Source organism: Elephantulus edwardii, unplaced genomic scaffold, assembly GCF_000299155.1.
Source record: "Elephantulus edwardii isolate Elephantulus edwardi_28Jun2011 unplaced genomic scaffold, EleEdw1.0 scaffold00039, whole genome shotgun sequence".
NCBI lineage: Eukaryota > Metazoa > Chordata > Mammalia > Macroscelidea > Macroscelididae > Elephantulus > Elephantulus edwardii.
In genome coordinates this window covers 19307872-19369686 of record NW_006399789.1, presented here as the reverse complement: position 1 = coordinate 19369686, position 61815 = coordinate 19307872, and the positions used below count along the sequence as shown (strand labels likewise).

Genomic DNA, 61815 nt, shown 5'->3' with positions numbered 1-61815 from the left:
AGTATAGGTTTCGCATCAGCACAATTAAATGTTCTGGGATTCCCATTCTTCTCAGAGTCAGCCACAGTTTGTTATGATACACACAGTCGAATGCCTTTGCATAATCAATGAAACACAGATAGACATTCTTCTGGTATTCTCTGCTTTCAGCCAAGATCCATCTAACATCAGCTACAATATCCCTAATACCATGACCCCTTCTAAACCCAGCCTGTACTTCTGGCAGTTCTCTGCTGATGTACTGTTCCAGTTGTTTTTGGATTAATCTTCAGTAGAATCTTGCTTGCATGTGAAATCAATGCTATTGTTCTGTAGTTTCCACTCAGTTGGGTCACCCTTTTTTGGGATGGGAACAAATATAGATCTCTTCCAGTTAGTTGGCCAAGTGGTTGTTCTCCAGATTTTTTGGCACAACTTGGTGAGCACATTCAGGGCAGCTTCTGTTAGCGAAAATATGTCAATTGGTATACCGTCTTTTCCTGGGGCCTTATTTTTTGCTATTTCCTTCAAAGCAGATTGAAGTTCTTCCTTCATCACCACAGGCTCTTGCTTGAATGTTATTTCATTAAATTCTTCTGATTCTGCCAATTCCTTTTGATGCAATAACTCAGTATATTCCTTGCATCTTCTTTTGATACCTCCTGGATCATTTAACATTCTGCCTAAAGCTTCCTTGATTATAGCAACTCGAGATATGAATTTGTTCTTCATTTCCTTGAGCTTAAGAAATGCTGAACGCGTTCTGCCCTTTTGATTTCCTGACTCTAATTCCTCACACATGTCATTGTAATATTTTGCTCTGTCATTCCGTGCTGTCTTTTGGAATCTTCTTATAAATATATAATTATTGATGTAATTGAATATGTTGTTAGGTATCATCAAGTATAATGTATAATAAATTGAAGAACAACACATCTGAACTCTGCCCTATTATTGCCATCTTTTTCACCTCTGACACACTTGAGCCCATTTCTATGGTCTCTGTGTCAATTCATCTCATTGAGGGTCTTCCTCTCTTTAGCCGATCCTCCACTTTTCCAATCATGATGCCTCTCTTAAAGGAATAGGTTCTCCCAACAACGTGACCAAAGTATGTGAGATGAAGTTACTTCATCCTTGCCTCTAAGAAGCATTCTGTCTGTACTTTTCCCAAGATATGTTTGTTCTTTTGGCAGTCTATCTAATAGGTTTTGTATATGCACAATCAAGTGTTCTGGGATGCCCATGCTTCTCAGTGCCAGCCACAGTTTTATTGTGATCCACACAATCATATGCCTTTGCATAGTCAATGAAACACAGAAAGACATTTCTCTGGTATTCTCTGCTTTCAGCCAAGATCCAACTAAAATTAGCTATAATATCCCTGGTACTATGACCTCTTCTGAACCCAGCCAGCACATCTGACAGTTCTCTGTTCATGTGCTGTTCCAGTCGTTTTTGTGTAATTTTAATCAGAATGTTGCTTGCATGTGATATTGTTTGATAAATTTCACACTCTGTCGGGTCACCTTTCTTTGGAATGGGAACAAATATCTATCTCTTCCAATCAGTTGGCCAAGTGGCTGCATTTTTACTTTATTTACCTAAAATAAAATAAGACTTAATTGGCATTGCATTAAGAAAATGGTAAAAATAGCAGGTACTTCGACTTAAAGTTTTATCATACTTTTGGTTATCTGTGTTAAAGTTGCGAGTCATTAAATAATTAGAAAAATATTCCAACACAAAAATTTAATTAGTGCAAAGATTTTCTCAGAGTCATTTTTATAGAATTAGTAAGAAGTGTTGATTTTGAAATTAGAGAAATAGAACCTACATAAAGAGGAAAACCCTCCCCAAGATGGACTGACACCGTATTTCCTTGAAAGAATAGATTCAAATAGATATAGTCAAGGTGGAAGATGGTGCAGGACTGAACAGTATTTGATTCTTTTGTAAATAAAGTCAGTATGAGTCAGAACAAAATAGACTTCAGTTAACAACTGCTGTTTGCCTTTGCGCAAATGCCCCTAACTTTTCCTAATGTGGAACATTTCAAAATGAACATTCTTTTCATGCATGATTATCAACAAAATCAAGATAAGTGACATGATTGTAAAATGCTCAGCACAGACAAATCCTCAATAAATGGTATCTATTGGTCAAATGAAGACATCCACAAGATAAGACACCATTTCAAATAAAAATACTGGTTCAAGAATGGAAAGAATACTCCTAGGAGAAATATTGAAGCGTACTGTCCCGAAAGAAGAAAATATTTGTTAACAAGGCATAGCAAGAGTTTAATTTTAACAAAGCTTAAGGATGCAACAAGGGAATTTGCTTAAGTATATGAATTTGAGTCTCAATTATAAATTTATGTCCACTGTGATTTGAGGAAATGCATATAAACTCATAGGCAATGGTTGTAGACAAGTTCTACAGTGGTGTTGTTGTTGTTGTTGTTGTTGTTGTTTTAATCCACTGCCATTAATTTTTTTCTTTACAGAGAGAAAACTGTATTGTTCTTGAAGTTGTTGATATTGAATTTAACTCAGTATGCCTCCAAAATGCTGTTTATTCGTTTTGACTTTGTCATTAGAAATTTCTTTATTACTTATTTCTAAAAGTGTCTACATTTCTTGGACAATGTAAAGCCTTAAAATGATTTTAAAAAGCACTTTAAATCCTAACAATTTTATTTTCTGAATTGGAATAAAAGGCTTTCTTAAATATATGGAAAATTAAATGACTTTCTTTAGTGCATTTTGCTTTAACAGCTCTCGAAAATTCAGTTAAGTGGTCTAAGTGTTGTCATAATCTTGATTTTAGCCAACAGGAATACAAATTAATTTTACACTTCATGAACAACAGATAATTTTTTTAAAAAGTATCTATCATAAGCAAGGCACTTGAGAAGATCCTGGAGATCTAAATATGTTAAATATAATTTCAGTCTGAAAATTTTAGTGTACAGAGTAAGATATAAATCATATAAATGTTGTTGGAATTAATGAAATGAAAACTTGAATAGTCAGAAGGCAATTGCTTCCGTATTTGGGAGATATTTATAGATGTTGAATTTGCAATGTAAAATTTGGCTATACCTTTTGGCTAGTAAGAAAGAAAGTTTAATATTAAACATTTTGTTTTGTATTGTTGAGTGGGGATTGATTCATAGCTGCTTAAATACCAGAGTAGAATTACTCTTTCTCATGAGAACTGGACAACGCATCTGAGAGCTGGACAATGAACAGGGATGACAGAAGAAGAATTGATGCCTTTGAACTGTGGTGTTGAAGAGGAGCACTGAACATCCCATGGACAGCGAAGAAAACAAACAGATATGTCATGGAGAGGGTGCAGCTGAAGTACTCTTTGGAGACAAGAATGATGAGGCTTTGCCTCACACACTCCAGTCATGTTGCTAGGAGGGGCTATTCCTTGGAGATACTTGGAAGGTTGGAGGATCAAGGAAGGATAGGAAGACCCTCAACCAGGTAGACTGACACGGTGACTACCGCAATGGCTTCTAGTGTGCCAGAAAGTATAAGGATGGCACAGAATAGGATGGATTTTAGATCCATTGTTCATAGGGTCACAGTGATACTTTATGGCACTTAACAACAACAACAACAACAACATATGGTTATTCTTACTATTGCCTTGATAGGAAGAAGTGACTAGGTCTTTTCTTCCATGGAAATGCTAGTGCACTTGAACTACTTACATTTTAATTAGCAGCTGAACACTGAACCATTCATTATTTTATTAGCTCCTTTTAATAGCATTATTAAACATAAAGAAAACATAAGTCTATAGAAACTTTCTGTAATGGTCCTGATTATTTTACCATCCTTATTTAAGAATAAAATGAGGAGGAAATCTTTCATGTTATCCTTCACTTGCAAATGATAGAAATATAAATATGATTTCAATTGACTTTTCCATTAATTTGCCCATGGAAATTCAAAGGCAACCTGATTTAGGTGCCTATTGATGGAGGTATAATCACTTCCTCAGAACTCTTTTCCACTTACCTGTTAGCTTTCCTCTTTATTATCTTCATTTTCATCAGGCATTTGTCCACCAAGTGGCTAATAGGACTATTAATTGCTCTAATATTTCAATATCTGATGATCCATTGTTTTTACTGCTATGAATATGGTAGATATACCATCAAGTACCGAAAATATTAGCTGAGTCAGCCACTGTGGGCAGGCTGCAATGGAGTTTCCACACTCTTTCAGCCTAGAAATAAAGCTTGGAGATTACTTTCTGAACTTCAGCCAGTGAAAACTCTATAAACCATAGCACAGTATTGTGCAAGGTAGTGCTGGAAGTCAAACCTGTAGGTGGGAAGAAGCTCACCATGCACGGTAGGTGCAACATTTAGTGTGCTAGTGGTAGTGAAGCTGGTGCAGGACTGGGGGGTGCTTTATTTTGTTTGATATGGGAGTTGCCATGAGCCAGACCTGACTCTAAAGCAGTTAACAGCGATGATTCTTACTTGTGGGCATTTCGCACTTTATAATGCAGGAGGACTTCTTCCATCTAAAGTTCCCATTACTCTCTGAATAAAGTCCTTACTTTGGTACGGATTTCAGTCCAACCATGTATTCAGAGGATTAGAGAAGATTGGCCTTGTGGAGTCACATTTCCATGAGTATTAAAGAGGTGAAATTGCCTAACATGCATTTTACACATAGCAAATGAAGTTAGGAATGCATTCTATGGTCCTTCCAAATTATCACTCTGCTCTGCTTCTGTGTGGAGTATCGTTATTTGAACCTACCTCCTGATTTGTTTCCAAACCATCATCTTTACTTTTAAGAAAGTAAAATAAAGATATTAAAAAGAAAATTAGTGTTTACATGACGATGTCTCTCCAGAGGAAAAAACTAGAATATTCTTCAATGTGTACTATCCACTAATTGAAATATAATTGACAGATTGTCTGATTCGCTGTATCTAGAAATACCTATTCAAGTATATATGCGTACATGAAGGGATGTGTGTGTGTGTGTGTGTGTGTGTGTGTGTGTGTGTGTGTGCATGTTTATATGGCTAATGTGTATGAAGTAAGAAGAGAGAATAGTGTGTGAGCTCTTACCTCATCAGTATAATATGATAATTTTGCTGAATATTTCTTTCTTTGCTAAACTGATGAAAGGACAATTTTTCCTGTGATGTTTAGAGGAGATGAGTGAGTTTCCCCCCTGAATATACTAAGGATAATTTTAACAGAAGTTCATTTCTCAAACATTTCTAGGTAAAACAACAAACTCACCAAGTACATGTACATTATTCTAGGTGTGTTCTATCGCCAGTGTCCTTTACAGGATGAATGCCAGCTGATTTTCTTTGATCTTCAAAAAGTTCAGGACCCACCTAATATGATGAAGATTTTGTTGTTGTGTTGCTCAATTTCATATCTCTCTTCTTCCTTTACATTGGTTCCACAGGAATAAGAAGTTGAGATCACTGGAGAGTTGTCTCCAGCCTGGTAGTTAGACTTCCTGACTGGGTTATTTTGTAATTGTAGAAGATGCATCATGCATATTGGAGAAGACATTTGTTTTGAGTGTCAGCGTGTTGCTTTATCAGTAGCAGAACACATTTTTTAAGGAAAGGAAATATGAGCTTTATATTGCTGCGTTATAATATTACGGGTAAAGATAGCTATCATTTTAGCTGTTATAAAACACAAAGAAACATCACAGAACATTAAAATCCATAGTTACAGTAGCATACCATTAAATATAGTGAAGGCATAAATATTTAAATTAGAATCTTTTTAAAGCCCATATTGTCTCAGGAAGAATTGCAAGCTCTGGAAATTCTTTTGTGTCTGAGTGAGAGAAAGTTCTGGCTTTCATACTCTTTTAAAAACTATCTGCATCAGCAGAAGATTGCTAACAGTCATCACCCTTGATTTTATTCATTATTTCTTAAACATGCAGTGGTTGTCTTTATGAAGGCGGAGTTTGCTGGCATTTTTGTATTACCTATCTCCTTGATTTGGTTTTTTATTTTCATTCTGATCTCTTATGTAGGTTACATCTACACTGCAGCAGAGCACTGTTATGTTCAAGTGCATATACAGATTTAATGCATTTGAGTAGAAAAAAAAATTACAAAATCCCAGGAGAGGGTTGTAGTTAAGAGTTTTTAATGCAGCCCCTTCAGATTCAGGACAAGAAGCAACTCTATCATTGAACAATAGATTACATCAAATGGTTTTGTACAGATTCCAGCTTAGTTTTATTTATCATTATATGCACTCTTCCTATACATTTAAATTTCAACTGTACTAGTGAACATTCTTCTGTATGTTGTTGTTGCATACCATTGAGTTTGAACCGACCCATAGCTGATAATCCAGCAGGTTTTCAGGGCAGTTAATGACATGGGAGGACATTGCCCATCCTTCTCCCGCACAGCAGCTGGTGGCCTTAACAGAGGATCTTTGGGTTTGCAGTGCAGTTTGTTGCCACTAGACAATTAGAGCTCCCTCTGTATGTTAGCAGAAGAATATTATTCTGTATGAGCCAGTTAAAACGAAGTCACTGGAGAGAGCCAGAAAAGTAGTGAGGTGAGGATCATTACTCACAAAATATGCTAAGTTATTGCTGAAAAGATTCACACAAATTTGTTTCACAATATGAAGATCTAATATCTTTAGAAAGAAAATTGAACATCAACTTCATTTTATCCTTTATATTAATTTAGTAATAAATCTTATTTTTGCATTGTGTAAGAACTAGAGAGTAAAAAAGCAAACGGGCAAGTTCTCTGCCAACTCAAAGGCAGGAGATTCGAATGTGCAGAGTTAGAGTTGAAAAGTAAAGAGGGAAGAACACTCAACATTTCTCAAGCTGAAAAAAAACCCAAACAAAATCAACCCCACAAAAATAAACTCAAGCCTTGCATTGCAATACTGAAGGACGCTATGTCCAAATCTTGGATGATCCAGGAAACATCAATACTCAGAGTCACTGTACCAAAAAGAATTGGTCAACATTGAAACATTTAAGGAAGATAAAGAGTTAATAACAATTAAGGAAGAAGTTCAAGTTGCACTGGAGGCATTGACAAAAAGTAATCAGTGGGGAACCAGTTGGCATATTTCAGCTAACAGATGCAGTTCTTGAGGTGCTCAGATTTGAAAGACAGCTACTTAGCTAACTTTATTTGTTTCCACCTCAATAAAGGTAATCCAATAGAATGTGGAAATAATCATTAATATTAATATCTCATGCAAGCAAAATATTGCTGAATATAATCTATAAACAACTAGAAAAGTACCCTGAAATGGAACTGCAGGAAGTTCAACCTAGGTTTAGAAAAGCCATGTCTCCAGGAATATAATTGCTGATGTCAGATGCACCTTGGCTGAAGGCAGTGAATATCAGAAGAATGTGTGTGTGTGTGTCTCTGTGTGTTTGTTTGTGTGTGTGTATGTTTGTTTTGTTGATGTTGGGATGCCATTTGACAGTGCGAGTCATACCAAATCATGGCTAACAAGAAAAATGAGAATCCTAGAATATTTAATTATACTAATATGATGGACTATGCAAAGGCGTTTGACTGTGTGGATCATAACAAACTGTGGCTGACTCTGAGAAGAATGGAAATACCAGAAAACTTGATTGTGCTAATGAGAAACTTATACTTGGAGCAGGAGGCAGTTGTCAGAACAGAACAAGGGAACACTGCATGGTTCAAAATTGGGAAGGGCATACGCCAGGGATGTGTCCTGTCTCCACACCTTTTCAACCTGTATGCAGAACAGATTATCAGGGAGTTTGGGCTCTATGAGGAGAAATGTGGGGTCAATATTGGTGGAATATCTATCAACAATCTATGATATGGAGATGACACAACCCTGCTTTCTAAAACTGAGGAGGACCTGAAGCACTTGCTGCAGAGGGTCAAGGACTGTAGCCTCCAATATGGATTGAGGCTCAATGTCAAGAAGACAAAGATTCTCACCACTGGGCCAATTGGCAGCATAAGGATGGATGGTGAAGAGATTGAGATTGTTCACAGCTTCAATTTGCTTGGCTCCACAGTCAACACTCTTGGTACCAGCAGCTAGGAAATTAGAAGATGTATTGCCATGGAAAAGTCAGCTGTTAGGGACCTCTCGAAAGTACTGAAGATCAATGGTGTCTCTTTGGAGACCAAGGTCCTTCTGACACTCCATGGTCTTTGCTATCACTTGTTATGCATCAGAGAGTTGGATAATGACTAAGGAGGATGGAAGGAGAATTGATGTCTTTGAGCTTTGGTGCTGGAGAAGAGTACTGAGGGTACCATGGACTACTAGGAAAACAAACAGATTCATCCTAGAAAGGGTCAAACCAGGCTGCTCCTTGGACGCAAGGATTCTGAGGGTCTGTCTAACATACTTTGGCCATGTTGCAAGGAGGGACAGGTCCTAGGACAGGGACATCATCCTTGGTAGGGTGGAGGGACAGCGCAGAAGGGGAAGGCCCCCTATGAGGTGGATTGATTCCGGTTAGGTGTGTCGGAGAGGGTGTAATTGGCACAAGACAGAGCAGCATTTAGGGCTGTTGTAATAGGGTCGCTATGAGTCGCAAGCGACTTGATGGCACATAACAACACCAACAACAATATGATTATCTTTTGATTTCTTGACTACTGGTGCCAAGACTGGTGATTGTGGAGATGAGCAAGCTGAAATTATTAATTACCTCAATATTTTCTCCATGGTGCTGCCAATTTGTCCAGTGGTGAGAATCTTTGTCTTCTTAATGTTGAGCTTCAATCCATACTGAAGACTGCAGTCCTTGACCTTCGGCAGCAAATGCTCCAGGTCTTCTTCACTTTCTGTGAACAAGATTGTGTCATCTGCATAATGTAGGTGGTTGGTGTGTCTTCCTCTAATCCTGATGCAACATTCTTCCTCATAAACTCCAGCCTCTCAAATGATCTGTTCCATATGTAATTGAAAAAGTGTGGAGAAGGGGTGCACCCATGATGCACTCCTTTCCCTGCTTTGAACCAGGAACCATTTTGTTTCCTTACTCTGTTCTAAGGGCTGGTTCCTGGTCAAAGTATAGATTTGGCATGAGCACAATCAAGTGTTCTGGGATTCACATCTTCTCAAGGTAAGCTACAATTTGTTGTGATTCACAAAGTCAAATGCCTTTGCATAGTCAATACAACACCGATAGACATTCCTTTAGTACTTTTTGCTTTCAACCAAGGTCCATCTGACTTGGAGATTTCTCGCGTGTATTGGATTCTTTTAAACCTGGCCTGTATTTCTGGTAGTTCTCTTTTAATGTAATGTCCTAGTTGGTTTTGGATAATCTTCAGTAGAATTTCATTTGAGTGTGATATCAGTGATCTTATTCAACAATGTCCACACTCTGTCAGGTCATCCCTCCACCCCAAGTTCCAGAAGTTTTTATTGGTTGATAACGGAACACATAAGCACAGACTGAGAAATCCCAAGGAAATGGTACTTGTATTTCACTAGTAGTCCTTTGGTTCTTCATTTTCTAGGCACTTGTTGTATTTCTTTTTAAGATATTAGACATTTATTCTGATCACAAATATAACCCAAGTGTTAGTATGTGAATGTATTATCTTTTACTACTGTCCCTCATATTCCTTTAAATAGGAAAAAAATTAAAAGATTGACTGTCTTCCCATTGTCTATTTGGCCAGAGTTGTTCCACCTATGATTTTAAAAACAGACTGCAAGTTGGTTTTCCAAAATCCTTCTGGAACCACAGCTCATTTGTTAACACACAGAGTGTGAGTCTTAATCCTATTGATATTGATGATAATATCCTTAAGGTGAGGAAGGTAACTGGGTTAAAGGCAACTGGGAGGGACCCTCAGCAAACTGAGGGCCATTGGGACTGTGAAGAAGCAAATCTTGTCAACAATATACCAGCTCCTTCAATTAAAATAGAAGAATGCCACCCATTGCAGCTCACCCAACCAATAGCCACTGGTCCATTTCTTATAGCCTGTATGGCTCCTGTTAAGGCATAACTTGCGATGGAGCTCCAGGGATTTTCTTTCCCTGTGACATGGACCATACTGCAGTCATTTGTGGAAAAGAGATATCTCCAAATGGCAAAGCTGTCTCCTAACTGTGGAGCCCTGGTTGTAAAAGCTGTCAAACTCCCTCATAATCTCTTGATACCCATTGGAGAACTATGGAAGCCTTGATAACTTGAAAGATGCCACCATCTGTGGTGCCCATTGTAAAGGCACTATGACAGTCATCCACAATTTGCCAGGGGCAAGGATCTCATGTATACCCCTCTATCTTTACTCAGGTTCTTTTTTATTGGAGTGGGAACAAATTGTATCAATCTCTTCCAGTCAGTTGACCATGTAGCTCCAGGAAAGGCTACTGTCAGTGCCACTTCAAAGTACTGAAGAGCAACAGTGTCAGTTGTAGGTAAAAGGAACAGGGCAGGAGAGGAAGACCCTGCATGAGACGGATTGACACAGTAACTGGGGTAATGGTGGTAGATGTGTTACAGTGAGACTGGCTTAGGATAGCAAGTTCAGAGCTATTGTACATAGGGTCACTATGAGTCTCAGGTGATTGAATGACCCATAACAACAACAGCAACATCATGAAACCTATTCATTAGACCAAGATGTTGTTTTCTGAACTGAGAATGGAGACATTAGATGGTTTAATACCAAGAGAAGTGGGCATCAGGGCTGTATCTTTGTATCCATTCACTCTCTATGCTAAGTAAATCATTTGAGAAGGTGAACTTTTATGAAGAGGAATGGGAATCATCATCAACTTGCTTGTTCCGATGGCACAACCTTGCTTGCTGAAAGTGAGGAGGACTTGAAACCAAAGGGGTAGGAAGGAAGAATGGGAAAATATTTCCTAAAAGGGCACTGATTGTATACTAAAGAAATGAAAATTTAAATCGACTGTCATCATATCAGCACTCAATCATAGCTGACCATTTGGCTGGTTTTCTAAGACCATAAATCACATAGGAAGAGATTACATGTCTTTCTTCCTAAGAGTGTCTGGTGGATTTAAACTGGAAATATATAGTGGTAATGGTGACATAACACGGGGTATGTAATTCATGTTACTAAATTATACCTGTAAAAAATGTTGAATTGACAAATATGTTACTTATTACAATTTGAAAAAAAGGTAGTGGCATGAGGTATGTAAAGTCACATGAACATAGATAGCATAACTTCTTGGATCGTAAGTTTTGATCTATTTGAAACCCTGTTTTATAGTTAAGTAACCACACAGTAGAGTAGAATATAGCTTATTTCCATTTTTAATGATCCATCCTGACTCTTCAAAGACATTTCAACCTCACAGTTATCAGATGGAGCGTCAATGACTAGAGTTGGAGAATGTCCATCCATTCACCTCTGCCTTTACGGAAAGTTTGAGGAACAAATTAATGAAGGATTCCAAAGTGAATTCTATCTGGAATTTGCTAGTACATTTTCCAGTCACTTTCCAGGCAACTGAAAGTTGAACAGAGTATAAGGATGTCACCAGAAAAAACAATGTCTCTGAATTGTAGTGCTGGAGAAGATTACTGAATATCCCATGGACTGAAAAAAAAAATCCTATACAAGTCTCTCTTGGAGGACTTGAAACCAAAGTGTGCTTGGAGGTATTGATGGCGAAACTTAATCTAACAAACTTTAAAACATGTTGTCTGGAAGGACCAGTCCTTGGACAAAAAACAAGAGAAAAACCTCATTATGTTAGCAAAGGTGAAGAGTCATAGAAAGAAAGGAAGATTCTTAAAAAGATAGATTGGCACAGTGACTATAACAATGGTGGGCTTGAGTGTACTGGTAATGGGGAGGATGGTGTAGAAGAGGGCCAGGTTCAGACCGTTTTTTCACAGCATTGCTATAAGCTGTAGCTAGTGCAGTGGTGCCCAATGATTACAACAACAACAACAACCTAACTCTACATTTTTGATAGGCATTTTAAGGCCAAGAGTGAAAGTGAAACAGCATTGGATATTCACATGTGCCTTACTGATAAATATTAATCAAGTAGGAGCCATAGAGAATGGTATTATTCATCTAAAAGAAAATAAAGTGTTAGAAATATATATGTACATCAATAGTGGATAATATTTTACACAGCATTAGTTTGAAGAAAAAGTGGTTGTAATTTTTTTTTACCTTGCAATTACTGCTTTCCTTAATGGCTGTTCCTGTCTGTGAAGATAGATAACTCACTTGCTATAGTTATCATCTTCCACTTTCATTTTATTTATCATGTTCAGTTGTCAAGTATTATTATTTCAAAGCTGATAAAAGAAGTTTTATTTCAAAAAAGAAAGGAACTCTGAAATTTAGTACTGGAGTGAATGGATCTTAAGTGTGACTGGACTTGAAAAATTAAAAATGGAAAACCTGCCTGAGGCACATTGCATAGAAATGTCAAAAAGGTACAATTGGAGTTATACTTTTACTTCCTTTCCTAAGCATCCACCCCCACCCAATGTGTTAATTATTAGATGAGATGCAATCTCTTTTGAGTACTTTTTTTTGCTTTGATGTGGTACCAAAAAAAAAAAATACCAGAGGGGGTCAATGATTATTTGATTTCTTTGTCTTCTCATCAAATTAGAAATGTTTCCTCAAATATTTTGATTAAAATACTGAGTATTTAAGTGTTTATTATGTGTAGGTATAAGCCTAATTGTGGTGGTTTGACATAAATGTCTTAGGATTTCAGTAAAATTTTTAAACCAACAAATCTGTGTTTAATATAAAAATCTTTGATGTCGTAAGTTTAACTCCTTGAGCCATTAAGGGCTATTTCTAGCTCTCATTGGAGTTTGGTACACCAAATATATTTTTGTACTTATATCACACAACCCTGCTTGCTGAAACTGAGGAAGACCTAAAGCACTTGTTGCAGAAGGTCAAGGACTACAGCCTTCAATATGGATTGAAGCTCAACATCAAGAAAACAAAGACTCTCACCCCTGGGCTATTTGGCAGCAACAGCTTTAGTTTGCTTAGCTCCACAATCAACAGTCTTGGCACCAGACTAAGGTGTGACTGATACAGGCCATGGTCTATGTAATCAGTTGCTAGGCATCAGAGAGTTGGCAATGACTAAGGAGGATAGAAGGAGAGGTGATGCTTTTGTGGTGTTGGAGAAGAGTATTGAATATGGGAGTGTTAGAGAACAGTTTCATCCTAGAGAGGCTGCTCCTTGGAGACAGGAATTCTGAAGCTTTGTCTAACATACTTTGGACATGAGGAGGGATCAGTCATTGGAGAGGGTCGTCATGCATGAGTGGGTGCATGGACAGCACAGGAGAAGAAGACTCTCAATGAGATGGATTCATTTAGTGTTTAAGGTAATGGGCATAGGTGTGTCAGAGACAGTGAGATTGGCACAGGAAAGAGCAGGGTTAGGGCTGTTGCACTTAGGGTCATTATGAGTCATAGGCAACTCAACAGCACGTTAACAACAACTTTATTCCATACATTTAAAAAATGCATTGTTTACTGAAGAGGATTAAAGACTACAGCCTTCAATATGAATTGCATCTCTACATCAAGAAAACAAAAATTCTCACCACTGGACTGATAGGTAACATCATAATTAGTGGAGAAAAGATTAAAACAGTCAATGACTTCATTTTACTTGGATCCACAATCAATACACTTGGTACCAGTAGTCAGGAGATCAGGAAACATATTGTACTGGGAAAGTCTGCAATCAGGGACTTCTCCAAATTATTAAAGAGCAATAATGCCAGTTTGAAGACTAAGGTGCACTTGATTCAGACCATGGAAAAATTCAATCATTTGCTATGCTGCTGAGAACTAGGCAATAAATAAGAATGATAGAAGAAAAATTAATGTCTTTGAACTGTATGTAGTGTTAGAGAAGAGTACTGAATATCTCACAGACTGCCAAAAGGAAACATATATCTTGGAGAAGATGCACTCAGAGTGCTCCTTGGAAGCAAAGATGATAAAGCTTAATCTCACATACGCCTGGCATGATACTAAGAGAAGCTATTCACTGGAGAGGGACATTTTGTGAGGAAGATCCTCAACTGGGTGTATTTACACATATTGTAGCAATGATTTTCAGTGACTCAGAGAATGTGAATATGGAACAGAATAGGACAGTATTCAGATCTATTGTTCATACAGTTACTATGAGTCATACTAGACTCAGTGACACTTAACAACATCATCCATGTCAAATGTATATTGTCCTAAAATTTTCAGAGTGCAATATTCATCCCTTAAAATCTAATGTATAGTAGTGGCTTCACTGTTAATAATTGTCCTCACCTTTCTCTGACCCTTTCATTACCCCAATATTGTCTCAAAAATGAGGTGTTGAACGGCATTTAAAAAATTCCATAACAAGTGTGTAATAATAGATTCTCTTTGTTTTTCATAACCTTTGAGATATGCCCAGGATTTTATTGATCTTGTCTGTATCATTAGATGTGCAATTTTAAAGTTTATACTCAATAATAACTCTGAAAGCTCATAGCTCATCATCTATTAAGTATACACTGGAGTATTTTCCCCAGGGTTTACTACTCTATGCCAATTTCCTGCTTATTTTAGAGAGTGTTTTTTGAAATACATTTCTCCTTGTGTGTATTTTACTACTAAGAAAACCTGTGTCATCTGCAATATTGAGATTTCACTTGAAAACCTTTTTTGCCTCCCCAGAGAGTAATTCACTGCATGTGGAGTAGATTCATTTTATAATCCCTTCCCTATTTCTTGTGTCTAATCTGGTATCCTAGTGGAAAGAAGCTGTGCTGAAATCCAAATGACACACGGGTTGAATACACCAGCTGCTCCTTGGGAGAAGGATGGGCAGTCTCCTCTCCTGTAATTTACTGCTTCTGAAAACCTGTTGGAGGGTCAGCTATGGGTCTGTTCTGACTTGAAGGTACACATTATGAAAAATAATGCCTCCTCTCTGGTATTAAGCTTTCTTCCTAAAAACCTTCAGCCTTCTGGCTTTGTGGGCAAGGACAAGAGTCTTGCGTTAGTTCTTTTTTCTCCAGTTTTTCTTCATTTTTGCTACCTCTCTGCAGCCCCTCTGCCATTACTCAGGTGTTACAAATCAATGACTCTTAATAAAAAAAAAAAAAATTAGCCCAGAGACTCCAGGGCTCAAGGACATGCTGAACTCCTGATGATTCTTTCTCAATGGAAGTGAAATTCCCTTTGTTTTCTCTGAGATGGCTCACTGTGATAAGCCTGGTGGGATGATAAAACCAATCAATTCCCACACTGACATTTTGTTACACCTTATTTGCATAGTCCTGTTGCAAAACGGTGCCATATACCTCCTAAACATGGACTGGAAATGCGTCATATTTTTTTGACCCTCAAAAAGATGGATTGACCCAGTGACCGTAACAGTGGAGTCAAGTATGCCATAGACCATGAGAATGGCATAGGATAGGGCACAATTCAGATTTGTCATTTATGTGACTGCCGAAATCATAGTTGTGTTTGAGGTACCTAGCAACAACTACAACCCAGTCATCTGGTGGTAGAAGAACCACTTTAAATCACTTACTACACTGAAGAAGGCTTCAGGGATTGGATGGTATAGTCTGTAGGCAAATTCACTACAAACTCAAAGTTGGTACTTCTCTGGAAGTTTGAATCCACTAGAAGTTCCATTGGAAAAAGATGGACAATATGTTCCAGGGCAATTTATAGTCTCAGAAACCTGGTTGGAGGCCAGCTATGAGTTGGCTCACTCAACAGCATTGACTTTAACCTTTTAAAAAAAGTTACGTATTTTACATCTGAATCAAGTTTATTTATATCTTACTTTAGTCTACAATAAACACCCTTGATACCAGCAGTTAAGAAATCACAAGTTGTATTGCACTGGGAAGGTCTGCAGTTAGGGATGTCTCCAAATAATTGAGGAGTAATGATGTCAATTTGAGGACTAACTTGCAATTGATTCAAGCCCTTGAGCTGGATAATGAATAAGGATGACAGAAGGAGAATTGATGCCTTTGAGCTGTGGTGTTGGTGAGGAGTACTGAACATTTCGTCGACTGCAAAAAGAATGAACATATATGCTTCAGAGAAAGTGCAGCCAGGATACTCCTTGGAGGCAAGGATGGCAAAGCTTCATCTCAAATACTTTGGGCATGTTGCTAGGAGACGCTCTTCCTTGGAAAAAGATACCATGCTGAGAAAGGTGGAGGGTCAGTGAAGGAGAGGAAGAGCCTTAATGAGAGGAAGGACCGTGACTACAGCAGTGGGTCCAATTGTGTCAGAGATGATAAGATGGCATAGGATAGCACAGGGTTCAAGTCTCTTGTTCACAGAATTGCTATAACTCAGACTAGGCAACATGTAAGAACAACCACCACCTTGACTTTTAAATTTTAAATATTACCTTTCACTTCCTATTAATGAAGACAAAGGTTGAACTGTCATCCCTACTCTCACGTAGTTTTGTTTTTCCAATCTCTTAATATATAGTTTAAGAGAAAGATTTAATGTTAATATTAACTTTATATAACTGTTATTCACAGGTAATCTTTGTAGTACACTCTACTTCTATTTTCTTTCTTGTATATTTTTTGATAAAATTAGTAATATCCCTGCTGCTTTATTAATTTCAAAATAGCAATTCTTAATTCTATGCTATGCTCTGAGAAACAATTATAAAATTTTCCTCATCATAAAACCTCATTGGTAGTTTCTTAGAAAAAACCCTCCTGGAGACTTTACTCCCACACAACACCCCCGGTTCACTTTTTGTAGACAGACAAACAAACAAAAAAATCATTCATTGTTGCACAATGTCCTCCGTTCAGATGAAGAACTGTTTAAATGGAATGTATGATTAGGCATTATTTGTATGACAACAGTCCAGATTAAGGGACAAGCCCATATTTTCAAGGGTAGCATCCTTTTGTGGTCAACCTTGTAAGAAAAACAGTTAGTTAATGTGCTCATACAGTTGCCCTAAATTTAGGGTTTTATCTTGACTCTAGGTGCTCTGTAATTTGATGACGATGTGCTTTGTGTATGAATTGTTTGGAGCTCTAGTGGCTAAAAGATAAGGAGTTTCACTGCAAACTCGAAGGCACATGCTTCAAATCCACTAGTTGCTTCACCTGAGAAAGATGGGCAGTCTCCTCCCAGGGATTATGCTGCCTCTGAAATCTGCTGTAGTTGTTTTCTACAGGGAGTTACATAACAAGACTATGAGTCCGTTCTTGTTGTTATGTGCGGTGGAGTCGCTTGCAACTCATAGCGACTCTATGTACAACAGCCCTGAAACCTGCTCTATCCTGTGTCATCATTACTGTCTCAGACACACTTAACCTCATTACACTAGTCACTTTATCAATCCATCTCCTCGACAGTCTCCCTCTCTTTTTCTGTCCATACATAATAACAAAAACATGACTTCTTTTACCTTGAACTCTCATATCCTTCATTTGAGATCTAAATTTTTATTTATTGTTAATTTTAAAACTAAGGTATTATATCTTTTTAGAATATTTTTAAGAGATCTTTTAAAAAAAGTATTTATTGTGTTCTAGAGAGCTCTAGTGGCCTAGTGGCAAGAAGCTGCACTGCAATCCCAGAGGCACGCGGTTTGAATCCACCAGATGCTCTGCTGGAGAAGGAGGGGAAATCTCTTCCTGTACCAGTCAGATCCGATTTGACTGAACACACACAAAATTAAAAAAAAACTTAAAAATATTGTGTTCTCTGTAAGGTTTACACAGAAAATTAGGCTCTGTTTTAAACAATTTTCATATAATATTTTCTACAAAATTGGTTATATTTTTCACTATATGTCTATATTCTCATCTATTCATTATGATGTTTTCATTCATCTACTAAGCTTGTCTCTCCTTTCTTCTCATTTTTATTGTAAGGTTACATCGGTTTCTTATTGTTATGTGCTGTCAAGTTGACTGTTATTTATAATGATCCTTTGAACAGCACATCAGAGCTTTGCCTTATCTTGTGCCACTCTCATGATCTCTGACTTGCTCAAGTTCATTCATAGTGCTCATCCCTTGAAGTCACAGTGCTAGTCTATTAAAGGGGGAAAAAAGTCAAAGTCATTGCCATTGAGTCAGAACCAACTCATTGCTGACCTTCCAATGGCTTCTCAGAGATTTAAAAAGCATAGAAGGAGACTATCTTTCTCCTGTAGAGCAACTGGAAGACTTAAACCGCCTATATTTGGATTGACAACACAAGTCCTTAACCATGAGGCCACCTGTGCGCCTTTATGATGATCATATAGATGAATAATTACATGTAGCTCTGTAGTCATTGACTTTTATTTTTATTTTCTAAACCAATCTATTATTTTGTTGAAAGGTGAGCACCAGGAATAGCTTTAGTTCAAAGTTCAATGGGTACCTTAGAGCAATATATTACTGCTTTATGAAATTCTTTTTAGTTGACTATTGCATTTCATACCCTAAATCTTTATCTTGTCTCTAGTATTTTGATTTCCCTTTACTTTCTGTTTTTGTTTCCTGAGTGATTTCTTCACTTTTACCTTGCAACAAGTCTATTGATTTATTTTAAAATATAATTTCATTTTTAATAACTCTCTTGTGCTCTGAAATGACCTTTTAAAAATTCATATATCATCTTTTCTCACAGGTACCATATATTGTCCTTGTTCTCTAAGGTTATTGAATTTCTTTTAATATTTTAACAACTTATGTTTGTGGAAGGCCAGGATAGGCTGGAGTGTGGGGTGTTAACGTTGTTGTTGTTGTTATGTGCCATCAAGTCGTTTCCGACTCATAGCGACCCTATGCACAACAGCTCTAAACCCTGCTCTATCCTTCGCCAACCGCACCGCCTCTGACACACCCATCCCGATTACCCCAGTCACTGAATCAGTCCGTCTCATAGAGGGTCTTCCCCTCCTGCGCTGTCCCTCCACCCTCCCAAGCATGATGTCTCTCTCCAAGGACCCGTCCCTCCTGGCAACATGTCCAAAGTATGTCAGACGAAGCCCCAGAATCCTTGCTTCCAAGGAGCAGCTTGGTTTAATCCTCTCCAAGATGAATCTGTTTGTTTTCCTGGCAATCCATGGTACAGTCAGTACCCTTCTCCAGCTCCACAGCTCAAAAGCATCCACTCTCCTTCTGTCCTCCCTAGTCATTGTCCAACTCTCTGATGCATAACAAGCGATTGCAAATACCATGACCTGTATCAGGCGCACCTTAGTCTCCAGAGAGACACTGTTGCTCCTGAGTACCTTTGAGAGGTCCCTAACGGCAGACTTTCCCATCGCGATACGCTTTTTGATTTCCTGACTGCTGGTACCAAGAGTGTTGACTGTGGAGCCGAGCAAACTGAAGCTGTGAACAGTCTCAATCTCTTCGTCATCCATCCTGACGCTGCCAATTCGTCCAGTGGCGAGAATCTTTGTCTTCTTGACGTTGAGCCTTAGTCCATACTGAAGGCTGCAGTCCTTGACCCTTCGCAGAAAGTGCAAGAGGTCCTCCTCAGTTTCAGCAAGCAAGGTTGTGTCATCTGCATAATGCAGATTAATAGATCTTCCACCAATCATGATGCCACAATTCTCCTCATAGAGCCCAGCCTCTCGAATAATCTGCTCTGCATACATGTTGAAAAGGTATGGAGACAGGATGCATCCCTGGCGTACACCCTTCCCTATTTTGAACCATGCAGTGTTACCCTGCTCTGTTCTGACTACTGCCTCTTGGTCCAAGTATAGGTTTCGCATTAGCACAATTAAATGTTCTGGGATTCCCATTCTTCTCAGAGTCAGCCACAGTTTGTTATGATCCACACAGTCAAATGCCTTTGCATAATCAATGAAACACAGACATTCTTCTGGTATTCCCTGCTTTCAGCCAAGATCCATCTAACATCAGCAACGATATCCCTAGTACCACGACCCCTTCTAAAGCCAGCCTGGACTTCTGGCAGTTCTCTGCTGATGTGCTGTTCTAATCGTTTTTGGATGATCTTCAGTAGAATCTTGCTTGCATGTGAAATCAATGACACTGTTCTGTTATTGTACAATTTGGTGGTGGGGGCGGTGAAGGAAATGGGAAGTATCTTCTGTAAAAAACAATGTATTCACACTTTGTAAAAAAAATAATGAACATCAACTGGGCAGTGAGGAAGGGTGATGCTTTTTATGCAGTGGCAAATAACTTGTTTGAATTATGTTTAAATATTTGGTAGGAAGTAGAATAGGTAGGTGATGAACTTAGATAGCTGGCCAATGGGAGTTCTAATGAGCTCTTAAAGGGACAGTATTGCTTTTACTGTCCTCTTATAGCAAAATATGGGGAAAAAAGAGATAGACTTTAAAAAGGAACTGTGGAAAATGAAAATAGAGTTTAAGTATTTGGAATTCTGCTACATACATACGAAAAAAGACCTGCACTCAAGAGTATTAAAATAAACAGAACACAAAAACAAAAACCCCCAAATCATTGTTTCCTCTAGATTATTTTCTTTCTACCTTTCTGAATTAATTTAAATCTTTCCTGAAAGAGTCTTTCCTAAAGCATCTGGAAATTATCAGTGTCTAGCAATACTGTATTATTATTATTTCTAATGGTTACCCATGGCAGACAGTGTGTGGTGGTGCTCCAGGATTAAAACAAGCTTGGAAGTAGGAGTGGCATCCACTTCAGTAAATAGCTTGTCTCCAGAAACCCTATGAACCTGGAGAAAGGACAAAAGTCATGCAAGTGTTGAGGACTTTCATTCATAGGGTCGCTATGAGTCTCCTACGACTTGATGTCACTGAACAACTAACAACAGCTGTACTGTATTCAGAAACTAAACTTGTTGGATTTGATGGTGTCAGAAAAATATATTAACTCACTAAAGTGTGATTATGCTGTCATTTAATTCACAGAACCCCTAAAACGTTATCTCTAAGTCATTTCTCTAGACATGAATTATCTGAGGTTTTGTGTCGTAGCATTCTTTTCTGGTTGAAATAAAATAAGGGAACAATCACACTAGTCGATTCATTGTCAGATGCTTTAAAGTCTATAACTATGAGTCATGGAGACCCAAGAATCACAGTTTTCAGTATTTAAGTGTACTTTTATCCTTCTCATCTGCTGTATAGGGTCTTCCCATCTCTAATAATGTTCCAATTCCGTTTCTTTCGAGAAAAAAAATCCTCTGCCTCCTCTAGCATGTCAGGCGTGGGATGGGAGCCTTTGTGGGGTGGAAGAGGCCTTCTGGGATCTAAGTTATCTCCACGAGGAGTTTTGCTGACTCATTCAATATTCCTGCACTAATGTCTCAAGTTTCAGAAACTTTCTGTGGCTCAGCCACTCAAACTGGCATTTTTGCTGTTTCCTCCTTCCCTTTTCACAGATATTTCCCCCAGTGCCTCTGATTTGAGCCAATTATTCACTCTTCATGCTTTGCCAGTTTAATGATATTGCTACTCTGCTGTCCTTTCCAAATATTTTTTATAACTTTATTCTTACGTTATAGAAGACATTGTACAGTTATTTAAGCATTTTTTAAGAAATTAAGTAGTATTTTTTTAATTATTAAGAAATTATGCAGTTCAAAACAACTATGAGATATCATCTCACCCCGGTAAGAATAGCAAAATTTAACAGAACCATGAACAACAAATGCTGGCGAGGTTGTGGAGAAACTGGAACCCTTATTCACTGTTGGTGGGAGTGTAAAATGGTGCAACCACTTTGGAAGGCTGTATGGCGCTTTCTCAAAATGTTGCAAACAGAAATACAATTTGGGCCGGCAATTCCACTTCTGGGAATTTACCCAGTGGGATGACATAGCAATGAAAGAGTTTTTATTTTACTCATCAAAGAGAAAAGTGAATTGGGGAGAAAGGGGTGGGTAGGCACTAAAGTGCAACTATGAGTGACTGGAAACCCTAAGTCTCTGTAAACTTTCATTAAAATTAATTTATAAAAGAAAAAGAGAAGTTATACAGTAGTGAGTTAATTTTTTTTTAAAGTGAACTGGAAGGGGTAGGGAGGAAATTGTGCAACAATAAATGAATGAAAACAAACCCAACTTTTCAGTAAACTCTCATTAAAATCACAATTTGGGGGGGGAAAGGTCATAATTAATTGAATTATTTCTTTAGGCAGATGCTTATCAACACAAATAGTCCTGGGAAATTACCCTAGAATTTCACCATATGTGTCATGTGAGACTTTGGGTCCTTTAAAAGTAGTTATTAAGTCTAAATTAACAAAAGTTTCTTATTATGCAATAGACAGAATTTATTTTAGTCTGAAAAGGGTCTTCATACAAAAGAAAAAATGGAGTGAATCACTGTCTTGTGTTATTTTTATGTTTATTGATATCAGATATCAGATAGCTGATATCAGAGGTAGTGCAGTAAAAAAAAAATATCTAGCTCATTGGAACTATTCTTCCTTACTTGAAAACAGAAGTATCCAAAAGTTTGCCATCTTTTTCCCTTATTGGTAGAAGGACAAGTAACAGATTTCCATGTTTATTATCCTCCTTAATAAAACTAATAACAGATGAGAGGTTTAACTAATGATCTTCAGCATCTTTGCTGTCATTCACATTATTATTGCATTTTTGAAAAACAAAAAATGACATATGGTTCAATGGGGGAAGAATATTTATCTGAAAAACAGAGGATTTTGATCTGAAATAGTTCCTTTACTAATGAATAGAAGTTAATTTTTAAATGACTTCAATTATAAAGTTCCTGTCTTCTTTTTTAATTTTTATTAATTCAGTGTTGCCTGTTTTCTGTCTTCCTATTGTCCCTTCCTGCTGGTTGGTAGCCTATTCCCCATTAATGCCACAATTATTATTCTTGTTTGTATTTCAAGGGTGAAAATGATGCAATAAATAGAAGTTGAGTGGGAGACTTTCATAGCAATAAATGCATATAGTATGACCATAATACTATAAAGTATATATAAGTAGTTACAGCTATATATAGATAATTGAGAAAAGATTTATTTCTTACTTAATAAAGTGTTAACTCTTCTAATCATGGGAATGCAATTTGTGTACTAGCTTAAGTGACCGCGATTCTTCACAGCTGACTATCTTCTGATCCCATGTTATGTGAAATTCACTGGGCATTTTCCACTGAAGGATTTGTTTACTGTTATGGAATCTTAAATCAAAATGTTACATCAAAGGCAAAGAGTTTCATCAAAGGAACTTCAGAAAAATCTCACAAGAACTAAATACTCCACTGGTGTGCTTAAGTAATTAGCAAAAGCGACAATGTTATTCCAGTATATAAACGAGACTCATAATTTGTTCTCTTTCACGTGTGCTTTTCCCATGGCCAAAAATATCTTCAAATTACGAATAAACACTAATGAGGAGAGAGTTTAAAATCAGGCCAGCTCTTGCATTTCAGCTGACAGAAAATTCACTGAAATACTTACTGTCTCTGTGAAACACCAAGAAATTCCTCATGTTTGAATATTAACACCTAGGGAATGTAACCCACTTGAAGGAAATGTACCTTCAACAACCTTCTGGTTTAGTTTAAACCAATATGCAAATGTTTTATGTAATTCATACATGGTGCCCATGAAGCTTGTATTACCCTTTTGAGCTTTGATCACCCTTAATAAGCAGTGGCATTCAGGACACTTAAAAAATAATCTTTTTCTTTGGAGTTGCGTGGAGAAATCATTACTAACTAGAGTGTAGAATTGTTGATGGAACGGAGATCAAGTGAATTGTATGCCCTCTGCTTTTAAAATAGAATTGATCTCTATCATTACTATAAGAATCTGCATTTTATGTGACACCTGCCATGAGAAATGGATGCTTGGTAAGTAAGCCAATGATGTTGAACTTGTATTTTCCAACTGACTTGTTTTTCTTATGAAGGCAGCATTTTCGTGAAATTGTGTTTGTTTTTCTTTCTGATAGGCTCTAATTGAAGTTGGAAGGTTCATTACACCATGCCTGGGAATATGTTGTCAAATACAATTCACCTTTCCTTTAGTGAAGGTTGCCATAATTGTGCAGGACAGGGGACTCCAGAGCTCTCAGCTGTCATCCTATTTGGCTTCAATTTCATTCATCACAAGTAGAATATCTACAGTGTTTTGCATCTTTACTTTGAAATGTTGATATGCCAAAACAAATGTTAAAACCTGGGCATGAATCAAAGTAGATGAACATTGGCACTCAGACAATATTTTATAGGCTCAATCTTATGTCTTTTTCAATTCTGATGAAATAATACAACTTTAAATGCTTCACAAATGATTCACCTGAAAACCAAGGAACACATCTGATTTCATAAAAATCAAATTAATTTAGATTTCAGAAGGAAACCAGAAGTCTAAAAACTTTGTGCATATTCCACACACACTTCTCATGAATAAGGGTATTTTTTTTCTTTTATTTGGGAAATTGAATATATGTCAGGTAGCTTTGGGCTGTTCGATAAAATGAGTCTACTTCAGACTGAGAACTGTTTTTATTAACAGATTTTATAAACTGGCTTGGTAGTTTCCAGCTTTGTGGCAAGAACAATCTATCATAATAAACCTGTAACATAAACATACAGGCTACATTCTTGTTTTGAAAGTCTGTAAGAGAAGTCCCCTCATGAACAATTTATATGAGAGGCTCATAAACTGAAGTTCGGCAATAGCACAAGCTACTGCCATGAATGTTGTGTTGTTTAAGGTACTTCAAATCATGGGGAAAAATCCTGTCAAGATAACAACTGGAAGGAAGAATTTATTTATTTATTGTAAACTGACCAGTATATTAGGAATTGCATAAAACAGGGCAATGTTCTCTTCTTTGCATGGAATATTTCGTTCTGCTTGGCATTAGGTAAAATGATGACTGTGTAGATGTAATTTTTTTTCCTTATTTCAATCTGATGTTATTTTTTAAATATTAGCTGCGTTTTAGTTCTATTTTAGTTATTGCTTACCATTGAGTCAGAACAGACCCATAGCAGACCCTCTGGTGGGTTTTCAGAGGCACTTAATGGCACATGAAGAGATTGCCCATCCTTCTCCCATGGAGCAGCAAGTGACCTTGAACTGCACACCTTCAGAATTGCAGCGCAGTTTCTTGCCACCTGGCTACCAGAGTTCCTATAGTATATCTTGGGGGTGGGAGGCTAGGGTGGGATGGCTTGATGATATAAATCTTAAATTTGATGGTTTGGTCATCTCTTCAACTGTTTTAGTCATTTCATTATTCTAACTAGCAATTATAGTGAATAGCAATTAAAAGTTTTCCTTTTTTTTTTTTAAATCCGACATATTTCTTTTTTGAATCATTTTCCTTTCTACCCACAATGGCTATAATTCTCAAAAGGAAATAAGGTATCTAAGTGTGGATGTTTATAAACTAACAAATTAATTACAGAGTAATATGTTAGTTTGTGCTATTTAAAAACTTTCTTTGAATAGTTTAAAAACCTCTCTTGATAAGTTAGATATTTTTAGTAATGGGTTATGGCTATTTTGTATTCACCCAAGAGATCCTCAGGAAAAGACCTGGTACACTTTTTCAATCAAGACCACATCAGAGGGACCTTATGGGGAAGTCATACCTTATCAGGTGGGATGACTAGAAGTCAGAATTGCCCTGGAAATTTATTTAATGAAAATCAATTTCCCAATATTATTTATGCTCAGATTGATTATGCAAAGGCATTTGACTGCGTGGATCATAACAAACTGTGGCTGACTCTTAGAAGAATGGGAATCCCAGAACATTTAATCATGCTAATGCGAAACCTATACTTGGACCAAGAGGCAGTCGTCAGAACAGAGCAGGGCAACACTGCATGGTTCAAACTTGGGAAGGGTGTATGCCATGGATGTGTCCTATCTCCAAACCTTTTCAACCTGTATGCAGAGCAGATTATCTGAGAGGCTGGGCTCTATGAGGAGAAGTGTGGCATTAGGATTGGTGGAAGATCTATCAACAATCTGCGCTATGCAGATGACACAACCCTGCTCGCTGAAACTGAGGACCTCATGCACTTACTGCAGAGGGTCAAGGACTGCAGCCTTCAATATGGACTGAGGCTCAATGTCAAGAAGACAATAATTCTCACCACTGGACCAATTGGTAGCATCAGGATGGATGGCAAAGAGATTGAGATTGTTCACAGCTTCAGTTTGCTCGGCTCCACGGTCAACACTCTTGGCACCAGTAGTCAGGAAATCAAAAAACGTATTGCGATGGGAAAGTCTGCTGTTAGGGACCTCTCTAAAGTACTCAAGAGCAGCGGTGTCTCTCTGGAGACTAAGGTGCACCTGATACAGGCCATGGTTTTTTCAATCACTTGTTATGCATCAGGGAGTTGGACTATGACTAGGGAGGATAGAAGGAGAATTGACACCTTTGAGCTGTGGTGCTTGAGAAGAGTATTGAACATACCATGGACTGCCAAGAAAACAAACAGATTCATCCTAAAGAGGGTTAAACCAGGCTGCTCCTTGGGGGCAAGGATTCTGGGGCTTCGTCTGACATACTTTGGACATGTTGTAAGGAGAGACAGGTCTTTAGAGAGGGACATCATGCTGGGTAGAGTAGAGGGAGAGACCAGGGGGAGAAGACCCTCTATGAGGTGTATTGATTCAGTGACTGGGGTAATCGGTATGGGTGTGTCAGAGGCAATGAGATTGGCACAGGATAGAGCACGGTTTAGGGCTGTTGTACATAGGGTCGCGATGAGTCGCAAACGACTCGACGGCACTTAACAACAACAACAGATGACAATTTGAGTATTTCCTAAATCAACTGTTAAATCTAGGTTTCTCTTTCTTACTTGTAAAGGCAATAAAAGTAAAATCACATACAACACAAAAGCAAGATGTTAATAATGGAGGGAAAAGGTTGTGCAAGGAGAGAGTGAAGGCACGGTGGTGGCGTAATCTGTTGTGTGTTGCACTGCTGGCCAAAAGGCATTGTATCTCTGACAGTTTAAATTAACTTCTGTTCTTTCAGAGAAAGATGGGCAGGCTCTTCACATTAAGATTCAGAGCCTCTAAAACATCATAGAGGAATATTATTTGGACCAGACTGGGAGCAGTAGGTTAAAAGGGAAGAGGGAATATTTAAGAATTCTTTGTACTTTCTGTACAATTTTTGTCTTAACCTAAAATTACTACCCCTAAATACAATACCTAGGCCCCTTGTTGTTGTTGTTGTTATGTGCCGTCGAATTCTTCCTTGTGCTTTGGCTTCTCTACGCTCCAGTGCAATCTTCAGAGTTTCTTCTGACATCCATTTTGGTCTTTTCTTTCTCTTCTTTGTAATGACCGTTTACACTCTTCCTGAATGATATCTTTGACATCCTCACACAACTCATCTGGTCTTCGCTCATTAGTGTTCCTGAGATGATTCTGAAATTCAGGTGGTATAAAATTCAAGTCATATTTTGGCTCCTGTGGATTTGGTTTAATTTTCCTCAGCTTCAGCTTGAACTTGCATATGAGTAATTGGTGGTCTGTTCCACAGTCATCCCCCGGCCTAGTTTTCACAGCTGATACTGAGCTTCTCCAGCGGTTCCTTCCGCAGATGTAGTCGATCTGATTCCTATGCATACCATCAGGTGAAGTCCATGTGTATAACCTGCGTTTGTGTCTCTTATAAAATGTATTTGCAACGAATAAGTCATTGATTTTACAAAATTCAATCATTCTAGCTCCAGCCTCATTCCCGTCACCAAGCCCATCTTTTCCGACCACTGATTCTTCTTCACTATTCCCAGCTTTTGCATTCCAGTCACCCATTATTATCAATGCATCTTGATTGCATGTTCGATCTATCTCCGACTGTAAAAGTTGGTAGAAATCATCTATTTCTTCTTCTTTGGCTCTGGTTTTTGGTGCATATATCTGAATGATAGTGGTATTTACTGGGCTTCCTTGTAAGCGTAGGGATATAATCCTGTCACTCACAATGTTGTACTTCAAGATGGATCTAGAAATTACTTTTTTTACTATAAAGCCAACCCCATTTTTCCTTGTCTTTTCATCTCCGGAGTAATATATCATATGGTCATCAGACCTAGGCCCCTAGATCCCTAATTTCTCTCTTCTGTTAAAGTACAACTCGTTCTTTGGATGGCTAGGGTTTAAACTGGGCCATTTTTTAAAATGTTAAACACTTTTTTAAAATTAAATATTCTGAAATACTTAAAATACTATTCTTTGTCAATAAAGAGCATTCAGATCCACAGACATACTCAAGCAAAAAAGGCTTTTGACTAAGTTTTCATATTAAAACAGGTATATCAGAACTCTGCCGATCCTGTGAGGGTCAGATGGTTGAGATCTGTTTAATCAGCTGATTTTTAGAAAGAAATCAACAAGTCTTTCTTTCTACATCACATTAATCTGATTGTGTTTTTGTTGTATAGCGTCCAATAGGAACTCATTCATAGCTAACTCTCCAGCAGGTTTTCAGAGGCTGTAATTTACACAGGAGGAGAGTGTCCATCTTTATTGTGCAGACTGCTAGCAGATTCACACCACATGCCTTTGGGTTGACAGGATAACTTCTTGCCTCTAAACCGTAAGAGCATCACTAAAATCTTCATCATTGCAGTATAGCGTCTGATGACAGCTGGCAACACAACATGATCAGAATTTAGACCTGAAAAGTAATTCTTCAGCTTGTAAAACTTCACCACAGGTTCAATCTGGTATCTGAAACACAAATACTATGATTTACTTTTTTTCCCCCTTTAAGAAATTGTTCAAATTTTTAAAGTACAACTGTTTAGAGGCTTTGTATTTTTAAAGTGCAAAGGTCTAATGCATGTTCAAGAGCTTTCAACACTAGAGTTAAATTATTTTTAGGAAACACTAGTTAATTCTGTTATTTCTTTGGGTAACTGCTTGAGGTCTCTTCTTCTTCTCTGGGTTAATAACATAAAAATTTACACTTAAAAAATTAAAACAGTATGTAATGACAAAGGCTGGAAACAAAAGACAAATAATTGGAACTCAAGGGATTTTCCTAAGCAAAATCTCAGATAATGTGCCATTACTTCTTAAGAAAAGCATTTATATACAAAGACCACATTTAGTTGTTTAAATACATTGAAAATTCCTTACTATTTTTACAAACTGTTCAATTATTGTTTCCATGCTAAATATTCATAAAAAGTATTCATTCACATAATCCTTTATAAAGTGAAGAAAGCTAAAAAGTAGGTCATGTATTGAGAAGCCTTTTCTTGACCAAATGGTTACTTTTGTATATATACATTTTTTTTAGAACAAAGATCAGCTCAGGAACTACAGTACTTGGTATAATAAGAGTGTAATTCACTAGAAAACCATCCTTTTGTTTCCCAGAATTAATTCCATTTCACTGTGGATGTATTCTAAAGAAAATTCAAGGGCACAATTCTTTCCTATTCCACAGTTAGTGAATATTTCATTCCAGTGACCAATTTAAATGGAGGTGAGAAAATGTGACTTTGTATAGATTGTTAAGGAAAAACTAACATAAGATTCTTGTGAGTACAAACTAGGGACATGCCTAGGTGTCAGAAGGCTCCATTCATGCTTGCTGCTATAAAAGCTTTTGGGTTGGAGCTCTTGGCACAGAGACCGAGAGCATCAGGCTACCATCTGTGCCCAGTGATATTTATTCAACTTCTAATGAATTTGAATCTATCAGATCTCTTAACTATCCACCTTGTTCTGTGCTGTTGAGTTGATTTTGATTCTTAATGACTCCATGTGACAGTGGAACTTCCTCCTAGGGTTTTTAGATCTCACGGATATAAATTGCCAGATGTTAGGGTTTTGTTTTGGTTTTTTTTCTCCCTGGAGCTGTTGTGTGCATTTGAGCCACCAACCATTTTTGGTTAAAAGCCCAATGCTTAACAATTTTTCCACTAGGTCTGCCTCTACTATCCCTAAAAGTATTATTGCTGTGTGTCACTGAGTTGCACCCAACTCCTAGAGGACTCTCTAGGGGGTTTTCAGAGGCAGTAATTGTATGCGGAGAAATTGTCCAACTTTCTGTGCCAAGCAGCTTGTGGATTTGAGCTGTGTGCCTTTGGATTTAAACAGTGTAGTTCCTTACCACCAGACAACAGAGCATAAGTTAAAACATGGATTAAAAAGAGGAATACTAATACCTTTTAATAAATATAAAAAATCCAAGTTTTTTTAAAAAGGCCATGTACACTCTTGTTGATTGTGACAATACCTACCCCCTGTGTCAAAGCAGAAGTGCCACTAGGCTGTCACCTTGCAGAAGCAGATCTCCATATTTTTCCCCCCACAAAGTGGCTGGAAATTTTGAATGGCTAAGCTTTTTATCAGTAGTCTAGACCTTAACTGTTATCAAAGAAAAAGAAAACACAGTTAATAGAGATTATTTTGCTAAATATTTATTGAATAAAAGAGGCACTGGAGGCAGTGGCTTAAAGCCCAAAAGGGCCCTTGGACCTGTGGCCCTCAAGCCTATTTCAAACTGTTTTTCTGTCAAATGTTCTTCTAGGAGGTATAGCACTGGTCTGTGCATTGCTGTACAGAGGTAACTCGTGGTTGCTGTGATGCTGAATACTGTGACACTGAGGTGCCAAATGTGATAATGGTTATCCATGATGGACAGTGTTCGGTGGAGCTCCCTGATTAAAACAAGCTTGGAAGCAGGAGTGACATCCACTTCTGAAATGACTTGCCACTGGAAACCCTATGAACAGTGCTCAGGCCTTTTGTTCATAGGGTGGCTATGAGTGATTTGTGATTCGATAGCACCTAACAACAACAGTTACTGTTAGATTGTCCTTGGGTGCTTTTCATGAGCTATTTGCTAAACTCAAGAGATGTGCCCTTCCCCTCCTATAATACTACATATAATTCCTGTCTGGGGTTGTATTAGGAGCCCTCATGGCACAGTGGTTAACACACTATTTCTAAATTATTAATCTCTGAAGTGTGTAATATTCTTCCCTAGTCATCTGGGGCACAAGTATAGGATCCTATCCCAATAGCTTGCATTATTTCCCTTCAACCCCAATTGTGTGGGTCAGCTTTGCTTAAGGATGTGTAGTAATCATTCAAATGTTTTTTTTCTGCAGATAAAAATAAATTCCAGCAAACAAAATGAAATAGGTGTGAGGCTACCATTTAGTAGATTTCTCTGCAATGTGATGAGTTAGTGCAGTACAGGCTATAGTCTCTAAAACTTAAAAAAAAACCAACCCAAAAAGTACCAGTTCTTAGAGGAACAATGCAAGAGAAGAAGAATCTGGATGGGATGGATTGATACTGTAACTAGGGCAATGTGGGTAGGTGGGTGGGAGTCAGTGAGCCTGGCTCAGAACAGGAAAATCTCCAGAGCTGCTGTACCTAAGGTCCCTATGGGGTTGCAGGCAACTCGACGTCACATAACAGCAACATTGTTGTTGGAATTCACTCTTAGTGACCCTGACATTGTGGGCTATTTGTTCTGAAGAATACCGCTTTGTAAACACATTTGAATCTAAATGTGTATGAGTTTCAGTCAGTCACTTACTTCATATCATCATTCTCATTGCCATTGAGTTAGAACCGAGTCCTAAATGACTGTAATCCTTGACCTTCTGCAGCAGGCGCTTCAGATCTTTTTCAGTTTCAGCAAACAAGGTAGTGTCATCTGCATAATACAGGTTGTTGATGAGTCTACCTCCAATCTTTTAAATTCCTCCTTATAAATGCTTTTTCCTGAATGGTCTGTTCTGCATATAGGCTGAAAAGGTATGGAGATAGGATGCATCCCTGATGCACTCCCTTCCTGATTTTGAAGCATCCAGTGTTTTCCTCTTCTGTCCTGAGGACTGCTTCTTGGTCCAATTAAAAGTTTCATAAGCACAATCAAGTGTTCTGGGATTCCCATTTTCCTCAAGGTTACCACAATTTGTTGTGATACACAGCCAAATGCCTTTACATAGTCAGTGAAACACAGATGGACATTCCTCTTGTATTCTTTTCTTTCTGTCGTGATCCATCTGACATTGGCAATAATATCTCTAGTGCCATGACCTCTTCAAAACCCAGCTTGTATTTCTGATAGTTCTCTGTCAATGTACAGTTCCAGGATGTATTATTTCTGGATGATCTTCAGAAGGATTTTGCTAGTGTATATTAATGATATTGTTCTATAATTTTCACTCTGTCAGGTTACCTTTTTTAGGAATGGAAATAAATATGGATCTCTTCCAGGCAATTGGCCATTTAGTTGTTCTCCAGATTTCTTGAAATTTCTAATTCACATGAAGACAACACAGTGTGTGTGTGTGTGGGGGGGAACTTAGTGATGTCCTTCAGAAAGTATAACACTATGTGGCACAGTTTTTCTATAACATACACGAGGCCAACATCAGTAAGAATTCACTCAATGGCCAACAAACAAACAAAAGCCCAAGAAAACACAGAGGCTGAAATGTTGGTGTTGTGTACCATCATGTTGGAGCTAGCACATAGCTGACCCTCTAGTGGGTTTTCAGAGGCTGTTAATCACATGGGCGGTTATTGTCATTTGCAGTATTATTAGCTAAGGAAAGAATGATATTTTGTAAGAATCATATAATAAGTAGAAGCCAGGACATAAAGGCTTATAAACTTTGATAATTTGCTTTTGTTTTATCCTCAGTATATGGGAAACAATTAGATGTTTTTCTGAACAGAGAAGCAACATGATTTTAAATACTTGTTGGATTATTTTTCTACCGTGGGAACTATTTGGAAAATGGACTGTAGACAAGAGGCATATTTTAGCCACATGTTGGAGTGGGTTTTTCTTTTCCTTTACAATCTTGAAAAATTCAAGTTTATTATGGCTTTTATTATTCTGCAGCATATATTTTAAGACATTTGGCTAAGTAAAATACTATAGTCTGGAAGCAAACCATAAAGCTAGAAATTAGTTTGATGATTCTTCAAAAGTTCTGTTATGTTTAAAGCTCAATTCTGTATTAAAAGAGCTACCAATGTTTAAAGTCTATAAAAGGTTGGGTTCTACCCTCCCCCATCCCCACACCAGGCCCCGTATTTGATTTTCAAATATGTTGTGGGTAAAGCTAGGAAAAAGACTTATTTGAGAAGCTATAACTAAAATTGGATAGGATTCAGAGATTCAACATATATAAAAAGATTTCAGCTAAACTCTTAAAATAATTAAATTTAAAATAAACAAGCAAAAGCATTGCTCAAAAAACTTTTGCCTAAAGATTATTCCTGAATTTTAAAAAAGCCAGCAAAAATTTATGTTACAGAATGGAAAATTCACTTATTGTAAATCATATACTCGCTTATTTTGATAGTTTCTCATAATTTGTCAAGATGCTCTTTGTTAAAGTTTGATTTTTGCTTTGTAATTTGTATTTGTCATTCCCTCTGGGTTTACCTACATTAGCTATTTGTTAGGTTTATTTGTGGTAGTTACAGGTTACAACTATGAACATTTTTATTGACTATTGTCAATAGCAAGCAATAGCATTTTCAACTGCTTTCTGATGCATCTTAAAGTTGGACAGACAGTAAGGATGACTGAAAAGGAACTGGTGTCTTGGAAACGGGGAGTTGGAGAAGACTACTGAATATCCTATGGACTGCCAAAAGAGCAAATAAGTCTGTCCTGGAGAAAGTGTAACCAGAGAGCTCCTTGGAGGTGGGGATGGTGAAACTTCAATTGACATACATTTAGCATGTTGTCAGGAGTGTAAGGTAATGACAGAAGGGAAGATCCTGAACTGGATGGATTGATACAGTTATTTTTAACAGTGGGCTTGAGTATGGCAGAGATCATGACAACGATTCATGCCAGGACAAGATTTTAATCAGTTCTTTATAGGGCTGCTTGAGTCTATTCCAACTAGACAGCACTTAAGAACTTCAATGGGTGGGAAAGTAATAAAAAAGAGTCAAAATTACTCTTTTGTCATCTTAGTATGTGACATCATCTTCTGTTCTGTGTCAGCCTCCCACTTTACTCAGGAGAGTTTTTATTCCCAAGCTTTTGACAATCAGGGAGAGCCCATCTCATTTATCCTCCCATGTCTGGCACCAGAAAGTCACAATGAAGGCTAAGGAAACAGGTTTAGCTTCTTTCATACACTAAATATTTCTAAATATGTCATCAATATGAATATTTTAACATATGCTGTATGTTAAACTGGTTCAAAAAGCATTATTGAAATCCTAATCCTTATACCTGTGAATGTGACCTTGTTGGACTCGAAGATACAGGATTTTTCATTGAAATATATTACTAGCTAGCAAAGTCACACCAAACTAGGGTGAATCCTAACTTTTTCATAAATGAATTATTTTCTACTTTGAATTTTTTAGTTGACAAATGCTTTAATTAATACAAGGGATGGTAAAATCATGGGAAAAATGTTTTATAGCGGAAATATGGATTTTGATACAATTATGTGGGATACCTATGTTTCAGGTAGACTCTGCTGGTAAGTTTGGTGAGGAGAAGCCCATTTTCTCAGGTTCACACAGTTACACAGGTACCCACCAGGCAGTAGCAGGTAGTATGTTTGAGATAGCTTCTCTGAATACCTGAGTGACTGAAAATGTTGGTGAGTGATAGATGACCTTTAAAAGTCATTAAAAGATGAACTCTAACCCCCTCCTGAGTGTCATTGTTGTTATGTTCCATCAGGTCAACTATAACTCATAGTGATCCGATGCACAATAGTTCTGAACTCTGCTCTATCCTGAACCAATCTCACTGTCTCTGATAGACCTACCCTTTTTACCCCATTTATTGTGTCAACTCATTTCATCTGAAGTCTTCCTCTCCTGTGCTAACCCTGGACCCTTCAAAGTCCTATATACTTCCCAAAGACTGCTCCCTTCTGGATACATGCCCAAAGTATATGATATGGAGTCTCAAAATCCTTGCCTCTAAAGGTAGCTTGGTTTCACCCTCTCCAATATAGACCTGTTAGTTCTCTTTGTAGCTCATGCTATGTTCAAGATTTTTCTCCAGCACCACAACTCAACTGGAAGACATCAATTCTTCTTCTGTCCTTCTTGGTCATTGTCCAGCTCTCTGATACATAGCAAGTAATTGCAAAGACCATAGCCTGAATCAGGTACACCTTACGCTCTAGATTGATTTTATAAAAGAGAACAGATACGAAAACCAGATCACAAAGAGGAGAAGACAAAATGTCAGGATTTACCTACAAACCAAAAATACTTGAAACTCTTGGGGCTTCTAGAAGTCAAAGGAAACAAGGAGGAACCTTTCTCTAAAGGCTACAGAAACAATGTAGCCCTGCTGATTTTATGATTCAGACTTCCTTTGTTGTTAATAGTTGAGTTGCAATTGCTTATAGTAACCCTAAAAACAAGTTAAAGCAGTGTGTATTTTGTACCATCCTTCCAATCTCCACCATGTTCCAGTCCATCATTACAGTCCTTGTAATTCACTGCATTGGGGATCTTCCTCTCTATAAGTCACCCTTTACTTTTCCAAGCATGATGTCTTCAAGCACTGGAACCTCCTAACAACATACCCATAGTGTGTGAGATAAAGTTTCTTTGTCTATGCCCCACCCCCACGCCAGGGACACTCTTCTCTTCCTCTAAGACAGATCTTTTCCTTTGGGCAGTCTATGATAGATTTAGTACACGTTGTCAACTGCACATTTCGAAGGCATCAATTCTTCTGTCTTGCTTACTCATTGTTCAACTTTCATTTTTAGCCTCAAGAATGAAGAGAAAATACATTCCTGTATTTTTGAGCCACCTATTTTGTAGTATTATGTTACCACAGTCTTATGTTGATAACTTTAAATTGAGAACATCATTGTAGGAAGTAATTATGAACAGTATCTTCTTTCTTTTTTAATGTTCTTTGTGTTATAGGATAAAATGAAATAAGCATTTACCCTCAAGAAAATATATAATCTTATTGGAGAAAGAGATAATAGAAAGAGATAATTTTTACAAGAAAAAGAAAAATAATTGAATAGTAATTGAAAAAGGTTAGGCAGGTAGGTGATATAGAATATCAAAGGCAAAATATAATCAAAAAGCATTCTAGACAGTAATACTTGAGCTGGGGCTAAAGAGGTGCTTTGGGATTAAATATGAGAGAGGTAATAGAGAGAAAATAGGTAGATCTTTCAATCAGTGTTTTAGATTGGCATATGTAGAAGCAAAGGGATTTAGTGTAAATAATTTACTGGGGAAAATACACTAATTTATTGGTAATGAGGGAAGCAATATAAGATATGGGAAGAAACTATGAAAAACTGTGATTTTAGGAGGTAAGACTCAGTTTACCTACAGAGAAGTCTGGACGCAGGAGGGAACTGTTGAATCCTAATGTGTAGGAACTCTCGAGCTCTACTACCGTTCCAAAGCTGGCTGGTTCAAATCCACCCATTACTGATTTCTAGCCACTGAAAATCTCCTAGAGGGTCAGCTATGAGTCAGGTTCTGACTTAAGAGCATTGAGTTGTTTATTGTGGAAGACACAAGTAGCTGGGTTTTGTACCACCTATCAGTCAGTTGCTGGTTATAGACTGGGATTTTGTAGGAGGTGAAAATGATGTAACTGATGAGGTGGCTGCCGTTCACAGAAGCCAATTCTCTGGAAAGCCACAGCTGAAAGATGTTAGCAGCCAACTCTAGCTACCACTAAACATGTAAACAACTCTAGATTTTTAAGTCTAGAAAAAGGGATCAGGACACAGCAACAATTGTTCTTCACTCTGAAATAAGTTCTAGGAGAAAAATATTTTCATTGTGAGAGAATCCATTCACTGCTGGTTATCTTTTGACTCATAGTGACCATATAGGTCTGAGTAGCACTGTCCCTCAGTGTTTCTAAGACTATAAATATTTGCTAGACTTTCTCTTTGGAGTATTTGATGGATTTGAACCAACAGCTTCTCAGTTGGCAGCTCAATGCTTAATCCAAACTAGTAAGATTCCTTAACACTGATGAAAACATTCATTAATACTGGTCCATTAAGATACCTAATCAGTATTGACTGTAGTTGAAATGTCAGCCAGCCAGCTATTGCTGTCAAATCAGAGCCAAATAATAGCTAACCCTCCAGAGGGTTATAGATGCTGTAGACTGCACAAGTGGAGATTGTTCATCTTTCCTCCATGGAGCAGCTGATAGATTCGAACTGCTAGATAGGGTGTCACCTTTGAGTTAGCAGTGTAACTCAAGTACCTACCAAGTCTATAGTGCTTCCTAATTGACATGAAGCTTCTATAAAAAGTTGGAAAGAGAAATACCACTTGATTCAGCAGTTGTCCCACTAGTCAGTATATATCCTAAAGAAATAAGAACTGTAACATGGGGAGAACTACACCTAGGTTCATTGCAGCATTGCTTACAAAAACAAAGAGATGTAAACAACTCAAGTATCCATCCACAGAAAAATGGATGAATAAATGTGGTACATATATGCAGTGGGGTACTATGCAACATTAAAGAATAATTAATACATAAAAAAATACAAAACATATCACATGGAAGAATCTGTTACACCGAGGGAAATAAGTCAGTAACCAAAGGACAAATACTGAGTAAATTCACTATTATAAAAAACTAAAGAATAGTTTCAGGAGCTCTGGTGGTTTAATCTGTGGTGTATTTTAATTCTAATCCACAGATTTTGCATCTTTAGTGTTTCTAATCCACCAGCATCCTTAGGGGAGAAAGATGGATTCCTTCCTTTGAGATTTACAGCCTTGGACACCCAAAGGAGGGTGAATTAGGAACTACTCAATGGCAGTAAGTTGCATTGGGTTCAAAGGAAGGTTGACATGCATAAAAGATCATTATTGAAGGGTTATGAGGTATAGAAAGGGAGGGAGAAAGGAGTAAAAATCAATTAGAATATACATACATATTGAAATGTTTGTTATTGTTGTTGTTATGTGCCATCGAGTCACTTGCGACTCATAGCGACCCTATGTACAACAGTCCTAAACTCTGCTCTGTCCTGTGCCAATCACACTGTCTTTGTCACACGCATCCTGATTACCCCAGTCATTGAATCAATCCACCTCATGGAAGGCCTTCCTTCCTGTGCTGTCCCTCCACCTTACCAAGCATGATGTCCCTCTCCAAGGACCGGTCCCCCCTTACAACATGTCCAAAGTATATTAGATGGAGCCTCAGAATCCTTGCCTCCAAGGAGCAGCCTGGTTTATCCCTCTCCAGGATGAATCTGTTTGTATTCCTAGGAGTCCATGGTACCCTCAATACTCATCTCCAGCACCACAGCTCAAAGGCATCAATTCTCCTTCTATCCTCCCTAGTCATTTTCCGACTCTCTGATGAATAACAAGTGATTGCAAAGACCATAGCCTGTATCAGATACACCTTAGTCTCCAGAGAGACAGCATTGCTCTTCAGTACTTTGGAGAGGTCCCTAAGAGCAGACTTTCCCATTGCAGTACGTCTTTTAATATCCTGGCAACTGGTGCCAAGAGTGTTGACTATGGAGCCAAGCAAATTGAAGCTGTGAACAATCTCAATATCTTCACCATCCATCCTGATGCCGCCAATTGAAAAATACTTCTAACTGGAAATATAGGTATGCATTGCCACAGAAGATAGCATCCCATTCAACAACTTCCTATCTCATTTACAACTTTGTGGGTGAAGGGAGCCTGCATTATTATTTAAAATTGTGAGAAGGAGGTGGCTGGATTCCCAGTGCACTTGGCACAGCTGGACCACAGCCACACAGCCAGGAATCCCCAAACTGGGAGGTGGTTTGCAGCCTGCAATCCATAATACCAAAACTGCTGCAGGTACCATGGCTTCCACTTGTATATGTTCAGCCACTTTGCAGTTTGTTGCCTTCACAGAGATGCTAGCCTTGACTGGCACAGCTCTTTTCCAGGGGCTTCTCATTCCTCCCAGGCTTCCTGAGGCTACTCAGAGAGCAACACTTGACCTGGGCAGCCAGCCAATTGCAGGTGCAAGTTTGCCAACCTGGAACTCTGAGTGCTGAGGGAGAGCAAGATCCAGAGCCAGCAAAGCTAAGGGTTAGAGGTTGGCAGTTACTTAAATATATGTGTATCAAATTCACACAAAAATACATGCTATATATGATGCTCATTCACACGGTGCCCAAATCACATAGTGCCCTGTTTCACAGAGCGTATAGAGGACATTAAACGATGCATCCCTGTACTTTATTAACCATTGGATATTGCAACTGTATTGTTGCTATCACACCACCCAAGGATCTTTGCCATGGTTGTTACATGCTGTCTAGTAGACAGCAACCCTGTGAACAGTAGCTCTGAACCCAGCCCTATCCTTAGCCAGTCTCACTAACTCCAGCAGTCCTAACTCTGTTTCCTTGTTACTGTGTCAGTGGATCTCAACTGGAGTCTTCCTCTCCTGTGCTGTCTCTCCTCCCTTCTGAACATGATTAGACAGTGCAATTTTGTGTATTTTAAAAAATTGTGCTATTTTTAGAACAATATTTTGTAAGAGATGCATTCTATTCAATTATTCAGATGCATGGCCTATTTGTTGGATTTGGAGTGAAGCCTGGTTTTGGCCCTTGGTATATGAATTTCTTTGCACAAGTTAGCTGTGTTAAGCTTCAAATCCTCATCTGTAGTGTGTGGGTTCTAATGTCTGTCTCATGCATGTTGGAGTAATTAAATGTAAAAATCCATGAGAGGCGTGGCACACAATGTTGTGTTGTGAGTGTAAAAAAAACCCATAGTATACAACACCTTATTTCCAAGGAGTAAGATTTTTATCTTTCCATACAAGATATTGGTTGATGCTTTTCTGGAAGTAATTGGATAAGCCTAAAACTGGGCTGAGATGAATGAATTGCCTACAGTACACTCAAATTTGCATCTGTAAGGGTGAGTGAATTCGTGTATTTTATCCCTGCAGCTCCACACTCTCTTCACCAATGGGAAAACAAATACTTATGCAGAATAAAAAAAAAATATTAATATTTGTAAGGATGGTTTATAGAATTGTTAGCACATTTATAAACCCCATTAAAAAAGAAAATCCATTAATTTTAAAATGATTTTAGCAGTACCTGGAGAATATCTCTAACTCCAAATGATCTCTGTACCTTGTACTGAATTTTCAATGTACTGTGAGAAGTATTAGCATTGTTTTAATGAGTTATTAGTTTTTGATTTAGTTTAATATCTTTTTATTCTTGAAATATGGAAGTGAGTGGCAAGTATGTGAGAGTTGGGAATTCAGAGAAATAATAAATTACAAATTAATCAACCTGCATATTAATTTTAAGCCACTACGAGCAAATTACTGCATTGCAATGAGGGGGGAAAGTAGTTTCCTTTTCTAATACTGGTAATTCAACAACTGGTACTCTAAAAGCTGAAGTCATTTTTATGTGAGGCTATCTTAAATCAAAGCCATTGTAAGATGTCACAGACCTGTTAGTAGCTTCGCTCCTGTTAATGAGCCCAGGACATTGTGGCTCATTTGACAGCAGGATCCATGGTGACTTCATAGTGCAATACTCCCACCTCTGGCTTTGGCACAAAGACACAGCCACACACAGCCAAGGACACAGAGCATAACAGAGTTTCACTTTTGTTATACTTTTTCTTCTACCTTGATCATTCTATAATCTCTCAGTCAAAGAGAAGGAAAAATTTATTTAAAAAATGAAAAGCTTTATTTCAAATATAATTTGCCTTTTTCTTTTCTTAATCAGTTTCCTTTAGAGTACCTTTAAAAACTCCACTGGTGATGAAAATATTGGAACTATAATAGTATATATGATACAGTCTTTAATATCTTCTTTTGAATATATGCATAATTTAATACTTAATAATCTTTATGGTTGTGTGCCACTGCGTGAATTCTGACTCATATCAATGCTACACAACAGAGTAGAAGTGCTTTATATTCTTTTAAACTGGGAGCTTTCATGGGATCGTATATAAAGAATTGTACAGCTAATCCAAAGGCACCTGATTCGACTCCACTAATTCGGTGGAAAATGATGGACAGACTTCTCCCTTGTAATTTACTGCCTCTCAAAACCTGGTGGAGGAGCAGCTATGAATCAGTTTGGACTCAAGGGCTCATAACAATAACAACAGAGGACAGCAGATCACCTTAGCTTTTCTAATTGGAAATAATGAAATGATGATGATGATGATGATAATAATAATAATAATAATAATTATAATTATTATTATTATTATTATTATTAGCTTTGCCAGTAGAACTTAGAGCTATGAAAATAGGAAGAGAAAGAAATGGGTGTAGAAGAGATAAAAACTCTATTGTTTCAATAAATTGATGATGTCCCTGTGTGATTTACACTCTGTGAAAACCTGCCAGAACATTACCTATAAGCTGATTCTCACTTGATGACAATGCAGGATTTTTTTAACTTTTTATTATTTTTTTTGTGTGTACCATCAAATCTGGTCTGACTGGTATTGGAAGAGAATGCCCCTCCTTCTCCAGCAGAGCATCTGGTAGATTTGAACCGCGTACCTCTAGGATTGCAGTGCAGCTTCTTGCCGCTAGGCCACCAGAGCTCCATGAAGATCTTTTTTTAAGGTACTTTAGTTTGTCAGAAGAGCTACTAGAATCTAAAGTCAGAGGCAAAAACTAGTTTAAATAAAGGACTAACCTTTTGTTCCTTTTTTAAAAATTTTCCTGGCTCATAAATAAGTAGCTAATGCAAAACTGAACAAAACCAAACCTCCAATACTGCTGAGTCAGTTCTGATTTTTAATCACGCAGCAGGACAGATTATAAATTTCTCCTACAGTTTCTAAAATCTTTTCAAAAGTAGACAGCTGCTCCCTTCTGGTTGGGAAAAGTTGATGGGTTCAAACTTCTGTCCACTGTGCCAAATATCTTTGCAAAATACTCAACCACCTTGAGAGTGAGTGGGGTTCTTGCTTTGAGCGTAACAATACCATGGAAATATCTAGCCTACACCCCTTTTATTAGGAAGCTGTTGAATTGCTTTTGTGCAAAGGCAAATTCACATTTCAAAGAAATGCATTTCTGTTCTCAATTGCTTTTCAAGTTTTGCACATTATCAGTGACCTAATGCACTGTTTAAGAGTCTTAAATATGTAACTCAGCAGCTAGCCTAATCAGGTAAGTAGTCAGACACCTACATGCTGTGAACAGTATGTAAATTGGCCTTTTGTGTCACTTGGGCCACTCCATTTATACCCAGTTAACTAGGTGACCCTCGATGCTTTATTATGTACAATCCACACTATCAAAGGGGTCATACCAGGGGCAAAAAGTGTTCATGCATCTTACAGAAAGAGCTTCTTGAAATCACAGACTGTTTCCTGTTATTTTCTATTATCTAGTTTCTACCAAAAGATATGCCCTCATGACTTGTGAATAAAGTAAGTCTTGAAGATATGTCGATCTTTGAACTCAAGAACTCTTACCCTTTATATAGAGCAGCATTACAAGAGATAGGATAAACAGCCATGTCATGTTGCATATAAATTTTGCTTAATGACTTTAATAATGACAAATGTTTGGTATTGAAATATAGTCAAACACCTTATAGATGAGAACTTGTTCACGTGCAGTTTCTGATAAGTTATTAAGAAATAGACTGAGGTTCAAAGTGAGAATTTAGGTATTAACACTCAGATTTATCTTTTAGTCAAAATAAACTAGAAAGATAAACTGAGAGGAAGGAAGAGATTCCTGTTTCTTTTCTCTTTTGGTGTCTGCTATTTTATTTCGATTTCTGGCATTTTCGGTGTTGAGACAATCGTGCAAAAGTGTCTAGGTGGCAAATGACTAGTTGAACCTCAGAATTTTGAATGCCGATATGATTTGGGAGTTTTTAGCATCTAAATAATCACTGTCATTTTCAGCATCTGAAACTCAGGATGATGTTACCCGGGGTGGGCGGTGGGGTAATCTGTGGAGTGAAGAGAATGGATAACATAAACATGGGAAATGGTCAACACAGGAGTGGAGATGTCGGTTTGCTCGAGGGTGCTGTTGATGTTGTTGTGTATGAGCAAGTCAGAACCAACTCATAATCACAAGCGAAGAGATCATCTATCTCCTGTTTGGAGCAGCTGGTGAATTTGAGCTGTACTTTTAGGTTGGCAGCACAATCTCTTACCCTCAGAACACCAAAGCTCCCTACTTGAGGGTAGACTCATCCTTTAAATTTTTCTCTTTGAGGGAAGCATCAAAACCATAGAAGCAATTCAATTTCTTTACCATTTCAGAACTTTAAAAATATTACATTGTTGTTGTTGTTGTTATTGTTATTAGGTGCCATTGAGAATGACTCATAGTGACCCTATGAACAAAAGATTTGAATTATATTCTATCCTGTGCCATCCTCACACTTCCTGAGTCCATTGCAGCAGTCACCATGTTAATCCACCTGGTGGAGGGTCTTTCCCTCCTTCACTGACCCTCTACCCTTCCTAACATCATGTACCTCTCCAAGGAAGAGCTCCTTATAGAAAAATGCCCAAAGCATGTAAAACGAAGCCTCATCTTTCTTGCTTCCAAAAGGCATTCCATCTGCACCCTCTCCAAGACATATTTACTTGTTCTTTTGATGATCCATAGGATGTTCAGGGCACTTCTCCAACACCAGAACTCAAAGGCATCAATTATTCTTCCATCATCCTCATTCGTTGTCCAGCTTTCAGATTCATAGCAAGTGATGAGAAAGACTGTGGCCTGAATCAGATGCATCTGATACTGATATGAATATTTTTTATAATGCAGTGTACCTTGGTACCTCCAAATCTATTACATTAAATCTAAAACATTAGTTTGGTACATACTAATCCCAAGAAATTCTGGGAAGCTTAGATCAACAGTTCTGTGTTATGAAATAGAGTAGGATGATGATATTGTTATTGTTATTGTTGTTATGTGCCATTAAGTGAGAACCAACTCATGGGTGGCCCCCCTGCAGGAGCTGCAAGACTGTAAACCACTCAGGAGACAAACTGATCTTCTCTCTCAGAGTAACTGCTACAATTCCTTACCGCTAGGCTACCAGAACTTCTCTAACAGGAAGATGTTTGTTGTTGTTGAGTACCATACAGTTGGAACCGACCCATAAATGACCCTCCAGTGGGTTTTCAGAGGCAGTTAATCCCATGAGAAAAGATTGCCAATCTTTCTCCCATGGAGCTGCTGGTACCACGTGAGTTCAGGATTACAGCTCCCCAGTAGAATGACAGCTACTATAAAATTAGCCTATGCAGTAGCCTTGTGACTCAATATCAATATCAAGATCAATATGGGTCCAAGGTTAACATTCTTGTCCTTCATATTGGGATTTCCAGAATAATGAAGCAATCCTACATGTTTCACTTAAGAGAAGATACTGTTGAGACCTGGCCATCTTTTCCACTTTGACTGTTTTAATATATGCACTTTATTCTGGCATCTGTCTGTCACAACTACTTAGCTTTACTTCTACTAAAGAAAAGTAGCTCTAGACAGTGTGTTCGTAAGTGAAGGCAGCCATGTTCCAATAAAACTTTATTTACAAAAGCAAGTCAAGAGCCCTAGCTTGTAGATATCTTTTATAAATTCTAAAGTTGATTCTGTGTCTCAAAGTTTTTCCTTTCAAATGTGGGGATAGTTATTTTGGAGACTTTTAACAGTGCATAGTTAGCAATCATCATATATTTCATACATTAAAAATTGGGTTAAGAAAAAAAATACTGGACTGCTTTGATTTTCCTTTGAAGTATTGTCACAAGAAGAAAGCAACAGACTGGTTCATGTGCCAAAAGGAAGATCATAAAAGACAAAATGAAATACCAGAGACTGGATTACTAAGGGGAATGAGTGCTCAAAAACTGTTGAAAAGGTTCTTGAAAAGCAAGGATCACATGGGAGTTGAACTTGTTCAAAGCACACATTAGCTAGACTCTTGCAAGAACAAACTGTATTGTAAGCCTCTGCTCCAGCTTGTCTGATATACAGCACGTGGTGTCTCCATAGACAACAGACTGTACTTGAAATGCATTGAGTTTAGTGTTCACATTGTAGAGAATGATGTGCTGAATAAAAGTGTTCAGATGAAATCTGGAAGAAAAAAAAATTTTAAAAGCCCTTTAAAAATAGAACTTGCTCCCACCAGTTTCATGATACTTTGAGCAATTTCTTAAATCTTCTTTAGCCTGAATTGATCGATGTGTGAAATAGTCCACAGATGTAAAAGATTTTGCAATTAGAACACTAGATTTGATTTGAGGAACATATTTGTCCCTCAAGACTGCCTAGGTTATGTTGCAATAATAAACATCCTGAAAATTTCAGGGCCTATAAAAAACAGTTTTACACTCATAACATATGTGACTCAGAGAACAGAATGATCAGAAGTCCCTACTAATCATATGCCCTGATATTCCTTTGCTAATAAAGCAGACACTAGCTCAGTGTTGCTGATGGCCATGGGAAAAACATAACTCTGGAGAAACTAAACGTTTGGCCTGGAAGCAATATATTCATTTTCTTTCAATGCACAACTGTCAGTTAGCCCCCATCCATCAGCTAGTCTTGGAAACATGTAAAACATGTTGCAAATTGGTTCTGACTTATCTTAACTCTATGTATGCAGAAGAAAACTGCCCCATTAAGTTTCTCAGGCTGTCAATTCTTACAGAAGCAGATTGCCCCATAATTTTTGTTCTTCACATTCTTAGTTGTTATTTTAGCCTTTCAACCTTTTAATTTGGTTCTCTGCTTCTGAAAAGTCATAGCCTTAAAATCCTATGGAGCATTCTACTCTGTGCTCACGCGGTCCTGATGGCTCAGAATAGACCAACAGTAATGGACAACAGTCTGTTTGCCTAGATTGTTGTTAAATAACTTGTGAGTTGCTCTGGTGCTGAAAGTGATGCCACTGATGTGTCAAAGACCAATAAGGTCACCCATAGTGGGCAGGTTTTAGCTGAGCAACTAGATTAAGGCAGACTAGGAAGCAGGACTGGCAATCCAATTCTTAAAAAGCTGAATTCAGCAAACTAATAGATGAACATGATGACTAATAGAGGAACATGGCTAGTTAGAGCATTAGAGGTAGAACTCAGATTGGAAGTCAAATAAAATGAGGAGAAACTTGCAAACATCTTTTAACAGTTAAAACATGGAATATCAGAAGCATTACAACTAGACGTTGTGAAAATGAAATGGAACACATGAAGATCGACATTCCAGGCATTGATTTGATGAGACAAACTAGCTTTGGCTATCATAGTATAGTATGACAGGAATGAAAAACAGAAGAACGATGTTACATTCTTAGTTCAAAGACAATTTCAAGTTCTATTCTGAAGTATAATATTCTGAGTGATAAGATATTGTCCATATGCATAGAAGGAAGATCTGTTACGATGACTATTATTCAAATATATGCTCCCACAGCTAAACCCAAAGAGAAAGAGATTGAAGATTTTTACCAAATCTTGCAGTCTGCATTTGATTAATCATACAATCAAGATGTGTTAATGATAGATAATTGCTGACTGGAATGCAAAAATTGGAAACAAGAAGAAATGGTAGTCAGAAAGTATGGACTTGGTGAAAAAAAATGAGGCCGTAAATAGAATGATTGGATTTTGTATGTTCAATGATTTATTCATTGCAAATACCTTTTTTAAAAAGCACAAATGGTAATTTTACACATGGACCTCACCAGATGGACTGCATAGGAATCAGAATGCCTACATTTGGGAAAGAAATTGTTGGAGACGCTAAATATCAACAGTCACAAGAAAGCCAGGTGCAGACTGTGGAACAGACCATTCCCTAGATTAAGAGGAGCTTAACACATGTTAGTCGAGTTAGTGAAGCTATTGTTTAATCATTTGATGCTACTCTCAGATCATGCAAGATAATTGCCCTCTCTTATTTCAAGATCTTCAGAAATGTTCTACAATATTAACCTTTGAAGTATATCTAAAAATTGCGGTTGAAAATTATAGCCAGAAATATCTTTGAAGCTTTCATCTGATTTAGGAGATGAAATGCTCCTGAGCTATTGCTAGGTTAACCTTTGGAGTTTTACTTAATTGCCCACCAAATTTCCAGTTTAACAAGACAAGAAATTAACTCCAAAACTACACATCTAACATGGATTTACAAGGAAATGGAAACATGATCTCTGCTCTGTGTAGCTACATTAGGCCTGTGAGTGCGCCTTCATATGAAATATTTTAGAGAAAAAAGACAAAGAACCATTGGACAACTCTTCCTGCTGTCATCAAGGAGTTGACAAAAAGCACTTCTACACAGAGCTCATTAACTGGAACTAGCATCATGGCATCTCCTAATATGCAAGAATCCAAATAATGTGAGAGATCAGATGGACTAGATGGAGGCCATTACTTCTTCTGCCATCCAGATAGTTCAGACCCAGAGAGCTGAAGGGCCCAGACATTTATGTGTTCATATAGAGAACTTTTATAAAAACTCGTGGCACCAGTATCTAGGAAATTATAAACCAAAACAAAGCAAAAAAACCCAAACAAACAAAAAAAAACCTAATGGCATTGAAAAAGTGTTGTTGGGGACCTCTCCAGATTACTGAAGAGCAATGATATCAGTTTGGAGACAAAAGTGCTCCTGATCCAGGCCACAATCTTTGCAATTATTTAATTATGCATCAGAAAGCTGGACAGTAACTAGGAATAATAGAAGGAGAATTGATGTCTTTGTGCTGTGCTGCTGGAGTACTGAATATACCATGGACTGCTGGGAGAACAAACAGGTTCATCTAAGACAGGGTGAAGCCAAGCTGTTCCCTGGGGGCAAGGATACTGAAAGTCCATCTGACTGACATATTTTGGGCCTGTTGCAAGGAGGAACCAGTCCTTGGAGAGGAGCATCATGCTTGGGAGGGTAGAAGTACAGCACAGGAAGGGTCGATGAGATAGATTTACTCAGTGATTGGGGTAGAGAGGGTGACTGTGTTGGAGATGATAGATGTTGGCCCAGGATAGAGCAGTGTTCAGGGCTATGTACACAGGATTACAAGGGTCACAAGTGACTCAATTACACATAACAACAGCAAACAATATTAATAATAAAAAACAGCAAAGCAAAAAAAAAATCTGTCCTTTTGCAAGCGTAGGTTTTAGCCTGGTAGGAGAATCACTAGAAAGTAAAAGTCCCCTGAAAGTAAATAAAAGCCATTAGAAACTTAAGGTCTCCAGAAAGTAAATGGTTATTGTTATATGCCATAGAATTGCCTGTGACTCATATGTACAGTAGTCCTAAATCTTGCTCTATCCCTTGGCAATCTTATTGTCTCCAACACACCTATCCCCATTACCCCAGTGATGGAATCAATTCAACTCATCAAGGGCCTTCCTCTATTGTGCTAACTCTCCACTTTCCCAAGCATGACGTCCCTCTCCAAGGACTGATCATGTCTCACAACATGTTCAAAGTATGTCAGACGAAGATTCAGAATCCTTGCCTCCAAGGAGCAGCCTGGCTTCACCCCCTCCAGGACGAACTTGTTTGTTCTCCTAGTATTTCATGGTATACTCGGTACTCTTCTCCAGCACCACAGCTCAAAGGCATCAATTTTTCTATCATCCCTACTCATTGTCTAGCAAGTAATTGCAAAAAATGATGGCCTGGATCAGACACACCTTAGTCTCCATACTGACATCCTTATTGTTTAGTACTTTGGAGAGTCTCTGACAGCAGACTTTCCCACTGTAATTCATCTTTTAATTTCCTGGCTGCTGGTACCAAGAGTGTTGATTCTAGAGCCAAGCAAACCAAAGCTGTCAACAATCCAATCTCTTCACCATCTCTCATGATGCTGCCAATCGGTCCAGTGGTGAGAACATTTGTTTTCTTGATGTTGAGCTTCAATCCATACTGAAGGCTGCAGTCCTTTTATCTTCTGCAGCAAGTGCTTCAGGTCCTCCTCAATTTCAGCAAGCAGGGCTGTGTCATCTGCATAATGCAGGTTGTTTATGAGTAGTCACTAAAAAAGAAAATGATTTTATGATTACTCAGTAGAAAAAGCATCACACTAGAAAGGATTTGGATTTTGAAGTCATATCTGGACCCAATAAATGTAGGCTGTTATTGCTGTTATAATAAAAATAATAATGAAGAGTATGCAATTTACTATGAGGAGAAATAAGCATAAATTGGTGTTACAAACAATTTTCTAAATAAAATATTAGATCAGCAAAATGTAAAGTACTTTTATAAAAAAATTAAATTGCTTTATACCTTCTTTGGTGTATGTTTTTAAATATTATTCTGGATGTGATGTAAACACTACTACCTATTTCACACTACCGTTTGGAAATCATCAGATCTGAATAGTCATCCAGGTTCTAGACTTTTATATTAAAGATGTCAGGTTTGTGTGTGATTGACTCTTTACAGAGGTTCTCTTTGGAATCTAATTTTTTATGTGAAAAAGAAATCCTTTCCTGAGGTCCAATTCTCAAGGATCTAATTCTCATGGGTCATACTAGGTTAAGTTGAGGAAACTCATGTTTATTGAGCTGTCCGCAAAATCTACTAAAAGAATTTCCACATGTATAAATAATAATGCCAGAGAAATAAGAAGACTTTTATATAAAAAATATTTCTACCAGCTGAAATACCAGGATTTGTTATTCTAATAGTCCTTTTAAAAATAATTAGTAAGCTGTGTGTCTGTTTTCGGAAATTGAGATACTTGGGGTTGTTTTGTTTTTTTTTCTTCTTGAGAACTGTTTTTTAACAAGGAAAAAAATTTCCTTTAATAAAATTAAAATAAATCTGGGCCATCAATGACATGACAAACGTGTGAGTTTTACCTTAATGTGAACCTAATGCAATGTAAGGTAACATTTGCAAAGTTTTAGTAGTTATCTTTCTACTTACTACACTGTTGGTTAATTCTCTCAAACTAAGCAAACTCATTCTTTTGCCATATTTCTCTTGTCACTCTGTTACTCAGATTACAAACTCGAGAATCATTGACTTGTCCTTTCTGTACATGATTGTCACATATAATAAAAACTCAAAATGTTGCCTTGAGTAAGAACTGACACACAGCTGACCCTTCATGGGTTGCCAAGTCTGTAAATTGTGCAAGAGAAGTTTGCCCATCTTTCTCTCATGGAATTGCCAGTAAACTGAAATCTACAGAAAGCAGTAGCCTTTGTGTTCCCAGCACACCATCCTACAGAACTCCAGAGCTCCCCAACTCTAACCCTGTGTATTTCAGTCTCTAAATTCTACTTCTTGAAGCTTCTCTTTACCCTGCTGATTCAAGTTATCATCATTTTTTCAACCAGCCTTTTAAAAGAGACCTATTCTGTCTTCTGCAGTGATATTTCTGTAATCTGTATCTGATGATTAAAGGCATTCACTAGTTTCCCATCACTCAAGATAAAAGCACAAACTCCTGAGAGTTAATATGTTTTACTTCCTTTCAGATTATAGCTCTCATCTGCCTTTTGCCCTTGACTCTCACTGCTGTTCCACCCACAACCTGAACCTGAGTCATTAGTAGAGAACTTCAAGTTTCCTTCCCTGAACACATTTTTCTTTCTGGCTTGCTTTCCTTTATGCCATTATATAGCCTTTGACACAGAAACACAACCCTAGTTTGCAGCTCATCAAGTTCTATTCATTTCTTAATCACCAGTGCACTTCCTTTGAGAAGCTGTTTTCCAGTATTTAGTCAGTTGGGCTCCTATAATATACAAACTATTTCTCCAATTTAGCATTAATCACACAATTTTTTTAATCATATTATTAAAATTGCTGCTTTATTTGTGACTTGGCCTTTGGATTATCAGTACAACTCCATATAGACTAGGTCATCAGAGCTCCCTTTTCTGATGAAGATGCTGTTACTGATTGCCTTCAAGACAAGCAGGCCTCATAGCGACCCTATGAATAGAAGGTCTGAAGCACTTCTACGACTATCGACATTTATCAAAGTTTATAGAGTTTCTGGAGGCATGTTATTTAGGAAGTGGACTGAGAAAAAAAATTTTAAAATAAATCTAAAAGAAATTACAAAATAAATAGATACTTTGACATCGTCTAGAAAGAAAAATGTTTCACTACTTTGCCATATTTGCTTTGTCTTACCTAAGAAATAAAATAGTCACCAATCTTTATTCTCAGAGGAAGCTCTCATTGTCTAGTAGGTGAAGAGTTTCTCTGCCAACCCAAATGCCCACAGGTAAAATCCACCAACTGCTCAATGGGGGAAAGATGGGCAATTTCCTTCAGTGCAATTTACAGCTTCTAGAAACTTGCTGGAATGCCAGCTATGAGCCAGTTCTAGTTTGACAGCACATAACAAGGGCAACATTCAAACCTTATCCTAGCTTCTCTCCCATACTGTTCATCTCAGAGTCAAATGACATCATGCACATTTGTTCAAATTCTCCCGTCCAGTAAAGGTCCATTTGCTGGACGTATTATGTGCCTGTAGCCAATATATTATACTTTGTAGTGACTCATGGATTCTTTAATGTACTCTTACTTCCTCCTGCCCCCCACTGAAGCATTTGTCAATATGCACCAGATTGAGCGAGACTTTAATCTGTTAAGCAGAGGGGTCACTTTGAGTCAGATTCGACGTGATGCCACTTACTACCTCAAAAACATAACACTAAGTGAAAATCTTAGAATAATTTACATAAAGTTTAATATTTGTCAGATTATGGTGGATGTGCTACGTGTATTACTGTTGTCTTGATTTGCCTTTTTAATAATGAAACTGAGCCTTCCTCTATGTGCATGAATATTGTTTAAGTCATATAAATTTTTACCCTCGCAAACAATGAACGAGCACATGCCCTCAGGGTGGAAGGAATGAGGGTATTCTAGAATGCATAGGCTTGCACTGTACTGAGTACATAATGTAGAAGTGACAGACATGGAGACCACCATGGGAGGATGTGTTACTTCCTAAAAACGTTGAGTTTTGTTCTCCAGTGAGGACTCTAACGTGAGCAGCTAGTGCATCAAAGTTTAGTGTTTTGTGTTTTTCCCCCCAAGTTTGGTTTTAAAGATTACGTTTGTGAAAGGTGTGTTTGAAGTCTAAGCAATAGGGAGAAGAATTCAGAAAATGGTTCAAAAATGTTGCAATAAACCAAAAAATAAATGGTAATGGTCTGAAACGAGAAAAGGCCGCACCGGTGGGAGAGAAGTGGATGTCGTTGCCATTAATTGGTAAATGAATTTCAGAGTGGAATACCATCCAGGATAAACACCTACATTAACATTGATACTATTTTCCCCTACTAGCCTGAAAAATTAGACAATCAGACTGTATTAAACATCTTTCTGTGTTCATTGGGTCCTCAATACTACAAACAGAAAGTATAACATTAATAAATACAGTGGAGACCTATGCATGATTGCCCGTGAGGAGCAATTTAGAAGAGTGTGTTTATACTTGTGAATTGTATCCATTCCCTTCAGTCACTCAGTCCTAGTTTCCCCAGGTATCAATATGATTCAATCACTAGATATTTTGTTCCATTTTGTTTCCTGCTGTGGCCCTGGTGTGATTTCAAACTACAAGCAGATTCTTACCTTCCTCTGACATGATCTTTTCCTGCATATGTTCTTCTTGTGCTCGTCACTGTGATTCTCACCACTGGGCCAATTGGCAGCATCAGGATAGATGGTGAAGAAATTGATATTGTTCACAGCTTTAGTTTGCTTGGCTCCACAGTCAACACTCTTGGCACCAGCAGCCAAGAAATTAAAAGGCACATTGCCATGGGAAAATCTGCTGTTAGGGACCTCTCCAAAGTACTGAAGAGCAATGGTGTCTCTCTGGAGACCAAAGTGTGTCTGAAACAGGCCATGGTCTTTGCAATCACTTGTTATGCATCAGAGAGTTGGACAATGACCAATGACCAAGCAGGTTAGAAGGAGAATTGATGCCTTTGAGCTGTGGTGCTGGAGAAGAATATTGGGAGTACCATGGACTACTAGGAAAACAAACAGATTTGTCCTGGAAAGGGTTAAACCGGGTAGCTCCTTGGAGGCAAGGATTCTGAGGCTCCGTCTAACATGCTTTGGACATGTTGTAAGAAGATACCTGTCCTTGAAGAAGGACATCATGCTGGGGAGGGTGGAGGGAAAGCACGGGAGGGGAAGTCCCTCTATGAGGTGGATTGATTCAGTGACTGGGATAATCGGGATGGGAGTGTCAGAGACAGTGTGATTGGCACAGGACAGAGCAGAGTTTAGGGCTGTTGTACATAGGGTCGCTATGAGTCGCAAGTGACTCGATGGCACATAACAGCAACAACAAGTTCCTCATTTATCACAGATGTTTGAAAGCTTTACTGTCTCCATTTGTATGTATTTAAACATCAAGATCACTAGAGACAAGTGTACAGATGTGAATTACCTCAGCTTACTTTCATTTTTTTTTACCTAAACTGCATATTTTCTTTTCTCAAAACATTCCCAAAATTGAACTGTGTGGACATCTCTTAAAAAAAATAACACAAACTATTGTGTTTCACAAATTCTGCAGAATTAAATGACAAGTTGTCCAAACTAAAAAACATATTTCTCTGGAAGGCACAAAGTTTCTAATATGGATTGCAGTAGGAAAGAGAATCATGTCTCTGCTGTCTTACTGTTTTTTCATTTGAATTTCTATGTAGTTTAATTTTTATAGTTACTTGGATAGTCAGACATGGTCTAGTTAAATTTTACTCCATTCTTGGTATTCCTGGGAAAGTGTCTGCAACTGTAAGTGTTTGTATTACAAAATAACATCAATTGCACTTACACACCTTGGGAGTCACTCAACAACAATGCATCTATGTAGCAAATAAAATAAAGTTTCATGAATGTTTTACAGTTTACCAGTAAGTAACAGTTTTTAGTTCCTCTGTGTAGATCTACAAAGTGATTGGTTGGTATGTCTAAAATGCAAAAATTTTATTATGCATCCAAAGGCTCTATTAGTTTTTATTCCTTTGATATAGATCATAATATAATGTCTTATAAGTACAGATTTTTAAAAACCTCTTGTTCACAGCCTCCCTCGTTCTTTTCAGATTTATGTCCATGTTGTGCCTGGTCCTGAATATGGAATGGATCTCTGTGAAGGAAACTGGGTCAGAGGGTTGCTTGTGCAGATAGGGGAGAAAGTGATAGCTTTCTGGGTTCTTTTGAAGGATGCTGTTTTAAAACACGAATTAGTCAAGGTTTACACTGCTGTTACCAGCCTGAACACTTCAAACTACCATGCAATTTAAACTATTCAGTGCTTATGGCAAAATCCTTTTCTTTTGATGTTGAGGCAAGAGTAGATATTTTATTGTAAGGTGAAGCAAAAGTAGATACAAAAACATGAGATGATTTTGTAAGAGTTTACTCTCTTTAATAGGACTTCTGACAAATTTAGGATCTAGAAATGGCAACAAAACAACAAAAATTCCATTTGAGAACCACTCAAGAACCCCATAATACCTTTTAAAGGATTTTAAAATACTTAATGTTATGAAAATTTTCAGTCTGTGAGAAGTAGAGAATATAGTACATGAATCCCCACATGTATGTATCATTAAGTTTCAAAAATGACTTGCTCCTTGTCTAGCTCATTTTCATCTACATCTGTACTCAGGTCCTCCTTTCTCTGCTGGAGCCTTTGGAAAGGAATCTCAAGTATTGTATACTAGAATCTGTAATATGTAAATATTTAAGTATAATTCTATAAATTAAACAGATTCTTTTATAAAACATGATCCTAATGTTATTACACACTAAACAATGGACAATTAGGTAAAAGATTAATTCACCAAAGATATTAAACTTTGGAAGAAGGAGCGGCATCCACTTCCATAATATCCTGCCTCCGGAAACCCTATGAACCTGGAGAGAGGATGAAAGGCAGCCAAGCATCGAGGACTTTCCTTCATAGGGTCGCTATGAGTCACCTGCGACTCGATGGCACTTAACAACAAGAAGAACAAGTATTAAACTATTCAAATACTAATTATTAAAATGGACTGCTAACAGAGCAAACAGCTATGTCTTTGAGAAGGTGAAGCCAGAATGCTCCTTAGAGGCAAAGATGATGAAGTTTGTCTCACATACTTTGGTCACGTTGCTACAAGAGGTTATTTCTTGGAGAGGGACATCATGCTTGTGAAGGTAAAGGGATGGTGAAAGAGAGAAAGGCCCTCCACAAGGTGGGTTAACAAGGTGACAGTGGCAGTGGATTGAGATTGCATCAGAGATTGTGAGGATGGCACGAGATGAGACAGTTTTGAGATTAGTTCTTCACAGGGTCTTTATGAGTCGTACCTGACTTGATGGCACCTAACAACAATAACAAGAAGGCTACGAAATAGTACTCATGATGTGTAGCTTTTAGTGTTCATTTGCATATATGTGCATGCATGGAACAGAACTTCTGTAGCAAATTCTGTGTCACCAGATGCATTGGTTCCTAGTTGAGATCACACAGAGTGATGCTTTGCTTTCTTGTTTTAACTCTCATATGTCACAAATGTTTTTTAAAGTTGCATTTGGTTCTATATTTTTTCAAATTTTTGTGCTTTTCTTTATAATTTTTCTATTTAAATAATTCCCAAGTACAGTGCTGAAGTATTATCTGATATTAGCTTAGAAAGGCTGCAATACATCTTAAAGGGAAATATGCATTACATAAGTCTTATTCAGAAATGTACGTTGTTGTTGTTATTGCTTTTATCCAAGTAGCCAAATTAACCATGACTCATAGCGACCCTATGAACAACTGTTCTGAGCCCTGCTCTATCCTGAGCCAATCTCACTGACTCTGACACACCTACCCTCATTTCTCCAGTTATTATATCAATCCATCTCATCTCGGGGCTTTGTCCTTCTTTAAGGACTGGTCCCTCCTGGTAAGATGCCCAAAGTATGCCAGATGGAGTCTCAATATCCTTGACTTCAAGGATCAGCTTAGCTTCACCCTCTCCAGGACAGACCTTTTAGGTCTCTTGGCAATCCATGATATGTTCAACATTCTTCTCCAGCAACAAAACTCAAAGGAATCAGTAATTCTTCTGTCATCTTTGATCATTGTCCAGCTCTCTGATGTGTAACAGGTAATTGGTTCAGGTGCACCTTAGTCTCTAGACTGACATTATTGCTCTTTAGCACTTTGGAGAGGTCCCTGATAACATATTTTCCTAAAGCAATTCAGTTTTTTGGTGTTTTCTGTTTTGTTTTTGTTTTGTTTTGTTTTGTTTTACTTCCTGAATGCTGGTGCCAAGAGTAGTGATTGTGGAAACAAGTTGAAATTGTTAACAATCTAAATCTCTTCTGAATCTATGATGATGCTACCAATGGGCCCAGTGGTGAAAATCTTTGTTTTCTTGATATTGAACTTCAATCTATATTGTACTGTGATTTTAATATTAATGCATTAAAAATGTATATTAAATATGCTGTGTATAGATAGAAGCAAACAAAAATACTATATATTGTTGAATTGACAAAAGTACTATGACCACAGGACCTGACTCTGTATTTCTAGGAGCAGTGGTTCTGTACTTGTTAATGCGGTGGTCATGATGATTTGGTAGCATGATTTTCAAATAATGAGAATCAATCTTACTTATTATTTAGACTATTTCTATAAAGAATAGATTTTCCTTGTCACATATGTGTTTATTCCCACATAGAATCCATATAGAAAAACAGATCAAATGCATGTATACATCTTTTTGTAGTGCTTTACTTTATTCACCTTTGTACATAATGCATTTTTGGGGTTTTTTTACACATTGAAAATTTGTGGTAAACCTGCTTTATGTTTGTGATACCATTTCCCCTGGCCCCAACTACATATGCTCCCTTTGTGACATGTATTGGGAACGCTCACAACATTTCAAATTTTATTGTTAGGTGTCATCAAGTTGAGTACGACTCCTAGCGACCCTGTGAACAGTAAATCTGAATTTGTCCTATTCTGTGTATTCCTTCCAATTACCGACACACTAGAGCCCATTAAAGCAGTCACTGTGCCAGTTCATCTAGTTGAGGGTCTTCATTTCTTTCATTGACCCTCCACCTTTTTTAGCAAAATGTTCAAAGTATGTGAGACAAAGATTTTTCATCTTTGCCTCCAAAGATTTCTCTGGCTGCACCTTCTCCAAGTCGTATCTTTATTCTTTGGGTAATCCGTAAGATATTCAATACTCTTCTCCAATACCACAACTCAAAGGTATCAATTCTTCTTATTTTCATCCTTATTCATTGCCAAACTCTCAGATGCATAGCAAGTGATTAAAAATATCATGGCCTGAATCAGACACACCTTAGTCCTCAAATTGGCATCGTTACCCCTCAATAATTTGGAGAGGTTCCTCACTGGAGACTTTCACTGTGCAATGTGTCCCCTGATTTCCTAACTGCCAGTAACAACTATGTTAATTGTGGTTCCAAGTAAGAGGAAATCATTGACAGTTTGATTTTTGTTTCATCTGTCATGATATTGCCTGTTGGTCTAGCAGTGAGAATCCTTGCGTTCTTGATTTTGAGAAGCAATCCAAATGAAAGACTGCATTCTTTGATCTTCTGCAAGAAGCACTTCAAGCCCTCTTCAGTTAAAGCAAGGAAGGTTGTGTCATTTTCATTATCAGGGCTGTTGATGAGTCTAACTCCAATTCTGGTGCCATTTTCTTCACATAGTCCAGCTTCTCAAATTACTTGCTCAGCTTACAGACTGATTAGGTATGGAAAGAAGATCCAGCCCTTTTAAACATCCTTTTAAATTTTAAATTATATCGTAGTCTCTTGCTCTGTTCACACAATAGCCTCTTGATGTAAGTGTGCATTTCACATAAACACAGTTATGTGTTCTGGGATTTCCATTCTTCTCAATCTTAGCCATTATTTTGTTATGATCCACACAGTCAAATGCTTTTGTGTAGTTAATACAGCACAAATAGACATTTTACTCGTATTTGCTTTCAGTCAGAATCCATTTGACATCAGCAATACTATCCAATATCCCATGGGCTTTTCTATATCCAGCGTATACTTCTGGTAGTTCTCTGTCTATATACACTTTTAGCTGTTCTTGAATGTTCTTGAATGAACTCCAGCAGTATTTTGCTTGCCTGTGACAATTATATTGTTCAATAAATTCTATGTTTGTTAGATAACCTTTCTTGGAAATAGGAATGAATATGCATCATTTCCTGTTAGTTTGGCAGGCAGCTGTCCTCCAGATTTTCTGGAATTAGCTAATGAATATGTCTAGGGCTACATTGGTTAGTTGAAACATGTCAACTGGTATCACATCGATTCCTGGGACCTTATTTTTTACCAATGCTTTCAGTACAGTTTGAATTTCTTCCTTCATCAGCACAGGCTCTTGATCATATGGGACTTCCTAAAATATTTTAGTGTTGGCCAATTCTTTTGGTATAGTGACCCATGTATTCCTTCCATCTTCTTTTGAAGTTTCCTGGTTCATTCAAGGTTTAGTCCATGACATCCTTCAGTATTGCCCCCCCACCCCCTGTGATGAGGCTTGAATTTGCTTTTCAGTTCTTTTCAGCTTGAGAATTGCCAAGCAAGTTCTACCCTATTTATTCTCCAATTCCAGCTCTCTGTACATTCCGCTTCAATACTTCACTTTGTCTTCTTGAGCTGCCTTTTAATCTTCTGTTTTGCCCTTTTACTTTACTATCTTTAGGAGAAGAAAATGTCCATCTTTCTTTCAGTTAGCAACTTATACACTAGGCCACCAGGACTCCTAAAAGACTTCGGTATAATAGAAATACAACTTTTATTTCCAGAAAACCAAAACATTAGCATTAACATGGCTTATTTTATCCCACTGTTTACTTTGTCTGTGGTGGTTTTGAATCGAACCTGCAATATTTTCCCAGACTTTCTAGTACTTTATACCCAATCAAATCCATTGCTGTTGAGAAGACTGTGTGACTCATAGAATGTCAGTAGAACAGAACACAACTGTCTTCTAGAGTTTCTAAGCTGTGGTCTTTATGAAGGGAACTGGTGACACAGTCTATACCAAGTGGTGTTGCTCATCTAAAGGCTGCATGCTCCCTGGTGGTTAAAATCCACCTTCAATGGAAGAAAAGCAGGCAATTCCCCTCGGTTACTATTTACAGCTATAGAAACTCAATGGATGTTCATTATGAGTTGCACCTTAGTTAACAGCATTGGATTTAGTTAACTCTTTATAGGAACAGATTGTAAGCTTTTATTTTTTCTACAGAGAGCTTGTTGGATTCAACCTCTGACCTCTTTGTTAGCATCAGCGCTCTTAACCTTTGTGAGATCTAGGCTCTTCTTTACGTGAACAAATTAGTCGTATATTTGTTTTTATTTTTATATTTGGCTACTACAAAACTAGGAGTTAAAGGGTTGTTGTTATATTCTCATATAATAGATTAGGAAACATTGAAAGCAAGGCCTGCGTAATTTGTCCATGACTATACTGTTAGTAAATCATTGAGTCAGTATTTGAAATTTCAAGTGTGTGTGTGTGACTCTCTCTCCCCCTCCCTCCACCTCTCCCTCCCTCTTTTTCTCTCTCTCTCTCTCTCACACACACACACACGCACACACACACACGTGTATGTGTGTTTTAAGTCCGACGTCTCCTCCCTTGAGAATTACTGGCTCTAAAATCTGCTGCAGGCAGCCATGAATTAGTTCTGAGTCCTCAGCACACACCACCACCATCAAAAACAAGGGATTATCCCAATAAATCAAGGAAAGCTCAATGTCTTACAGATGACATAACCAATTGTGTCCTTGTTTGTGCAGTTTCAGTGTCAGTTTATACTTCATACTGTGATATAATTGTGAGCGACACTAACACTCTCTCAAGTCACCCATTTATGATCAAAAGATGCTACATCATGCAGACAGTTTATAAAGTGCTTTACTGTTACTGAGGGTGCTTAAGAGGAGAGAGTACTTTCATAAATTACAAAGCAGAGTGAAGACCACCTTTCTGGAGTGTGATGTCTAATAGCTTTGTTGTCGGTGGGAAGCTTTGGTGATCTAATTCATAGGGACCTGAGAGAAGATGGACAGTCTCCTCCCTCTTTCCATGAGTCAGCTCTGACTAAGCAGCGGTGGGTTGGAGACAGTATTCTTTTTACTTGTATGGTACACAGAGCTGAATTCAGTCTGAAACTATAAGCAAACAGATCTCTTTTATGTCCTAGGAAGACTTCAGGGTGGTTGTTATTGCCTTAGATGACCCATAGCAAACCTATGAACTAAAGTCTTGAAAGCAAAAACTTTCATCTTTCCTCCAAGTTCATAGATCTTCCTGAGGCAAGCTTTTTTTGGAAGTGGATGCCACTACTGCTTCTAAGCCTGTTTTATTCTGGAGAGCTACAAAAAGCAGGCCCTAGGGCGCAAAAGCCTTCTTAAATAGGAGGCCAAATCCAATCAGTTCACACCCTATTGTCAGTAACAGCCACACCCTAGTCTCAACTCCAAACCAGAAAACAAACTTTTTGCAGAATCTAACCCTTAGAGAAGAAGAAAAGAAAGATTGCTTTCCTTTCTGGTTTCCATTCCCATATTTTATCAATCCATATGATCCCAGGGTTTTTAGACCAGTGCCTTAAAAAACTGGACACTTAATAACAATGTTTGAGTGGACACTGTTGTTATTAGTTGCTAATCTGTCACTTCTGACTCAGGAAAGAAACACTGCCTGGTCCTCAGCCATCCTCACCACCTTTTGTTGAGCCACTATTTCATCTTTTGTTTTTTAATTTTAATGGAAGTTTACAGAAAAGTTAGATTTTCACTCATTCATTGTTGCGCATTTTTACCACCTCTCCTTCCTTTCCATCTCTTCTCCCTCCCCTACCTCACCTTTTTTGGCTTTTTAAAAATATTGATTCATTGTTGCATAGTTACCTCCTCTCTCCTCTCTTCCCCTCTCCCCTCAGTCTGATTTACAATATATCTCTTACTCTGGGCTGCTGTTGTACATGTAATGCTTAATCATATCTTCCTTTTAGACAGTTCTTTCCTTCATCTGTCCCAGTGCAATGTTCATTATCTATCTCTCCACTCATCTCCTATTCTCCCATCGCATTGAGGATATTTTCTTTCCCACTTCTACTTTTCCAAGTGCGATGTCCTTCTCCAGGGACATCTGAAAATATGCCCAAGTATGTAATGTGAACTCTCATCATTTTTGCTACTGATTGGTTCGTTTTGAATAATTAAATGGCACCCCTACACTGGTTGGTTGGGACCACGATGGCTGCAAAGAAACTTAGTTTACTCAGTGACATTACAAAGTTGAGCACTCAGGTAAACCTTTCACTCTGTTATTTTATTATCATCTTCTCTCAGAGATAAATGCCACCAGTTGGAATAGGAATTTACTGTTTCAAATCAGTATAAAACCATAGTGGTCTTTTACAATAATTTATGATCCAGTTTAAATAACCTGCGAGCTTAAAAGGTCATAGACTGAATAATTGATTAATTTCCAAATTCTGCTGAGCATTTGATCTGGCACTTAGTGGCATGATGAAAACTTGAGGGAAGGGATTGTTAGGATGGGGGGACTAGTGCGTTGTTAATGAAAGAATAAATGTATGCCCTTGATGTTAACAAAATAGGCTTGATAATGTCAATCAAAAACAAGCTGTAAATATAAAATCTTGGGAAATACAAATTTTAATTTTCTACTAAATATGATTTTTGTAAAGAGGTAAAAGCATATTTATATGGGCAAATGTTTAACTTGGGAAAGTTTAGTTATTTTCTGTTGAATAAAACCTGCTGTTT

General features: G+C 37.7%; 1 pseudogene; it reads right to left on the bottom strand.

The window, feature by feature from the left end:
* Nucleotides 1-9784: 9784 nt before the first annotated feature.
* LOC102846214 lies at nucleotides 9785-36411 on the bottom strand (annotated as a pseudogene).
* Nucleotides 36412-61815: the final 25404 nt, after the last annotated feature.